This window comes from Silurus aristotelis (genome assembly GCF_946808225.1).
Source record: "Silurus aristotelis genome assembly, chromosome: 2".
Lineage (NCBI taxonomy): Eukaryota > Metazoa > Chordata > Actinopteri > Siluriformes > Siluridae > Silurus > Silurus aristotelis.
In genome coordinates, this window is record NC_139575.1 from 28,529,804 (window position 1) to 28,601,892 (window position 72,089).

At 35.7% G+C, this 72,089-nt stretch overlaps 2 protein-coding genes across 9 annotated transcripts; one reads left to right on the forward strand and one right to left on the reverse strand.

Moving 5' to 3' along the window:
- Positions 1 to 7,208: 7,208 nt before the first annotated feature.
- Positions 7,209 to 31,213, reverse strand: matn4 (matrilin 4). 4 transcript variants are annotated; one of them, XM_083532616.1, is made up of 17 exons: positions 31,147 to 31,213; positions 27,614 to 27,776; positions 23,725 to 23,848; positions 22,819 to 23,385; positions 22,048 to 22,170; positions 21,779 to 21,901; positions 18,775 to 18,897; positions 15,797 to 15,919; positions 15,237 to 15,359; positions 14,154 to 14,276; positions 12,909 to 13,031; positions 11,575 to 11,697; positions 10,057 to 10,179; positions 9,480 to 9,893; positions 9,221 to 9,373; positions 8,606 to 8,710; positions 7,210 to 7,407 (listed from the first exon to the last, which is right to left on the reverse strand). In XM_083532616.1, exons 3-17 carry the CDS (start codon positions 23,795 to 23,797, stop codon positions 7,349 to 7,351), a joined length of 2,478 nt encoding a protein of 825 aa, XP_083388742.1. In that variant the 5' UTR covers positions 23,798 to 23,848; positions 27,614 to 27,776; positions 31,147 to 31,213; the 3' UTR covers positions 7,210 to 7,348. The 4 variants fall into 4 exon arrangements, with proteins under 4 accessions (XP_083388745.1, XP_083388742.1, XP_083388744.1 ...); XM_083532619.1 differs by lacking the exons at positions 11,575 to 11,697; positions 31,147 to 31,213 and having other exon boundaries at positions 7,209 to 7,407; positions 27,614 to 27,889; XM_083532618.1 differs by lacking the exons at positions 18,775 to 18,897; positions 31,147 to 31,213 and having other exon boundaries at positions 27,614 to 27,888.
- rbpjl (recombination signal binding protein for immunoglobulin kappa J region-like) lies at positions 25,529 to 45,048 on the forward strand. 5 transcript variants are annotated; one of them, XM_083533355.1, is made up of 13 exons: positions 25,529 to 25,766; positions 26,454 to 26,512; positions 27,546 to 27,663; positions 31,171 to 31,305; positions 31,720 to 31,778; positions 31,922 to 32,037; positions 32,354 to 32,528; positions 33,530 to 33,667; positions 36,003 to 36,115; positions 37,010 to 37,150; positions 40,354 to 40,509; positions 42,582 to 42,685; positions 43,831 to 45,048. In XM_083533355.1, exons 3-13 carry the CDS (start codon positions 27,623 to 27,625, stop codon positions 44,102 to 44,104), a joined length of 1,452 nt encoding a protein of 483 aa, XP_083389481.1. In that variant the 5' UTR covers positions 25,529 to 25,766; positions 26,454 to 26,512; positions 27,546 to 27,622; the 3' UTR covers positions 44,105 to 45,048. The 5 variants fall into 5 exon arrangements, with proteins under 5 accessions (XP_083389481.1, XP_083389482.1, XP_083389478.1 ...); XM_083533356.1 differs by having other exon boundaries at positions 25,529 to 25,751; XM_083533352.1 differs by lacking the exon at positions 26,454 to 26,512.
- The last annotated feature ends 27,041 nt before the right edge of the window (positions 45,049 to 72,089 follow it).

Here is a 72,089-nt window from a genome sequence, read left to right on the forward strand (position 1 = left end):
GCTGACTGCCATGGATGCAGCATGTGAGGACATCACAGCAAAAGCTTGCAGAGACAGGATAATTTTTTTTTACGCTGTAATGCAAGGGATGAAATCTGTTGGGATGTGGATAAAAATCTGTACCCCGACAGACTGGAAAGTCAAGGGGTATAAAAAGATTGCACTGTATAGTGTGCCATGTGCAGTTCTGCCCAAGAGGAGTTTCCTATGTTTACCTTTAGAATTTTTTCACATTTTTCCATAATGCTTTTTTGTGCTTTTGGGTCTTTTTTTTTTTTCTATCACAATGAAATTATATTGTAATTTGTTTGTCAGTCCACTAGCAAAGTACAATAAAAAGGTGTGAATCCTGTCCGGTCTCTTACAATCAATATCCCACATACAGTAATGTGTAAATTTGTGCTGTTGAAATTCATAGATGCCACATAGAAGAATGTGCATTTTTAATAATTGTAACCCAAACATAGTTTACAGGAAATAAAAAAATAAAGCGTTATAATACTGAAAAAATGACTAAACGTTTTGACAATCTTATTTGTAAACAATTACAAAAGGACAAGTTATTCTGCATGTCCCCCTTTTCATGGGCGCGCAGCGCACCACCGGCCCGCCTCTACCGCCCCGTCGGTGAGGTGGAGCAAGAGCGCGCACGATGGTACCCAAAAGATGGTGAACTATGCCCGGGCAAAGCAAAGCCAGAGAAAACTCTGGTGGGGGCCCGCAGCGGTCCTGACATGCAAATTGGTTGTCCGACCTGGGTATAGGGGCGAAAGAATAATCGAACCATCTAGTAGCTGGTTTATTCTGAAGTTTCCCTTAGGATAGCTGGCGCTCTTTCGTCTCACAGTTTTATCCGGTAAAGCTAATGAGTAGAGGCATTGGGGCTAAAACGAACTCAACCTATTCGCAAACTTGACTTGACTTGATTTTGATGGCAAGGATGTGTTCATTGACATAAATACTTAAATTTGAGAGATGAACTAAGGATTTTTAGCAAAATACAGGCTTTTGCAAGAAATCCAATGCATTGTGCTGCTTGTACAAATTGCTTGTACAATTATTGTTGTATATAAAAGTCAAGGACACTGTGCAGTTGGGGATTTCGGAAAAACAATCTATGGCACTATATTGAAAAGGGAGAGACAGAAGGTAAAACAGACATCAGAGATCTCTGTGATAAGTAACACACCACAGTCAACAAACCTGAGTGAACATGTGAAAGTGAGGGAATGACAGTATCCCAGTTCACAGAACACTATATATCCATGATTTATTCAGATCTGCTCCTTTAATTAAGAAAAATACAGATAAAAAGCTTGACTAAATAAATGTTTTCAGCCTCGACAAGCCCCCGAAAACTGATTGGAAGACTGTTTCATATCTGTGGGCTTTTTTAAGAGAAAGTTTTGCCCCTGCTGTAGTCATTCCTTTTTCATTTTTGGTTCATTTCATTTTTGTTGCACCTTTTGTTTTAAGTAGGCATGGGAGATCATAATGGTACAGAGGTTCAGTCAAATACTGTGGCACGAGACCGTTCAATGCTTTATACGTCAGTGGTAGTATTTTATAAACAATGAAAGATTTTGAGCCAGTGTAGACTGGTCATATTTTCTAGATCTAGCAAGGACTACTGCTGCTGCATTCTGGACTAACTAAAGCTTATTTATTCACTTACTCGAACACCCAGACAGTAGTCTAATCTAAATGTAAAAAAACATGAACTATTTTTTCTGCGGCCTGTAATGACATCATATTTCAAATTTTAGGAATATTTCTAAAGTGAAAGAAGGCTATCCTGGTAATATTATTTACATGAGCCTCAAAGGAAAGACTAGAGAACTGTCATGTGCATGTTTTTCCCCTTACACTTTAGAGCTAGACTCTGATTCAAACCTGTAAGGTTAATTAACTAAGCCCAGTGGGACCCTCTGACATTTCCCAGTCAACCCCAGGGCTTTCATTAGGAAGAACAGTCAAAGGGCAACCCATCCAGGAGCACTGTTGAAAAACATACATTCTGTTCAAGGGACTAATTAAAATTACCCCAGAGAGATTGTCAGAAAAGTTCAGGATCTAGAAAATAATTTCTTTGAATGAGTTTACTCGTTAATTATTATGTGCTCTACTGGCTGTTGATTGTGCATGGAGACTGCAAACCCTGCAACTGAGGCAATGATGGTAACCAAATCCAAGTTTAACATAGGAGTTATAATGAGAGTAGTAAAGTAAAAATAACAGCAACATTTGCTATAATTCTTTATCGTTAAAATATATTTTTGGAGTTAAAGTTGAAGTATAACAAATGGTTTAAATGCATAATTTAAATTTTTAATACACTTCAAAAATATATATATTTCTTTATATTACTGAGATTAGGGCCTGGCTGCTATAAACTAAAATTAGCATTACGATTTTCTTTTACAACTATGTATGCATGCACAACTTTTGATGATTTTTGATGATGAATTCATTTGACTTATTTCTCCATCAAAATCATGAAATTGAGTTATAGAACATTTACTGTAACTACATTATTTATCAATTGGATAATTCATTTAAACCTGCTAAAAAAAAAAATAATTCATTTAGCCCTTTATGTGCCTAATTCATTCAAGCTGCAGTTATCAAACCCCTAACTAAAAAACCTGACCTTGACCACTGACAGCTGTCCAACTATAGGCTAATATAATGCTTCCTTTTCATCTCAGAGTTCAAAGAAACTTTTACTAGGACCATTTACATCATACATTGCATCTGTAAAGCCACCAGAATTGTGGCTAATCACACACACCCCTCATACACACACACTCTTTCCTTTCCTGCCATCTGGAAAAATGTATCAAAGCATTCAGGCCCTCATGCCCAGACTCAGAAAAAGTTTCTTTACACATCAGTCTCCTCATCATAAAGGGACAGGACTGACACACACATGCAAACATACACACACACACACACACACACACACACACACACACACACACACACACACACACACACACACACACACACACATCAATAGTAAAAATTCTATTTTGCAGGAGCACAAAGGGTTAAAAGCCTTGCTCAAGGGCCCAAGCGTGTCAGCTTGGTGATACTGGGGCTTGAACCCCTGACCTCCATCCTTTCATCACTAAACTTATTAACAGTAACATATACATTTATATTTTATAACCTACTTATCTTTGTAAAGCTGCTTTGGGACAATGTCCATTATTAAAAGTGATGTACAAATACCAAATTTATTTAACTGAATTGATTGATTATACAAGCATATCAAAAAAGTTTTTTCTTTCTATTCAATTAACATTGCTTATATTGCAAATACACAATATGGCTAAAACTTTCCAGACAAATGGCCATAATTCTCTTCTTTCTTTTAGTTAGGTTTTTATATACATTTTGGAATGTGGCTTTTGGGATTTGTGCCATTTGTGCTACAAAAGCAGAAGCCTGCCATCACGCAGTAGAATAAAAAACTGTCCCAAATCCATATGTGACATAAATTTGTTACTTGCATATGAAATACAGTAAATTTGACATTTTAAATTCCGATATGAGGTATTAAAATCTAATATGTATCTGATATGAGGCAATGGGGCCTTTGACTAAACAAGCTGATCTCATGCAACTTTGACATTCATCTAACTTTGATATTAATCATAGGAAAGATAACAGTGAGATCAGGTGATTCTGGAGGCCAGGTTATCTGATGCAGCACTTTATCACTCTCCTTTTTGGACAAATAACCTCTGATAATATTTTTCTTCTGCAAATTTTTTTTTTTTCACACTACAACACTTTAACCTCTGGACTGTCACTTTAACTGTGGACTTGCACAGCACAGTGCTCTTTATACCACACCACACCGCACACGGTCACTTTAAGGACAATCACATCAACCACCTTATGTGATTACTGTTTACTGTACATAAGCATACCATGTATCCATAACATACCTTGTATATGCACTTTTCCTCATATATATCTTTATATCTTTATATATTTAATATTTTTCATAGTTTATACTTACTGACTTATTTATCTGCCTTCTTTTTTTTTGTTTTATTTTTCTCCCCATCCTATTCCCTCATGCCGGACAGTCGTATAAAGCATTTCACTGCATTTCACTCTGTATGTATGTGTATGAGACAAATAAAATTTGATTTGATTTGATTTGACCTAGAGGTGTGTTGGGGTCAATGTCCTTTTGGTAATGGTATGTCGCTGCAAAATGTTGTGGTAGCTATGCTCGTTAATTGTGCTCCTTTATTATAATTAAGTTAACAAAAGTGTCACCAGCAAAGCACCCGCACACCATCATACCTCTCTCTCATGCTTCACAGTGAGAACTACACATTCAGGAACCTTCCGTTCACCCTTTTTAAATAAATCTAACAAAGACACAGCAGTTAGAACCAAAATATTATACATTTGGCCTCATCAGACCAGAAGGCCAAAATCTAATGTCCATTCCTTGTGTTTCTTGGCCCAAGCAAGTGTCTTCTGCTTGTTGTTCTTCTAAAGTAATGGTTTCTCTGCCACAATTCAAACATGAAGGCCTGATTTATGCAGCCTCCTATGTTAAATGTTAAAATATGTCTGCCACTTGAACTTTGAGAAAAATGTATGTGGGCAGTAATCTGAGGTGCTTGGTCTTCCTTTCCTGGGACGGTCCTTATGAGAGCCTGTTTCATCATAGCATTTAATGGTTTTTGCAAATGCATTCCAGATGAGCTCTGTACCTAATCAATCTAATAAAGAATTATAATTAATGTGCCATGTGGCTATCAAAGCTTTACAGACTTTACTGTAAATAAAAATTTGACTCAAATCATATCTGTATTTGATTTTAAAAGTTGGCTTTCAAACAAAAATTTCCCTTGGTTAATAATAGGTTGAGGCACTGATAGTTGATTGCTGGAACTATACTTCTAGGCCACAAATAACTGATGTCTAGGGGCAAGTAACTGATTCCACATGCTGTTTTTTGCTGCATAAAAAAATAAACAGTTCTTAATCATTAAAGTGCACGAAAGCAAATAAATATGAATATATTTATTAATATATATAATTACATAATTAATATTTTTATTTTATATATATATATATATATATATATATATATATATATATATATATATATATATATATATGTGTGTTCAAATATATTCATTTATATATTTATTCATTAATATATGTGATTATGTGATTATGTAATTATATATATATTAATGAATATATTCATATTTATTTGCTTTTGTGCACTTTTAGGATTCAGAACTGGTTTTTTTTTTTTTTTATGTAATAAAGTTCAGTACTATTTCACATGGAGTGTTATGTTTGTTTTAAATCCAGTGTTTATCTCAAGTACATTTTATCCAGTATTAATTTTAGTACAATCCAACCTAGCTATCAGTATTGGTAAAGCCGCCTATCGGCTGACTTCTAGATATTAACATACAATAATTATTTGTTAGATTCAACCACCAACTATATGCTTATGCATAAATAAGTAAATGTTTCGATTTCAATAGCAATGAATATTAAATAATTTAATTATGATACTATATATAAGAAAATAATACTGCACTTTTAATAGGCTATATAGCTCTTGAAAAGTAATGCTCATTTGTCTGTACGGTGCATAGCTAAATAATAAACTAATCTAGCATTAGGAGGCATAATAAAATCATAATAAAATATCATAATAAAATCTCCACAATAATACTAGTAGTCACTTTGGCTCATTAAATTTGCTGTTACAGAACAACCTGGTCCTCCATTAAAGAAAGAAAAAAATTATGTGATACTTACAGAAAATAGTTTGGGGACCCCTGTTCTAGCTTAAAATAACAATATTTTTAACTATATATAACTATATCTAAAACATTCTGTGTTACTTAATAATTTTCTTTGTTTAATACACAAGTCCATAAGTTTAGATGACATCAGTATTAATGTACATTAATGTATTACTGTATGTTGATGATAATACAAATAAAAAAACCCACAAAAAATAAATGAAGGAGAAGCTGTGTTCAAACTGCTAGTGTTTCTTTTTCTTTTTTCCTTTGTACAAAATATTTACCTAAAAATATATTTACCATCAACAATTATAAAGTTTTTTTCTTTATTTAATTTTATCAGTAACAAATTTCCATTACAAATTTGGTTATTTAAAAGTTTATAAAAGCACATGGATCAAAAAAATGTAAATAAAAAACTAAATCAGAGTTATAAAATATATTGGCATATTTTGCACTAAAGCTGTTTAACACAAAATAGAAATAAATGAAAAACATGAACATCATATTAAGTCCATTTTAGCCATGATTTTTTTCTTATCCATCTCCAATATATACACTGACTGCTACTGATGAATACCAATAAAAAGACAAAATTTAAAAAAGTGAACAAACAATCAACAACAAAAAAAGACTCAGAAGAACCTCTTAGTGAAGCTAGTTATTTGTCCTGTATGTGCAACATTTTGTAAACTATAGTTGAGCCCGGTCATTTCAAAGCAGAAGTATTTAAATTCTTTTAGTGTACTTGAGAACAGGTCACTATAGAATTAATAGCTCAGTAGTTCAGTAGGGTTAGGGTCAGGGTTAGTTCAGTGACCAGTTTATTAGCGATATAGAGATGGTTTAAATACCTTTTTCACAGTGTTTATCCTTAATTGTATCCTTATACAAATTGTCTCTTTCAAGAGCATCTACAGAGCATGAGGTCTCACTGAATGATTTTGAGTGAATGCAGTATATTTGGAATGAATAGAATGCCATCCCTCTAGTAGAGTAGCAAAGACTTAGAGAGAATATGTGAATACATTTTGAGGCTGAACTAGTGGCTTCTGGTGGCACTTTACAAAAACAATTTCTGTTGCATGTTTCCTTAATTTTCAAGTTGTTTCTAAGTAAAAAATTATAAAAACTTGAAATTGACTTGAATATATGAATTGTACACCACAGAGCAGTGCTAAAATGATAACATATTGATCATAAATATATTTAATTATAAAAAAATATATAAGAGGAAAAACATAATTAAAAGGTACAATGAAAACTGCATCCACCATGGACTTCAGAATATTTATAGTCTAGCACAATGATTCATAATGTAAATGCAGTATATATATATATATATATATATATATATATATATATATATATATATATATATATATATATATATATATATATATATATATATATATTTTTTTTTTTTCTACATCTGAAGACCATTGGTTATGTAGAATTTGGAGCCAGTCTGGGCTATCACTTAAGTGCCTCCCAAAAGGAGCTCATCCCTGAAAGCTCTAGTCTTGCAGATGATGTAATGATTCTCATTTCCGTTTGAGCAGCTCCTTCTCCAGATACTCCAGTCGTGTAGTCATTACTGACAGTGTTACAGTTAAGGACCAATATAGTGCTAGTTATCATGCTTACATAGGCAGTGGCATTTCAACAAAGTTATGTAGACTTTAATGTAAATATCTATGCATCCAAGATTAATTTATCAGCCAAGCATGCAGTCTCCCACTATTTTTGGTGCAGATAGTAATCAAAGACATTCATTTATGTTTGCCATTTTGTAAAGTATAGAAGATAAGAAAGGGCTTCAAAGGGAATTTTAGATTTGTCAATGCCAGTACATAATTTAGTAAATATAATCAGACATTGTTTCACTATTATGAATTTTGCCAAATAACATCTTATGGAGATATGGAATACATTTAGAAAGTAACTAACTGGTGGTAACAATGAGCAGTAGATGCTACTTATCGAGGGGAAAAGAAAAGAACTACACAATGCATGTTAATAGAGATAAAATAAACAACATTAAATTAGCTATGCTGCATAAGAAAAGGCTGATGGCTGATTTGATTTTAGTAGCCATCCTATAAAAAGAGAGAGAGGGTGAAGAACAGGCTATGTCCACTTGGAGTGATAGCTATATGATAGTGCCATTTGATGCAAATACTGCATAATTTGTTATTATGACTGGTCATTGGTCTGACCAGCATTCCTGGTTTCCAAATTTTTTATTGCACGCATGCATTCCTTCCTCAAGGGCTCAAGAGTGGCAGCTTGGTGATACTGGGGCTAACTTTAGGGTCTATCATTACAGTGTTATCTGCTTGGTATGGAAACTACACAATAAATTCGCTCATGTGAAAGGAGTGCAGTATGGCAGTAGGATATGGAACACAAAAAAACGAATCTGTCAGCCGAATATCCTATACAAGTTTTTGTGGGCTAGAAATAATTCAGATCATTAAGTTATCAAACCACCAAAAATTCACAAATATAACTAGCTACAACCAGTTTTAGAAAGGCTTTGGACAGCAGCAGAATCACTCTGACACACACACACACACACACACACACACACACACACACACACACACACACACACACACACACACACATATTGAACTTACTGTCCCTATTAAGATCATCCACTTACAATTATTAATTCAGCTCATTAAATAAATGGTATGACTACACCTAAGTTTAACAATCTACTCCATGTGTAAATAAAAATTTGATCTTTTTTGTAAATTATTTTAGTTGTTTAGACACAGAATTATGAAGGATATGTTTCTGGTTGATTTGGTTGAGAGAGACCATGGTAGCTTGCTGGAACTCCACTAGACTATTACAAGCACACGGGTCCTTCACCTCTATTTCACCTTGACTCTCCTCTGCAAAAACAAAGAGAAAGAAAGAAAGAAAGAAAGAAAGAAAGAAAGAAAGAAAGAAAGAAAGAAAGAAAGAAAGAAAGAAAGAAAGACATTTTATGTCATATTTTATATTTTTTTCAATGGAAAACCCCATTTGAAATGGTTTATTTTAATTATAAACAATACATACTATACAGTATATATATATATATATATATATATATATATATATATATATATATATATATATATATATATATATATATATATACATATATATATATATATATATATATATATATATATATATATATATATATATATATATATATATATATATATATAGTTTTTTTGCTCTGTGCATTTTATACACTTGAAGCAATGTCCTCCAGATGGTGCTAGAGAATAATTTATTCTTGGTAAGCACACTACAGTCATTCTTCTTATATTTCCTCTGCCTGGTTTCAAATTATTTATGCTTCCCCTACTTTCCTCCGTTCCAGAGACCAAAATTTCTCTTTTTAAATATACCTGGACAAACATTGAGTTTAAGGTTTTCTGCAATCTGGCTAATTGCAGTGAAGTCAGAGGTGTAGAAGAAATGTTTCTCCACTGGCTCTGAGGCAATCTCTCTCAGCTCATCCTCTACAGCTTTGCCTACTCCAACAGCATACATTGTAATTCCTGTAAATCAGAATAAAAATAGTCATATCCTAACACAAAGAGTGAAAATGCTTTATGATACACTATATTAAATCTATGTGTTTTACAGATTTGGGCTGTGGCTGACCTGCTTCCTTGGCCTTCTTTGCCCACTCTGATATGTCATCCTGAGAACGTCCATCAGTAAACATCAGCCCAACACGGGGTATGTTTTTTGAGGCAGCTCGGGCACCTTCAGTCTCAGAGAAGCTATTCTGCACCATGTGCTTTAGTGCTAGCCCTGTCATGGTTCCTTTCTCCATGTAGGCTACTTTCATCACAGCTGCCTTGATCTCTTCCTTGCTCTTGTACATACTTAGTGGAAACTCAGTTCTCACCCGGCTAGAATACTGGACAAGACCCACACGTGTTCCATGAGAAGAGATGTCTAATTGGTCCACAACCTGGTTGACAAACTGCTTAACGAGCTCAAAGTTTTGAGGCCGTACACTCTTAGAGCCATCAATCAAGAGAACCAAGTCAATGTTAGATGATCTGCAGCCTAAAATAAAAAAAATATATATCAATTATATTATATAGGGTTTTTGTTTTTTGTATTTCTGTATACTGTTCAAAAGGAAAATTGCTAGGTGGATATATCAAAATCAAAATAGGAAGAGTCAAATATTCTGTTGTAATGCTGATTTGTTGCATGCAGTGCATACTTCCACAGCTTTTTCCATCTTCTTGTAGAAGATGGCCCTCTAGGCAGATACAGTGGTATGATCCTGGTGTACTCACACACTGGTGCTCACAGCCATGCTCTACTACATTACACAGGTTGTCTGCTAAAAAATACAAGTAAAAAAACAAGTAAAAACTGCCATGTGATTTAAAGTATCCTTGATAAAACATTTTTTAATAGAAAATTGACATGTAAATAACAATAAACTCGTAAGGACTCTAAAAGTCATGTTACTTAAAACGCTCCTGGACAATATAGCAGTGGGGCAGCAGGGGTGAACAGTAACAAACTAAATTTAATTGGTTACTGTACTTAAGTAGTGATTTTGCGTATCTGTACTTTCACTAAAACTTTGACTTTAACTTTATTACATTTCATAGTCAAATATCTTACTTTTTACTCTACTACAATTTGAAAAATCAGTCACTTCTTTTTATTTATGAGCTGATAAAAACTTATCTGGTCAAGCATGCTGCAAGACATCAATCAGGGTAGAACATTCAATCTGTTTTGATCTTGTTTTGATTTCTACTTAGCATCAACATACAATGCAGCATCAGTTCAACAGCAAGCATAACATTTTGAGACTAATAAATGGAAGGAAAACCTGACACTCCCACATAGACCCGTGGATGTTTTTAAGTAGTTGAAATGAAGGGCTCGTGATAATATTAATAGATATCAATTAGTGTTTGTCTAATTAATATCATATTAATAGATTGGTGTGCTAAGATTAACATTAGAGTATTTTCACATAAACTGAGTTGACATTATAGCCATAAATAAATCATAGTAATTTGGATACTTAAGTACATTTAAAGGCAAATACTTTTGTACTTTTACTTTTAAGTGAAGTTTTAAAGTAAGAACTTTTATTGGAGTAATATTTTACCTAGTGTATCTCTACTTTAACTCAAGAACATGGTTTGTGTACTTCACCCACCACTAACCCACCACAGAATGGATTATCCTGCTATAAGAAGCCATATGGCCATTGTACTGTAGGTGGTTGGCAGTAGGCTGGGATCAGCATGGGCCTTTTAGATTAAATTTGAGATTGTCTATGTAGCAGTATGCATTGTGTTTCAACACTTTTATATCATAACAAACATATTTAACTTCTTCAGCATATTTTGCTATAGTAACTCTTCTGTGGAATGTATCAAGATGGGCTAGCTTTTACCTGCCATATGTTTTTGTTTGTATTTGTGCTGGTGGTGGGAGGAAATATGAGTATAACTTTGGACATCTTACAAGATTATTTCACTGTTGTTACTTAGCAGCAAAAGGAAGTCTGGAAAAGCCATATAATAGCCTAAGTGCTCTGGTAAAATGATACATGGTAAACATAGCTTTGGAGTCATTCCTGTAATGAGGAAAGAACATTGGGAAACATTTTAACTGCAAAATGCTTCTGTTTATTGCAAAAAAAAAAAAAAAGCATTCATTTCACCAACTTTGATTTTCCTACATTAAATAGACATTTTAAAATACATACCCTGACATGTCTTTCCATCTCGTTGAAGTGTGTATCCCTCATTACAGCGACAATGAAATCCATTTAATACACTCTCACATTCATGATCACAACTGTGATTTCCAAATGAACAATAGTCAATCACTAAAAGGAAAAAGACAGAACAGGAATTTTTATGAAATGTGTAATTTTACACATATATATCAGAAAGGGGTATTAAACTGTACAGTTCATTGTCAGTGGGGTTGTAGCTTTTATTGTACATCTAGATAATTACAATTATTTACCTTTAATCTGTTTTTTTTTTTTTTTTTTTTTTAAGTCTTTTTCACTAGGAAATGTAGATACTGTATAAAGATACAAAAGTAAAGAAAAAAGGTACCACTACAGCCAACATAAAAAGGTATAGACTTGAAGAGCCATAGTTGCTTACTGCCTAAATAAACCCCTAGTTAAAGTGTGCATCTATTCAACCATTTAATCACTAGGTGCTGATATACACCAAACCTTTGCCAACAAAATTGTTAAGAGAAAATGCAAGGATTTATATTCCTGTGTGTTTCTTTTTTTTATATCATGACCTTTTTCAAACCAGTTTTACACATTTTGTAACATGTCTCTGTACAGATGGTACAGCAGCTTAGTTTTCACTTTTTATTTATTTTTTTTATTAAGTTTTATAGCACTTGTTTAAAATCTCAGTGGCCTCCTTTCACTCACCTAGTCAGCGACTGTAATGCCATAAGTCAGTAGAATTGGCTGTGGGGTATTTTATTTACAGTTCTTGGATTTTAAAGCATCCAGGTTAAACTATCATCCAGACTATACATATTTGTTCAAGTTTCTTATCTAAATTGTTCTTATGCTGCGTGCTGTAGTTAATTCTATAGCAATTTATGTACTTGAAGATGGATATGCCAGTGGGCTTTAGTATGATCACCTTTAGCCCTAACTTAATAAAATGTAACAAAAATGCTGGTACTGTATATAAAAAAGGTAATTAATTTCTAATGCCTATGTGCCTCCAATTTGAAAATTTTTTTTAAGGTAAGTTAATCTATTATTTTTTTTTTTTGCTCATACCTGATTACATTGGCATCAATTTCAGTAGCTTGAATTATTGTCATTGTTGTATTCGGGGAAAGAACACATTCAGGAAATAGACACTATGGATGTGGTGAGGGAAGACATGCAGGTAGTTGGTTTAAAAGAGGCAGATGTAGAGGACAGGGGGGTGTGGAGATGAATGATCCATTGTGGCGACCCCTAATGGGAGAAGCCAAAAGAAGAAGAAGAAATAGACACTTTGAAAGTATTTATTTCAGAAGTATGAACTTGGTTTAGTCTATACATACCCTGACAGGTCTTTCCGTCTATCTGTAGTGTGTATCCCTCATTACAGCGGCAATGAAATCCATTTAACACCCTCACACATTCATGATCACAACTGTGATTCCCAAATGAACAATAGTCAATCACTGGGAAGACAAAGACAGAACAGGATTTATTAAGGTTTATGAAATGAAAAGTGACTAAGTTTATAAATACAGTATGTATCACTGCAGCCAGGGAAAATCCCAGAATCAGACTAGGGGCACTATTAATAATTTAATGACAGATGATTATTTTCTTGAAATACTGGTAAATTGGCATAGTAAGCGGTCTGTTCTATTGGGAGACTAGACTAGGATTAAAAGATGCCGCTTCATGGCTGATAACTGCACTGCAGCAGGTAAAAAAAGTAGTTTAAGTGTTCTATCTAAGTGTTCTATTCTATCTATTCTAAGACTGCATTCAAATATTTACTAAAACTCCTGAAACTATGAAAGCTCTGAGGCATTTTCCATGCTGTTGTTGCAAGGAAATGATGCATTCAAGGAACAATCCAGAAGCTTGGGAAGGCAAGTTACCCGTTACTCCTTAGCTTTTTTCACATAAGCTCAGGACAAGTTGAATACAAAGGTCTGACTACTCAAAGTAAAAACACCAGCATACATTAATGTGGACCTCTAGATAGGCATGTTTGCCTAAAAAACATAACACATTGCTGCTGTGAACTGGTTTGCATCAGGCTAAGATTGACTGGCTTAAGCAAAGGAACATTCAAAGAAAAAGGAAAATTTTGTTCCCAAACTTTTCTCTAGGTCTCAAGCAAAACTTTCTTCATAAACAATAGTAAAAGAAAATATTGCCCAGAGTCTGACTTAAACTCAGTAACTGTGGGATTAAAAGAGAGCATGTTAGAAAGTCAATCTGCTACAAGAACAACTGAAATCAAAGGTGGAGATAATCATAAAACATTTGAGATATCTGCAGTATTTTTAACTGCCAGTCTTAAAAGAAGTGAGTAAATGCTCCTGTGAAAGCCCAACAATGAATATTAAGCAATAACAAACTTTGCAAGAAATAACATATTACAGCAATACACAGTACAATATCTATATGACTTATATGACGAATTAGGAATTAGAAAGAGAACAAGCATAATGTCGCAGGGAACCTGAATGTTGCTTTCAGGTGACCCTGAATGCAAGAAACTCATGCATGTTGGTATGTATGTATACAAAGTTCTAAATGTGTGTTTGTTAATTTCTTCTCACTTGTACAGGTCTTCTTGTCATCATTGAGATAATATCCATCATTACAGAGACAAGAAAAGCCATTGAGGATACTAACACACTTGTGTTCACAGCTGTCATTTCTGAATGAACAATAGTCAATCACTGGAACAAAAGGACAAGATAGGTTAAATTACACTGAGCCTGATTGAAAGTGAAATAAATATTTAACAATGTGATACTGATTCTTATCATTTCTTTTTTTTTTGTTTTTCTTTTGCGTGTGTTCTGACTACACAGTTCATTCAAACGTTTTCATACCCCTTCAGCCTTTCTTTATTTTATCAATAAAATTTGCTTTGCATTTGCTTTGCACATCCTGTGCTATCTTACACAGAAATCAGCTCTGATTTATACAGATTTTAGTGCTGTACCAATGGTTAATTTATTTGATTGGACATAAATTGCCATACCTCGGCTTCACAATTATAAGCATATGTCAGAGCAAAGCTAAAATAAGTAAACAGGAATAATGGCTTTATTCTGGAAGTTAGTCAATGACTTGAAGGTTACTATTTACACTGGACAAAGCATTTCACTTTTGCAAAATAACTGTGATGCCACATTTGCCTAACCCACACATATTTGTGCTTGCTGGATCCGCCAAACAAAAATCCCATACACAATGTTTTGAAGTAGTGTATTGTCTGCCAAAATTTCTGAATGTACTGTAAGCTTATGTGGGAGAAGGCTTGATCTAAGGGCTTATAGACTAACATTTACAGGTTCATTTATCATTGTTTAGCCAGTATTAAGAATTACAGTGTATCCTTTATTTCAAAAGTCTAATACACTGTAATTTCAAAATGAACAGCAGTCTATCACCACAACAGATGGTTTACTTTTGACCCAGTGAATAAACAAGCAGTGTACACTGTCAGCAAGCGGTACATACAATCCAAGCACAAACATAGAGGATAATGTGGCCTTTTATTTTGGAGAAAATTATTTGCCTAGGCAAATATTTATATATATTATAAAATATAATAGAACATCACATATGAATATACTGCTGTAAATTTAAATGTTTTGGCACATGTTCAAAGAAGACTGGGCTTTACTAACTTGTGCAGGTCATTCCATCATCGTTTAAAGTGTATCCTTCATTACACTGGCAATAAAAGTTGTTAGGGACACCCACACAATTGTGCTCACAGCTATCATTTCTGAAGGAACAGTAGTCAATCACTGAAACAGGCAGAAAATAGAAAGTTTGCAATAGTCAGAAGAGCAACAATTTGAAATAGTCAGAAGAGCAAAAATAGTTAAGCATTCCATGTTAATGGTCTATTATTATGATCTAATAGTTAGTTAATACATTTAAGAACAACCAGAAATACTGAAAATGCTTATATGATTCATACTCCTACAAATAAAATTGCAAGAAAATTAATAGATAGATATCTTACCCGTATCATTTACTTTAGATTTGTTACATTTCCAAAGAATGTTTGTTGTGTGTGTGTGTGTGTGTGTGTGTGTGTGTGTGTGTGTGTGTGTGTGTGTGTGTGTGTGTGTGTGTGTGTGTGTGTGTGTGTGAGAGAGAGAGAGAGAGAGAGAGAGAGAGAGAGAGAGAGAGAGAGAGAGAGAGAGAGAGAGAGAGATACTTGGTTGCCCACACTAACTTGTACAAGTCGTTTCATCCTCGTTGAGAGTGTATCCTTCATTGCAGAGGCAGTAAAAGCTTTGAAGTACACTCACACATGTGTGTTCACAGCTGTCATTCCCAAATGAGCAGTAGTCGATCACTAGATGGATAAGTATGGATAAGGAATTTAATCGAGAATTTGCATATATGCAATACATGCCCATGGCTCTACCATGACAGAGGCTATTTAATATAATCTAGACAAATTTTAGCAGGGTTGGGCAAAGATTCATCAAAATGTATTTTTAAATAAAATACCAAATACCTTTACTTTGAGTGTTTTAAAATAAACTACAAAATACAGCAGCCACACTATGTATCAAAACTAAACTACTGTATTTGTATATTTTAAAAATACTAAACAATACTTTTACAACAGAGCATGACATTTCTTCACAAATTTTTCATCAGTTGGCCTATTTGATCTATCCTTCACAATACACTGTAAACAATGTTTGATAGAAACAGGTTTTCTCTGGCTGAGTCATGCAATATATGCAACCAGTTAACAGATAAAATATTCACCAACATATCCCTGTGATCTCCCAGATGAAGGTTATTTTTAAAGTAAACAACAGTTCAATGTTTAACAGTCTGCAAATGACTTAACCCAGCCTTTAGTTTTGCACAAGCCAAATTTCATCCCGGATCGGTCAAGGCACGGGTTACCAACAACCGCCACAGGTATTGTTAGCTAACAGATTACCAGTGGAAATTGGGCTACCGTTGGCCAAAGGAGAAGAAGGAGATGAGGAAGACGTCTACAGAGACAGCAGGGAAAGCTGAAGTGTAGGATAGTGAAGTTTAGAGTTGGTATTTTAAATGTTGGTACTATGACTGGTAAAGAGAGAAAGATAGCTGATATGATGGAGCGGAGAAAGGTAGGTTTGTTGTGTGTTCAGAAAACTAAGTGGAAAGGGAGTAAGACCAGGAACATTGGAGGTGTGGATAGAAAGAGAAATAGTGTAGGTGTAATCCTGAAGGAAGAATACAGTAAGAGTATAGTGAATGTGAATAGAGTTTCTGATGAACATGAAGCTAGGAGTTAAAGGGGTGATTGTAAATGTCATCAGTGCCTATTCTCCACAAGTGGGTTGTGAGGAAAAATTCTGGAGTGAGATAGATGAAGTGGCAGACGGTGTAAAATTGGTGATTGGGGTAGACTTCAATGGCCATGTTGGTGTAGGGAACAGAGGTGATGAGCCGGTAATGGGTAGGTATGGCTTTAAGGAGAGGAAAGTGGAAGGGCAGATGGTGGTAGATTTTGCTAAAAGGGTGGAAATTGCAGTGGTAAATACAGGGGGTGAAGGTGGATAGATTTAATAACCTGGGGTCCACAGTGCAAAACAATGGAGAGTGTGTTAGAGAAGTGAAGAAAAGAGTGCAGCCAGGGTAAAGTGGGTGTAGAGGAGTGTCAGGGTTTTTTTTTGATAGACGGGTATCTGCACAAGTGAAAGGGAAAGTTTATAGGACTGTGGTAAGACCTGCTATGTTGTACGGTTTAGAGACAGTGGCATTGAGTAAAAGACAGGAAGCGGAGCTGGAGGTGTCAGGGCTGAAGATGCTCATATTTTCATTGAGAGTGACAAGGATGGACAGGTTTAGAAACGAGTTTATTAGATGGACCATGCATGAATGATATTTTGGAGACAAGGTGGTGGAGGTGCGATTGAAATGGTTTGGTCATGTGCAGAGGGACATGGGTAGATAGAAGAATGCTGAGGATGGAGCCTCCAGGAAGGAGGTAAAGAAAATGACCAAAGAGGAGGTTTATGAATGTGGGAGTAAAGACATGCCTCTAATAGGAGCAGCCGAAAGAAGAAGAAGAAGAAGAAGATGTAGAGGACAGGGTAGTATTAAGAGACGTATGGTGGTGACCCTTAACGGGAGCAGCCGAAAGACAAAAAAGTATGCAAATTACTTATATTTGTATCCTAATTTAGTTACTTGGTGATTGGTAATGAAGGGCCTACTTTGCATCATCAACACTGACTCAATGACAAACAAGTCATACATAAAAAGACAACTAATAAAACCTAAATTTTTATTTGATTGTTAATCATAAATATAATAATATATTATGTGTCAGGCAGTCATTCATGCAAATGGTATGCAATATCATGGTCTAATTAGTAAAACAGCTTCAATTAGTGTACAATATTCCACAATCAAATATTTATATATCAATCATTGGATTCCAAATACCTATTTGGAAGTTGAAATCAAACATTTTAGCAACAACATATAACAATAATTAAATTACCAATATTAAAACTGGCAGCCTGGACATTTCTTACCTCGACCAACTTCTTCTATATGCATTTATTTTTTTGTTCTGATCTCAACAAGTCTGTGCAAACTACTGAGAAGGCACCAATCAGAGGCTACATTTCTATGATGTCATCATGTAGACTTCTTACTAAGTATTTTACAGTATTTTAAAACTACAAAAATACAAAACACAACTATTTTGATATAAAATATGAAGAGATTTTTATCAACCCTATCAAATACAAATGACAAAATCCTATTTTATATGTGAAATACGTATTAAAAGAAATCTAAAAAGTATACTCAGGCTTTAGAACAACACACTAATGAATCATGTCTATAATATGTAAAAGTCTATAAAATGTTAAATAAGCAAATATCAAAGAAAAGGAAGTTTTACAAATGAAAAGAAACACCAAGCCATATTTATGATAAACAGTGAAAATATGTAAATGAACAGTTTGTCACACTGTAAAACAAATTTCCTGAACATTGACAGGTGTCGAGAGCTAAGATGACCTTTTTATTACATCATATGTAGCACAAAGCAAGTAAACTAGTTATGATTTCTGTTCTGACTATTGTTACTGTTATTTAGTCTACCCCTTTCTTTATTCATGTGGGTGTTAATGTGTCTATTGTTTAATAGAAGGAAAGCATAATTGGTTTGTTAGCTTTACTAACTTGTGCAGGTCCTTTTGTCATCATTCAGAGTGTATCCATCCTTGCATTGACAGTTGAAGCCGTTAAGGACACTGACACATTTATGCTCACAGCTTTGATTTCCAAATGAACAGTAGTCTATAACTGGAACAAGTAATGAAAAAAAAATAGTAAAGGATGAATAGTAAAAGTGTAACAAATAAAACATTTGTAGAATGTATTTGAAAACATCAACCACCAAAAAGAATATTTTCAATTATTCTGCAATTATTCTAATTCCTAGTTGGGAAAATTTTATTTATCTAAAATACACTCCCTTGCTGTTTCGAATTAAACATCATATTAATATTTAAATACTTAAAATTGGATTGGATCTGTTTTCTGTAATTTGTAAATTGACTTGGATTAGACTTGTCCCACCAGGAAGAATTTAAACTTGAAAGGATAATGGTGAACTGTCAGTTTTGCAAAAGACTGGGAAGAAATCTTAAATGATTGAGATTAGTGATTCTTTGGTGATCGATAGATTGGTGATCTTTAAAACACTTGGCACATTTGTCAGGTAATAAACATTTGAAACTCCAGCCACAGAGTAAAATAAAAAAATAAAAAAGTAAAAGCATTTACACTTTTGACCCACAACAACTTTCAGGTTTTGGAATAAACAGCATAAAGATCAAACAGTGGAGAAGTGGAAGAGGATCATTATTATGATGTTATATCTGATTGATGTCCTTATTGCTAAATACATCATTAACAAATTTTAATTTAAAACATTAAAAGTTTGTTTGTTTGACAAATCCATATCTGGCAAAATGTTAAACATTTTGATTTATTTATGATACAAATATGATGATATGATATTTATTCAGTTTTTATGTTTCTGGTGTTTATTTTGGATATACTGTATAGTTTTGTGTATAGTTTTAGAGTTTAAATATTTGTTTAAAATAATTATCACTGAAACATTTTCACCAAAATTCAAAATATTGGTGTATATAAATCTGCAATTAAACTGTATATAAAAAATAAATAAATTAATAAAAAAAAAAAAAATTATTCCTTTAAACTAGCAGTTTTCACTATTATCCAGAAAGGGCCAGTGTGGCTAAAGGCTTTTAATCCAACCAAGCCAGAGTACCACTTGATTTAACATTTGTTTTAGCAGTTTATCTTGGCCTTCAGTCAACTATCATGTTATTCAAAGTGTGTTAATTATATTTTTGTAGACTAATTTGTATGGCTGATAATAACAATAATTATAATGTCATATCTGTAATATATTTAGGCATACATAGAGTTTTATATATTTAGTCACAGTTGTGTCTGCTACTGGTTAAACTACTGCTTTTGAAGCGAAAACAAATCTCTGTAAATATACAGTGGGTACGGAAAGTATTCAGACCCCCTTAAATTTTTCACTCTTTCTTATATTGCAGCCATTTGCTAAAATCATTTAAGTTCATTCTTCTTCCTCATGAATGTACACACAGCTCCCCATATTGACAGAAAAACACAGAATTGTTGACATTGTTGCAGATTTATTAAAAAAGAAAAACTAAAATATCACATGGTCCTAAGTATTCAGACCCTTTGCTGTGACACTCATATATTTAACTCAGGTGCTTTCCATTTCTTCTGATCATCCTTGAGATGGTTCTACACCTTCATTTGAGTCCAGCTGTGTTTGATTATACTGATTGGACTTCATTAGGAAAGCCACACACCTGTCTATATAAGACCTTCCAGATCACAATGCATGTCAGAGCAAATGAGAATCATGAGGTCAAAGGAACTGCCTGAAGAGCTCAGAGACAGAATTGTGGCAAGGCACAGATCTGGCCAAGGTTACAAAAAGATTTCTGCTGCACTTAAGGTTCCTAAGAGCACAGTGGCCTCCATAATCCTCAAATGGAAGACGTTTGGGACGACCAGAACCCTTCCTAGAGCTGGCCGTCTGGCCAAACTGAGCTATCGGAAGAGAAAAGCCTTGGTGAGAGAGGTCAAAGATCACTGTGGCTAAGCTCCAGAGATGCAGTCAGGAGATGGGAGAAAGTTGTAGAAAGTCAACCATCACTGCAGCCCTCCACCAGTCGGGGCTTTATGGCAGAGTGGCCCGACGGAAGCCTCTCCTCAGTGTAAGACACATGAAAGCCCGCATGGAGTTTGCTAAAAAACACCTGAAGGACTCCAAGATCATGAGAAATAAGATTCTCTGGTCTGATGAGACCAAAATAGAACTTTTTGGCCTTAATTCTAAGCGGTATGTGTGGAGAAAACCAGGCACTGCTCATCACCTGTCCAATACAGTCCCAACAGGGAAGCATGGTGGTGGCAGCATCATGCTGTGGGGGTGTTTTTCAGCTGCAGGGACAGGACGACTGGTTGCAATCGAGGGAAAGATAAATGCGGCCAAGTACAGGGATATCCTGGACAAAAACCTTCTCCACAGTGCTCTGGACCTCAGACTGGGCCGAAGGTTTACCTTCCAACAAGACAATGACCCTAAGCACACAGCTAAAATAACGAAGGAGTGGCTTCACAACAACTCCGTGACTGTTCTTGAATGGCCCAGCCAGAGCCCTGACTTAAACCCAATTGAGCATCTCTGGAGAGACCTAAAAATGGCTGTCCACCAACGTTTACCATCCAACCTGACAGAACTGGAGAGGATCTGCAAGGAGGAATGGCAGAGGATCCCCAAATCCAGGTGTGAAAGACTTGTTGCATCTTTCCCAAAAAGACTCCTGGCTGTATTAGATCAAAAGGGGGCTTCTACTAAATACTGATCAAAGGGTGTGAATACTTAGGACCATGTGATATTTCAGTTTTTCTTTTTTAATAAATCTGCAACAATGTCAACAATTCTGTGTTTTTCTGTCAGTATGGGGTGCTATGTGTACATTCATGAGGAAGAAGAATGGACCTAAATTATTTTAGCAAATGGCTGCAATATAACAAAGAGTGAAAAATTTAAGGGGGTCTGAATACTTTCCGTACCCACTGTATGTATATTGTCACTTACTTTTGCAGGTCTTCTTATCTTCATTGAGTGTATATCCTGTATTGCAGTCACAGCTGAAAGACCCAGGAGAACTGATACAGATTTGTTCGCAGTCATGCTTCTCCTCCACACACAAATCAATGGCTAAAATCAAAGGTAAGCATACAACAAAAAGTACATAAATCTTCAAATAACTTTAAAGATTTTGTATAGATATTATTTTCACATTATTTTTTCTGTTTTGTTTAAGCACAGTTTCTATCAGCTTTAAACTAAAAAACTAAAAACACCTGTGCAAGTCTTTCCATCATCTTGGAGTGTGTAACCTGGCAGGCAGAGGCACTGATAAGAGCCAGGAGAGCTCTCACAGATATGATCACAGCCATGGTCAGACTCAACACAAAGATCTATTTCTGTAAAAAGAAATCTTGCTTTAATACTCAGACAGAATCATATCAATTAAATTTCTTTAGATATCATTTGAACTCAGTTTGGATTATGAGCAAAAATTTTATTATTATTATAATAATTATTATTATTATTATTACATTTGTTTAAAAGGCTTGTTCACTAATAATCAACATTTTCACACTACCTAAGATTAACACAAGACCTACAGTATATTGTGGTTCTGTGCTAGCTAAAGTCAACCGCTATCTGCTTTGATGCAAAAAAAAAAAAAAAAAAAAAAAAGCTTTAAACAATTAATTTGATTGCTTAAAAAATGCATCAATGTTGACAAAATATATTGACAAAATATATAAGTTGAAATATAAAGTTAGGAAAAAGGGACATTAAGGGCATGTATGTTTGTGCCTTGCATGATAACCAGATATTAATCTATAAAAAATGTGTTTAATAATTGCCATTACATTACACATCACCTAAATAGTCCATATAGTGGAACAGTGTCTGTCAATGTTTTTTTCTTAAACATTTATTTCCAAATTTTTCTAATTAAAACTGTATTCTAATTTCAGTGCCTTGGTGTTCATTGATATATATATATATCTTTCTGTATGGCTACTGTGGTATAAACATGATGAGAAAAGTAAATTTACTGCAAAGCTTGTCTTGGAACTGGAGCCCAAATTGGTGAATAAGATCGAAGGTCTCCACTAGGAAGACATGATCTTCAAAAGGTGGTGATGCCATGGCTCTCAAGGATGTCATGTCAGCTCTGGCCACTCCCACAGCATAGATCTCGATCCCAGACTCTCGAGCAGCAGCGGCTACCTCAGCAACACGATCCTGAGGCCGTCCATCAGTGACGATCACCGCCACATGAGGCACATTGGGTCGAGCACCCTCTTCAGCAGAGAATGCCACATTCATGGTATAACGGATAGCCAGGCCTGTCATGGTACCCTGTGCCAGTGGAATGATCTCTTTGATTGCCTTGACCATATCCTTTTGAGTACTGAACTGCTTCAGGGAAAAGACATTCTGCACTTGACTCGAGTACTGAACAACACCCACACGGGCAGCATTAAGGCCGATGTCCATTTCATTGATAATGTCAATCATAAACTTGCGCATTGTCTCAAACTCATGTGGCCGAACACTGCGTGAGCCATCAATTATGAAGACTAGGTCAACTGGGCCAGATTTACACTTTTCATTTCCATCTGTGCACACAAAAAACAATGTTTAGACTAAATGCTAAATGAGGCAGCAATAATCAGTAAAAGTTACTGATAAACAGTAGAAGTTGTAAACAGTCTTGGCCCTGTAAAACATGAACAAATGAACTACCTGTTTAAAAAAAAACACTTACAATTTAGTAAATTAAAGTAATGCACACTAGAAAAAACTAGACACTAGTTCCAACATAGAAAATAAATATTTTTCTAAAATTTCTAATATGAGTTTACTTTTATCAGAAATATCAGATATCAGAATTGTATCTATAAATTTTAAAGAAATTATAGCACGGTGTTTTAATGTCTTGGTGTTTTTATAATGACCTTTTCTGGGCCTTGCTTCCAAGATGTTCACTAAAGCCAGCAGTGCACCAACACACACAACCAAATGTCTCATTCTGCCACACTAGATGCTCAGGCTTGCAGTGTAATCAGTCTGCCTTTATGTCTGTAAGTGGGCAAGAGAAAGAAAGTGAGAGTTTAAGGTCAGAACACAAAGGCATACATTTAAGGAACAGCTGCTTAGTCCAACTTGGTCCTGCCATAAAATTACAATGACAAACAGATTGCCTGCTGTAGCACGTAGAAGTTCCAACCAGATGTTGGTAACACAGAGAAATTATTCAACTCATAAATTACTTGCATGTTAGCAAGCTGTTAGTTCAAACACAATGCAAGATGTTTATAGGATAATAACAATGTCTGCACATTTAAGGTTGTAAAAGGCATGCTTTGTGTAATATGAGACACATGGTACTTCTCAGAGGGTCCAGGAAGAGTTATAACTGTCTGTGAAAACATTCTTAAAACAATGGTGTGTAAGGGTTTAGAACGATTCTTTTGTACAGCTAACCTAACCTAAAATAAGCTAAAACAAATCTGTAATTATTATCCTTATCAGCAGACAACTAGTCAAGCACTCTGCATTAGTCTTTAGGGCTTGAGATGTTCTTCCTACTATATACTCAGTGTACTGAGGTAAAAGGTTGTGCAACTGTTTGCTTTTGCACTCCCTTTGGGACTTTACTGAACCACAGTGGTTATTTCAGCATCACCAGACCTTTTTCCATTATGTCTTCCTGATACAAAGAGCCCCTGTGTGTGTGTGTGTGTGTGTGTGTGTGTGTGTGTGTGTGTGTGTGTGTGTGTGTGTGTGTGTGTGTGTGTGTGTGTGTGTGTGTGTTTCATGTCAAGATAACTTCCCTGAATAGGTATTAAGACATGCACACTGATTTTGTTCATTAAACAATGTTTTTGTATTTATTGCTATCAACATAACTAAAGCCAAATTTGAATACATGTCAAATATTATGTTACAATTCAGGAATTGTTTTATATATTAATGTCAAAACTGCTTTTAGTTTACAAGCATTATCTCATGTCACTAGTTGGAAAGAAAATTTAATGCAAAGGTTCCCTTGGACATGGAAAGGTTTTCCTGTCTTTTTTTTTTTTTTATCTATCTAAACTCATTTAAGTGCTTTTATGATCACACGCAATTTGTACCTTTACATTCCCGAATGTACATCATTGTAACCACTTCCTGGTTTCTCTGGAAAACCTTGCTAGAATAATTTATATATTCTGTTTAAACACTACATTATTGTTTCAGTTAGACTTCTTAGGAAAGCTTAAAACCCTAAAACTACTCAATGAAACACTGAGAAAAGTGTAGCTTTATGAGCTCCTGCTTGGGTTGAATAAAATTAATAACAACATATTTAAAAATGAAGATACAGTTTAATACATTTACAACATATATTTGTTCAAAAGGGAATGGCTCAAGCCAGCCTATACATGCACTTCTTTATAATATGTATTAAAATATAAAATAGAGTTCATCTGTCCTTATGTCTAAGAAAGCAATTTGTTACAATTATTATGATACTAAAAATACTTATTCATGATATGTGCTATTTTATATTTTCTTTCCTTTTTACTTGGAAACTTTTCCAACTTACAAAAGATTTTTTTAAAAATTGTAATACAAATGTTGTCCATATTTATACTATATAGAGCTCATGTCCTTGTGTCAACTAATATTTGCAAAGCGTGGTGCAAGCATGAGAACTACACACCTGGGTGCAGGTTGTTATCTCTTAAAACAAATGTACACAGGGATTGACACACACTGCCAGGAGTTCAACACCAATGTCACAACAGCAGGCAATGAAGAAGCTTACAGTATAGTGGTTTGAATGAATGTACCATCTGCTCACTGCAGTTAGATCAGAAAAATGGTTGCGGTTAAGAACAAAATTATGTAAAGAGGTGAATGTAACAGGGCAAAAAAACACTAGGAGATACAAAAAGAAGACTGCGACTGAGAGACATGCAAGAACAAAATAAAGGTCAGAAAGAAGTTGGTGAGTGACCGCATTCCATGGCTGGGCTGCGATCTTTTACAGACAATTCATACTTTGTATAGTCATAAACTTCTCAAAATGGTTAGTTATAATATAGAAAGGAAAGAGTATCATTTAAAAAAAAATTTTTTGATTGTTAATGTTACATTTAACTGCATGAGCAAATTCACATTGCAAGTTATAATTGGATAGGCTTAAGGTGAGAGATGAAGTTATTATGACAATTTGACTTACTAAGAAAAAGAACAAAATCACTCCTACTTGTTACAATTCCAACATATCTCATATCAGTTCAGGTTTTAAACAACTTCTTAGTTTAACAGCTCTCTATCTATTATGTTAACCCCCAACTATACAGAACTTTTACTATGAGCTAATGTGCTTTCTTTTTCTTGCAATCAAGAGACCATGTTGAAGGGTCATTTTTATTTGTTATTGAATGGAATGTTATCTCTAAAAGATATGACGGAGATTAAAACCAATTCAAAGCACTGCTGAGAACTATGTGAAAGCTCTCTTTTTCCATTTATGACCATGTGTACGTCAAGCCTTGAGGAATCTTCACAAGAGAGACACTCATATTACACACATTCTGCTAAGCTCAAATTGGGAACCAGCAAATGAATTGGGGACCTCACCACAGAGGGTCTCACCAGAGAATTTGAGTGCTATGTTTCTATTACTTAGGGTTGACTGACAGCTTCAAAGTAGCCCTGGATTAAGGAACAGCAACTTCTTGTTAGAAGGTAACTGAAAGCAGATGTGGGACTCTGCTACTGTTGGCAATTTACACTGTGGCTTTGTCTCCAGCAAGCCATTGCCCACCTAATACAGCTGAGCACCTCAAAGACAATATGGGTCTGAATTCTAAAAATAAATTATACTAGTAGTAGTTAGTATTAGTGAAAACAATGGGTGCCACAGAACCATTATATAAAATTAAGGGCATGACAGAACTGTAGTAGATCACATAATTTCTAAATGCATCTTTGAGATATATATATATATATATATATATATATATAATATAAAACAAAAGACTTATAATAGTAGTAATACCAATTAAGTAGTAATAGGCAAGTCAAGACTTGATTTGTGTATATTTAGCAGTGACGAGTCTTATTCATTTATTATGTTTGATTAACTGCAAAACATTTAAGCCACCTTGTCGATTATGTCAATTATTTGTACATGCTTTATTAATAAATATTCTGATATCATATAGTGCAGCATAGGCTATTCTAGACACAAATTAATATAAAAAATGGCTAAATATTTTCTGATTTCGGATTTGACTGTTTTAAACAGGCTCTAAGAAGCAGTCCATATTATACTCTGCATGATTTTCATTATGCTTTAAATAGACAATCAATGCATTATATAATAAGGTCATTATTCTTCACAAGCTTAAAAGGAAAAAAAAAAACGTCAACACATTCCAGTCTTTGAATCTGGTAGTCTTAAAAAAATAAACGTAAAAGATTTTCTTCCATAAAACATGTTCAACAGCAATCGTTTCATGTCAAAAGATTTTAGCTTTTGACAAAAGCTTTTGTTGTATTGAGTCCTGTGCTCGTGAGCGTTCAAGCTGAGCAGAATTTAATATTTTGTACAGATCAGATTGATAAAATAGCAGCAAGCATTACACTCGAGTCAAAAGATTAAACGATTGACAAAACTTGTTGATTTACGAAAGTTCCCTTGTACAGTTATTAGTTTATTTCAGTTCATACAGCAATATCCCTTATATAAAAAGTAGCTAAAACTGTTTCGTTTCAGGTCTGCAGAATGAGGAATGTGTAGAGACCTCGCACGTGTGCAGAGGTGAAGCATCAGCTCTCACTCACCTTGACGAAATGCGGGGGGAAAATGAGACACAGCCGGCGAGATGGGACAGGTAGACTAATCTCTCTCTCTCTCTCTCTCTCTCTCTCTCTCTCTCTCTCTCTCTCTCTCTCTCTCTCTCTCTCTCTCTCCGTTCCCCCGTGGAATCGATCGGACAGTGTCCTTCTTTTTCAAATAAAATCAAAATGAGCAGAGAAATGACTAAGAATCACAATAAAATTAACTTCTCAGAAAGCTAAACTAGTATTCAGAATGCATGATCCATAAGAAAGACATAAAATGAATCTGCAGGACACTGGTTTGGGATTAAATGTGTGGCGCAGGTTATGTGGACCCACCCCCTTTCAAACTTTTTCTCCTTTTTCTTCTTCTTCTCTTCTTCCCCAAAACCCAGTACATACCACCACACGCTTATATAAACACGATTGACGGTTATTAGGGAAATGTAAACAATCGAATATTTACTTCAGTAAAAAATAAAGAAAGTGGTAAGTTATCTATTACATACACTGGAATATGATACAGACCTCTAATAATACCCTTATTAAAATCTGATGTACAGTGTCGGCAAGATCATAATATCTGAAGCCTAATCAAGTAAAACTACTAATAATACTTATTATCAGCTAAAGGGGTCAGTGACCACAAAAAGGCAAATTCCTTATGTAGTAGCATATGTCATAAAAAATAACAGATTAATGAATAAAATAAATAATAATCATTAAGAGCCAGGACAGCTCTGTCTGTGTCTGTGTTTGTATTCTAGTATTTAAAAAAATTAAATATGTAGTTACTGTAGATATTATAAGACCATCTTTTATGCTTTCTGTAGATCTATAGGAAGCGACTACTGAATGTTCACAGTAATAGTTACATGAATGACAATGAACATTACAAATGTCTGTCTAAATCTGTAAAGTTACAACCATAGATATACACAAACAAATCAAATCAGGCATTTAAAGTAGTAAAACAAAGTAAACATGACATTTAAAGTAGTTCCATTCACAGAACATCTGTAACATGGTATTTCATGTAAGTGAATGCAGAAAATTGATTAATAGCAGAAAATTATTTTGAACAAACAATCATAATAATGAAAACATGCAAATGTAAAAGTGGAACAAAAACACAGATTACTGAGGAGGTATACTTCTCTCTTTCTCTGTCCAAGTTTTTCATTCATTCATTTATTTATTTATTCATTCATTCATTCATTCATTCATTCATTCCTTTTCTGGGGGATGAGAGAATATGAAGGAATTCTGTCTCTTCTCTTTGGTATGCCATTATGTGGTGCCTCTTTTCTCTTCTTATAATCAAAGTCAGATTATTACCATATTTACTCTCTTTCAAATATTTTATTCAAATGATTTCCTTTAAAGTACATTCATGACCAAATGTTTGATCAAATAAAATTTTATTATTTGTATTATTACTGTTGACAGTTTATCAAGCTGTTACTGTTGGGCACTTGAGCCAGGCCCTTAACCCTTGAGCCAGGCCCTTAACTGTTCCAGGTGTGCTGTATTATGGCAGACCCTGCACTCTGACCCCAGTCTAATATGCTGTAATATGCCATGAAAGAATTTCACTGTGCTTTTTCTTTCTTTCTCTATCTTTTCTTTATTAAAATTTACAGATTTGTGTCTGTAAACTATTTATTATTACTATTAATTATTATTATTATTATTATTATTATTATTATTATTATTATTATTATTATTATTATTATTATTATTAGTTTGTTTTATATTTTCCATAATGGAGTGGCTGAGCTTATCTTTAATAGCAATGACAATGTATGTATCTGTTTGTATAGCTCTATGCTGTGTGCTGTAGCTTTATGTTGTTTTATGTAAGACCAGGGTTCTAAAGAAATGTCTCATTTCACTGTGTACTGCATCAACTATATTCGGTTGGAATGACAATAAAAAAGCTTCTTGTCTTTTGACTTTTGTTATGGCATTTTCTAGTCTAGTTTATTCTCAAAATAACAGGGTTTTTTTATTTAGCTTTTTTTATTTAAAGTTAGTTTCAGGCTAAAATCATTACAGCAGGTTTCTAATTTTAATGGGTTATGTTCCTATTCTTTTATTACACAGTACCTTAAAGTTAACAGTAATTTTTTTTTCAACTTTCCCTCAGTGATTTATGAGAGTCTATTTTAAATAAGTTATTATTGTTGATGCATTTATTGATAGACACTTGAAAGAACTTGAATGGCGCTTTGAATAACGGCATTTGCTAAATGCTGTATATGTAAATGTACTGTAATATAGCATATGAATGACCTGTTGTGCTGTGTTTCTGCTTTGTGTGTACACACAGTGCTCAAATTGAGTCAAGTCTTATGGGGGTCCCCAGTTGTTGTGTAATTCATATATTTTTTTACTAAAATTATCTTGGCCACCCCACTAAGTTAATTTTTTACTTGTCATGGGGGGTCTCTAATGCCTTATGGGGGGTCCCTGATACCCCCCCCCGCCCTCCAGCCCCCTCTCAATTAAGGAACTGTATTTACATTCGAACTCAACAAGCCCAAATTAATTCTTAAAGTGATCAGTCCAGGAGCTTTGTTAAAATTCATATTTGAATTTAGTCTTTAGTTTTTTGTGCTTTTTTTTTTTTTTAGTAACACGATTTACAAATGCTATAACCTGCTATACTTCTGGACGAGATTTATACAAAAGAATTTCAGAATCTTCATATTGTTATATAGCAGAAATTGTTAATATTTTACCACAAATATGTTCTCTTTCTGCCATGCTGAGGTTTAAGTAGATGGCTATCATGAGATATGCAGTATTTCATGTAATTTGTGGGTGCATAGATAAATGAGTACTGAGAGTTTCTTAATGCTGCTTTAGCTTTGTCAGTACCACTTACTTATTTTTTTGCAATAATGGTGAGACTTTGTAAAATGGCTGTAATTATGGTTCATGCAATAGTTGGCTTGACTTTCACTTGCGATTAACTAGACTATATATTTGTTTTTTCGTGCATACCAATGAGTAATCAGAAATACTATACATGTTGGCAGCAGATTTTTGTTTGTTCTTTCATTTTTCTTTAGCTACAGTATTAATATTGTTAATTATTAATATTATTATACTTATTTGAAAACAAAAGTATCATAAATGATCGAAATCACAATTATAAAACTGTGTAAAAACTGTGAGAGAGCAAATAGACATGGCTCCATATAAGGGTAGCTCACTAAGACTGAAGAATCTTTGTTGCAATCCACCTTTATAACTATATGGTAGCTATATGTCACTGATTAGTGACAGAACAGTGCTCCCTTGTATAACAACATCTAAATGCTAAGCACCAGTAACTTTTAGAAAATTGGTGCATCAGAGATCACAATTATTGACCTGCAGATGCCACTTCAAAGCCAAGTCATTAAACATTATTATATCATTCTGTCTTATTTTGCACCAATTGTTCAGTGAATTTATACAATAATTATCCATTTTGTGAAAATATAACGAGAAAGTATTATTAAGATGCTTAGACCAGCACAACTTACTGTAAAAATTGTCTCCATCCTTAGGGTGAATCAAAATTTTGCTTCATTGCCAAGAATAAGCAGAGACTCTGTGACACAGTACCTTCAGTACAGACCTGACCAATCAGTGCTTATTCTCCATGCTAGAGTGGCTCAGAAGTCCTATGGAAATGAGAAACGGTAAGAATGTCTTATATAACACAATTAACAATAAAACATAATTCTCCAAATTTTAGTATTTCATTATGTAAAATTCATTATGTGTATTTTTTTTTTTTATTATGGACCTAAAACGCTATGTTATGTGTTTTAGTTAATGTCATCATAGGTATAAGAAATATTTGCATTTAGGTTTAATTATGCACTCTAGATTATATATTACAAGTAATTATTTATACTTGAACTATTTATTTGCTGTATTATTTGACTAAATTATGTGTAATTGTATAGGATTGGGTTTTAGTAAGTAATAAAAAATATAAAGGAAAATAAACAAAAGACAAACATGTATGTCAGGTATTTGTTATTTTATCAGTTAAGGACATGAAAGTGTATAATTTAGGATTTTTAGCAATTTGGAGTCTGTGTATGCAGATTTTTCTGTCCTCCTCCTTGTGTATATCTCTGTGGAACTGGGTTGAATCTTCTTAAAGGTTTGTGATTTAGTCATTTATGTCTTTTAATCATGATTGCTTTATTAAGAGATGTGGATCATAACAGATATCTTTAACTGAGCAACTTTATAGACACAGAATGCTTTTTTACATGAATACATAGCTATGAATTCTTTCACAAGCATCAGGTCTCGACGATTCTAGTGGTCGTGTGTGGGGGTATATGGGTCTGGATGGCTCCCCTGGGACACAAGCAGACAACTTTAAGCTGAGCTTTGAAGAACAAACCGAAAGAAGGGTACATAATACTTCAGACCCAAGCTCAAAGATATAATGACATAGAACTGGCTTTACAATATTAAATATCAAAGGAACTAGTTCAAAACTTTTTATAGCCATTTCACTTACTTTTTACTGTGATGGCATTTCTCTGATATTACCTCTTAGGTACTAATTGGGTGTTGAAAAAAAAAAGCTCTGAAATGCAGCACACATAATTTTGAATGAAATTATTTGCTTTGATTCCTTTCTGTCTTATCATTTTAGGCACAAATTTTGTGTGGGAAATGTATACTGCTTTGCTGATATTTTCTTTTCTTAAATTATATATTTAGATGTTTGCCTGCGCCAAAACACTGTATATCTCAGATACAGATAAGAGGAAACACTTCCGTTTGCTGCTTCGTTTGTTCCACAGTGGAGGGCAGGAGATCGGCTCTTTCCAAAGTGGACTTATTAAAGTAATCTCCAAACCATCACAGAAAAGACAATCCATGAAGAATGCAGATTGTGAGTCAGAGATTGATTGTGCGCTAGAGTTCTTTAAATTGTGTCTGTGACTACTGTAGGTCCAGACAAAATCTACAATGATGTGAAGGTAAAAGAGTTGGAATATAAAAAAGTTTAAAATACAGCAATACTTAGAACAGTTGTAGCGGGATGATAGAAAATGAGTATTTAATTTAACTTTATTATTCAATAAAATAAATACAATCTCAAATATATTGACATGCATTTTTAAATTTTCAATTTAGTTTTTCTTCTCTGACAGTCATAACACCTGATGAAATTAGAGTTTTGAATTATTATAATATAAACTGTATTTATGCATACAGTATGTATATATAATATAAACTATATTTTCCACAAATGTTTCACTGACTTATTCAGATCTCCTAAAAGCAATAATGTCATACTCACACTTAGATATGTTATGCTGTATTTTCCCGATATAAAACATTAAATAACATCAATCAACTTTATAAACGAAAAAAAACATTTTACTATTTTGTATCCGCCACTTTCCATAGAGTATTATGTTCTTGCAGCTTAAATGTGTTTATAACTGTAGTTTTGCCCTGAGACAAACATGGTGAGTGGGTAAGTGAGTGAATGATTGGTGTATAGTCTATATAGTATTTTAATGATATTCTAAATTCAAGTCCTTCGAACGTGTTCCTAAAAAGGTAAGCTGTAGAACCCAAAAAAGTGAAGCATTTGACCTTTGGCCATTTGATCCTAAAACATACGCTTAAGGTCAGTTTTTATTGACATTGGCAGTTTTGTCCTGCATAAAGATCTCAGGAAAACAAAGAAGTGTTTTAAATGTCTCAGTGATGGCAAAGTGACGTTGAATTCCTCACCGTCTGGTGGGTAAAAGATACAATGAGATGAATTTGTGGCCTAAAATAGTTGTTTGACTTTGGCATTGCTGTATCAGACACTGATGTTGGCATGTATCTGTTTGTCAGTATGATTAACTTTGTTTATGTCTATATATGTGTTTTCAGTGTGTATCCCATCTGGTTCAAGAGTGTCACTTTTTAATCGCCTGAGGTCTCAGACAGTCAGTACACGTTACCTTGCAGTGGAGGGTGGAACTTTTGTGGCGAGTGCCAGACAATGGACTGCTTTTACTGTCATTCTTGGTCTGACATTTGTTTTCTGTTTTTTTCTTTCAATATAATTACTTGGGATTTGGAAAGGCACTTTTGGCTTTATTGTATAGATAAATTATAAATGAATACATTTTAGATTATTTTTACCACAGCAGGCACATAATAATTCATTTTATTAAACAAGACAGGATTATTATTATTCTATTAACAAACTTATGTGAGTCAATGCATCTCTAGATGTTTAACAATAGTAAAGATTTTGGACTTCTTTCATGCCTTCCAAAAACTTTGAGCTTATAAACATTAAGTTAAGTACTAAATTATTTTAAATCTTAATTAAACTAAAAAATATGTCTTTGGGTTGTTCTATAGAAGGCCAGTATACAAACAATTTCAGATTTTTTAATGTAGCTCTGATGATTGGTGATGGTATTTTTTAATTTCTTATCCATTATCAGACTTGGGAACATTTCTCAGTTTTGTCATGAAATATCATTGGCTCGAAATCTCTTGATCATACCACCACCATGAGAGAGTGGCACATTATTGGTCAAAAAGGGTGCTTGAAAATGTGTCCCCTTTTTACCTCTATGTTTACCTATATTTATTGCCACTGCAAGATCACTATTTTATTATATATTACTTAGCCTTATCATGAGAGCTATCTTGTCATAGCACACAGAATCTGGTAAGTATTTTGACTTAGGTTAATCCTAGCTATGTAGAACAAAAATATTCTGTACAAGGTATACATCTACATTTACAGCATTAAGCAGATGCCCTTATCCAGGGCAATATGCAAAATTATAAAATAAATCAACAATGGATCACTAGGTTGCAAACTTGCGATACCATCAGCCTACACTCTTTTGGGAGGAATTATAGCACACTTTTTTTTCTTTTTTTTTTTTTTTTTACATTAAACATAAAACAAACATTGTTGAGACATCTAGGGGTATATATATTTTTTTGTTAAAATGAAAATTTTTGTTCTTTGCTTTTAGAACATATATTAGGCCTAAGGACATTGCTAATCTAATCTGCCCAGGGCCTTCAAAGTCTGTACAGCTGGCGTTTTTTATTTTACCATAGTCTCCTTAAAAATGGGCTCTGTTTCTTTAACCAATCAGATTTCAAATTCGCCTCACAGGGTCAGCTAGTTGGCCCAGAATAGCATCAGCATTTTTCCGTCCTCTGATTGGTTGGTCAGAGGGAAACTGTTACAGCCAAGTTCAACTGCAAAATATGTATGTAGCATGCTGCACACATTAATACAGCAGAGTAAGACTTTTTGTATGCCTACAGAGGAATAGAATTTGATTTGGTCTCGGAGATACTTAAAAATCCATTTTCAAGAAAAGCTAGACATCGTGAGGAGAGGTCAGCCAACCCTGAAGCTAGCTAGCTTGTCTCATCCTGGGAAAGAGTTTGTTCTTCACTTCCAGTCCAGTGAATACGAGCGGTACCAGTGGCTTACAGCCTTTGAGTAGCGGTGCAAATTATTAGTATGCATCTCTGATGAGTATGTTGTATTTTAATCCATTTTTTAATGTTTTTGTCATGCTATTAGACAAATATTGATTTTGAGCTGCTCCAGGTGATGTAGGTGCACAGTTGCGTAGGTTTGGAGTTGTCTTAACTTGGTTTCTTCGGTAAAATGGCATTGACTCCCATATGTGAAATACCTCTCTCTCTCTCTCTCTGTAATGCCACGCTTTGTTATATTGCGTTTTTGTATAATATTGATGGTTTCTATTGCGATGTGATAGTGGTGTTATTAAGAGGTGGATTAAGTCGAGTAAGTCCCACTGAACGCCTAGGTACCACATGCCACTGCCGTACACACCTTGTGATGTGTTCTCGAGATCAGTCCTGGACAGTAATGAGCTAAGATATTTAGGTTTCCTTTGCAGCCTTATAATCATAATTTGTTGTGTTCCATAACATTTTATCATGGTTAATCCAAATTGGTGATGGTATGCAATATGTCAATACATAAAGGTAATCAATAAAAAAAATAAAAATAATTTTAATAATAATTTTTTAATAATAAAATTAGATTTCCAGACACATGACAAAGCTGGAATTTGCCCTGTAAAACAACCAAAATATCAAATTTTTAGTTCAATTAAGTTTTAAATATTCTATTAGACTCAACCTCCATAATGTCAAGATGTTATGTAGGGGTTAATAATAAAATCCCATTAAAAATGAAAACTGCTTGTGTTATTTATTTTATGTACAATAAAAAAATACATTTGTGAGCAAGTATGCATGTTTCAAAAACATAAAAAGTGCTGTGCAAAAAATTTAGCAGTGGACCATCACTGATTACACAGCTTTCTTTCTCTCTCTCTCTCTGAAGTGGAGGATCAGCAGACTGACCGCAGTGATTACTCTGTGTGTGAAAGCTATATCTGTTATGGCTGTGTGGTTCAGCTGGTATGCACCATTTCAGGAGTTGCACTGCCACCCATGGTATGCATATAAATTCTGGGGGGGGGGGGGGGGGGGTGTTGTTTGTTTTTTACAGATTTCTGAGTGGCTAAATGTATAATTTGTTATAAAACCTGGATTAAATCTTAGAACTTCCTAAAAACTGAGCACATTAATAGAATAATAATGGCAGCCCACACCATTTGCTAATGTATTTTAAATGTTGGTTTACGTGGGGCCCCAATTGGGCTAGTCTAAACCCAGCCAAAAGTGATTTGTGTGATGAAAGGTCACCTGTAGCACTAAATGAAATGTAGTAGAAAGGAAGAAATAGAATTATTCTTGTCAGAAGGTTAAAATAACAAACTCCTCAAAGGTTGAAACATATAAAGCAGAAAATATTAATTATAGAACTTTGTGGAATTACTTTCTACACAAAATGGACAAAAGATTTAATGTAGAGGTAATCTCCCTTTGCTGTTAAAATAATTTCTACTCACTGGGATGCTTTCCAATAGATTTTAAAATGTGGTTGTGTGGGTTTGCACATTTAGTCACAAGAGCATTGAAGTCAGGACTGTTGTTGGTTGAGGAGGTCTGGGGCACAGTCAACATTCCTGTAGATCTTGAGTGGGGTCAGGGTTCAATGCAGGTCGTTTAAATTTCTGTACTCTATCTTTAGTAAACCATGGCTTTATGGAAGGTGGTTTTGTGTCATCCTGGAACATTTTTGGCCTAGGATCCTAAGTTCTAATGCAGAGAAAACTATACAGCACATTGAGGCTTCTAATTCTGTTTAGGGATAGTCCACATATGGGTGTTGTGGTCAAGGGCTCACAGATAATTGACTATGAAGTGAATTGCACTCCATAAGTGTGAGGTTTTCTTGCTGAATGTTATGGCTGTGACTAAAGTGCAATTTTTTTTCTGTATAAGGTGATACGTAAGGTGAACAAACAGCAAGCATGCCTGGATATAGATGAACCAGTGTCCCAGCTTCATAAATGTGCATTTCAACTCAGAAACAGCAAGCACATGTACCTCTGCCTCTCCAATGAAAAAATCTTACAGTACCAGGTGAATTAACACTCAAAATGCACAAGGGTTAAGGAACATGTAAATAAAATTCTAATTCATATATATATATATATATATATATATATATATATATATATATATATATATATATATATATATATTGTATTCAAATGTTATGAACCATGAAGATCCTGTCAGGGAAATAAAATCTAGTGCAACTTGTAAATATTAAAAATGTGCACACTATTCCAGAATAGCTTCCTTATAAAGACATAAAAGATCAGTGCACTGTTGTGTCTTGCCTATTATAGTGTTTGCTCAGTTTGTAAAATCACAAGCACAGGTGAACTGAAGTAGGATGTTGTCTTCCATTTGAAAGTGCTCATGGAGCAAGCTACTAATATGTATCGGCAAAAAGAGGACCGGGAAATTAACAGTGGTGGACAGTAACAAAGTAAATGTAATTTGTTATTCCTACTTAAATATTTTTTTCGCGTATCTGTGCTTTACTCAAGTATTTCAGTTTGGGGAGACTTTTACTTAAACTTTACTACATTTCAAAGTTAAATATCTTTTGGACTTTTTATTCAACTACATTTCGCAAAACTAGTTGTTCCTTTTTATTCATTAGCGGATAAAAACTTAACTGGTAAATCACGCAGCAAGCCACCAATAAGGGTAGAGCGCACGGCCTGTTTTAAACTAGTTTTGATTTTGGTAGTGACGAATTTCGGCATTGGCAACATGTGCAGCCGCCCAGTGCAGCATCATGGTTGCTTCAATTATTATATCACGTCACGGTCAATGAACCTGGTCAGGATTTGGAGTGTGCACCTACCGCCCACAGAAGTTTACTCACTCACACTCAGAAAGTAGTGGCGGGGGTTGGGTGATGTTACGTCAATTAGAATTGTATGCAGCTCTATCGCTCATCTCGTTATGAGGATAGTATAATATAGTATGTATTGGGGGATAGGATATAATTTATAGGATGTAATATAGCAAGGATAGGAGGTGTTGGATCATTGCATGGTTCGCCTAGGCGTCATTCAAGCTAGAACCACCATTGCCGCTTGGTGGTATCCAATTAGCATGAACATACAGTTCAGTGTCAGTTCAACATCAAGCAGAACATTTTGAGTGTAATAAATGATGGAAGAAACCCTTGACTTTAACTCGCTACAACACCTGTGGCCTTATTTGCGTGAAGTCTTGAAAAGAAGGTTTTGGGCTCATGATAATTTATTAGATATTAACCAGTGTTGCATAATCAACTCAGTGTAAGTGAAAAGACTCTAATGTTACTCTTAGCAACATTAGAGTCTTTTCACTTAAACTGAGTTGATTAAGCAACAGTCTTGTGATAAAAAATATGACATTATAGCTATAATAAATCATAGTACTTGGATACTTAACATTTGAAGACAAATACTTTTGTACTTTTAACTTGTCACTCAAGTGATAGGTTAAAAGGAGCACTATTACTTTAACTGGAGTAATATTTTACTGTCTGTATCTAAAATTTTTCTCAAGTACATGCTTTGTGTACTTTGTCCACCACTGGAAATAAAGGTATTTTATTTGGGTCATGCATTGCTGAATTCAGATAGTATGAAGAAACAGAGGTCTGGAAATCTTGTATCTCACTGTGGCCACTATCATCAGTACTAACAATCTTAACAGAAGTCAGAAAAGCACATGGCAGTCTGCCTTGAAATGTCTTGTTATGGATGGCGGGGTGGCTAGAATTCTTAGTCAATGTAACCTGCATGTGTGGACTGCTTCAGTAATATGTGAACTTATTTCTGAGTTAATGCAAAGGTCCACTGGCCATATAGGGAGACATGGTATCTTGATTACAACTTAGAATAACCTATGTAGCAAATGAAAGGGTGCAAATGACTACAAATTGGAGTGATGATGTAGATTTTATTCTTAGCTGTAAGGCAGGTAACATGTTGCCAATCATAAGTTCCATTTTTATTGCAATAAATATTTCAATTAAATCTTGGTACTGTAAATGTCATAGCCATATTTGCAACAAATGCTATTTGTTATCTATTATCATGATAGAGGGTGACTCCATCTTCCTAACATCGCTGGTATATGGAGAGAAAGAATTTCACTGTGCTGTAAAGTACACATGACACATATAAAGCACATTTCTTTCTTTAAATTGGGCTGCTGCAATTTTAGGAATTGCCACAATAGTTAAGTTTCTAGGTCATTATCAGCTTGGAAGACTGAGGCATGGCTGCAGATTTAGCATTTTTTATTTTCCCACAAAAGAAAGATAATACAACACTTATAGGACTATGCTGAATGACATGTGCAGTATTATACTAAAGTTACTTAAGTTAATTCCAAGTTATACATTTTCCTATATAGAGACACCAGAGTCATACACAGTGTCTTTAAATACTTATTTCCAAGGCCATGAGCACATAGAGGCTAGCATAAACACATAAACATGCTAGCAGGACAGACCCATAGGCCTAACCAAGCAATAAACCAACAGACGGCAGACTTAAACCAACAGACGGCAGATTACAGGTAAATTGCACTAATAAAAGAGAGAGGGAAAAATGACTGCAAGTTTTTCGAGAATGATGTATGATTAGCATAGAATTGCAGGGGAGGCCTATTGAAACTACTGGATGCCAGATTTTTCTATTGTAATCTAAAAAAAGAAAACAGGGAATAAAACAAAAAAGTACATTAACAGAAACAGAAGAGATTTAAAAAAAAGTTTATAACCTGTGCATAACTCTTTGTGGTATAGATATGGTCCACAATATCTGTGAAACAATACAAAAAAAAGGAAAAGTTTCTTATCATCAGTTCATAATATTACACAATGTGTAATGCTATGAACAAGGTGATTTTCAGCACTCTTAGAAGTTAAGGAGGATGAAATAGAACTACTAATGTAAACTGTATCAAAATGCTCTAAAAACATTTAAATAAAATTTATCATAACGTATTCAATTTTTATCTGACATTTCATTCATAATGTGGTGCTAAAGGTTGTCTGTTTCTCTTATATTGCCTAACCTTCAAAATTGTTTCTAATATTTCTAAAATGGGGAGCTTGAAAACATCATAAATATGTTTGCTCAAAAAGCATACATTATTTATCTATTTATAATAATTTGTATTTCTTGTATATATTGTATATTGTCTACAGTTTACTGTAGGTTTTGTAAATAATGCAATGATTCTTCAATTGCCATTTTTTTCAGGCTTCTCCATGTCCAAAGGAGAGTAATCGAGAACTGTTGAATGATGGTTCATGTTGGACCATCACTGGAACAGAGGTTGTTGAGTACACCTTCAGTGAAATCCTAACCAGTAGCCCAACTGTCATCAGCCCCATCCCTGTCATTAATGGACTGGAGGTCAGCAATTATTTATAAACCAATTAAACATTTTATGTTGGTTAAACATAACACTATAAAATTAAACAACTATTCCTAATAAGGCAAATTACTATGACCCTATTTATTCAACAACTAAATGGTATTATATAAATAACTTAGACATTAATATCAAACAAATACATAAATATATTAAAATAACCCCATAATACCAGTTAACTAATTAACTAGTAGAATACTGTATAGTCAAGTTAAAGTTCTTTCAACTTTCCACTTTCATTTGATTCGAATACTGACCAAATAAAATTTCTTTATATTACCTTAAATGAATGCAACATCACCCACTTTCCCCATAAACTGAATCTCCCAGAATTCCATGCCATGACCAAGCCCCTACTTTCCACATGACCAGAGGTGGGAAGTAACGAAGTACAAATACTTTGTTACTGTACTTAAGTAGATTTTTCTGGTATCTATACTTTACTCCACTTTTTTTTTTTTTTTAAGACAAATTTTTACTTTTACTCATTACATTTTTACACAAATATCTGTACTTTTTTCTTCTTACATTTTTAAAACCGGCTCGTTACTTTAGTTTTAATCCATTGATTTGTTTTTTTCCATTGATAAAATTTTTCTTTTCACTGCGCGCCAATTTCAGCCGAACAACCAATTTCCCGTCTTTTTCAATCCGCTGGTGTATAAAGTCCTGAATCTCACTCACCACTAGTTTACAAAGCTAAGAATCAGCAGGCAGAAGGCAGTAAGAAGTTTGGGGTTAACGTGGATGAGACAGAGGGAGTCAGTGATGTAAACATGACTGAGAACAGACACATTCATGATCATCATCTTTTCTCTGCTTGTGTTCTATATGTGGATGTTTAGCCTGGATACATTCATTAGGTAACAACATTTTTAATTATTTGGCTGTCAAAATTAAAATTATTTTAAATGGCACTAAACTGTATTAACGCGCTCAATTCAGCGCACATTTCTGTTTTTACCATTTTTTATAAAAAAATATAAATAAATAAATAAATATACACTTATTCACGACGTCCCTTCTTAACTTAGATATAAAATAAATAAATAAACTTCACTGAAAAATATTTTAAATCAGTAAACTTTTGTTTTATTTCTGCGCCAAGTCTCAAATCAAACACCAAATCCGCCATGTTTTACACAATTAACCCTCTAGGTGGCGTTTTGTGGGTTTTTCCCTCATAATGTCAACACGAACATAAATTACTGTCCTTATTGATCATAGAGATAAAAACAACACTTTCACCGGTATCACCGTATTAACTGTCCGTGTGGAAACATAGCAAAGGCTCTTAATGATGTCCACACATCTCTGCACTGTTATAGCCTTTATATTTAATCACTGTACATATGCTTACATATATATCACATGCTGTAAATATGCTACATATTTATCTGCACTATTTGCACGATTGCTACTTTTTGCACTTCTGGTAGATGCCAAACTGCATTTCGTTGCTGTGTACTATGCAATGACAATAAAGTTCAATCTATCTATCTATCTATCTATCTATCTATCTATCTATCTATCTATCTATCTATCTATCTATCTATCTATCTATCTATCTATCTATCTATCTATCTATCTATCTATCTATCCAGCTAGCTAGCTAGCTACCTAATATTAATATGATGTGAGGTCCAGTTAACAGCTAAAACAGGTAGAAGTAATAACTACTTTTTACTTAAGTACATGTCAGAGCCAAGACTTCTTTACTTTCACTTAAGTAAAAAGGTATAATCAGTACTTTAACTTTTACCCGAGTATTTTAAAACATGAGTATCTGTACTTCTACTTAAGTAATGGATGTGTGTACTTTTGCCACCTCTGCACATGACATTAAAGGGAGTTTTTCCTTGCCACAGTCACCATGGCTTGCTCATCAGGGATAAATGCACACTGTTCACCTTAACTGTTGATTTCTGTAAAGTTGCTTTGAGACAATGTCTGTTGTGAAAAGTGCTATAGAAATAAACTTTTGTTGCTTTTGCTTTTTGTTCTCTGATATTTGTTCTCTCCTTTGTTGCATTTAACCAATTCTATGTTGTAGTTGAATGGAGGAGGCCATGTGGCCATGTTAGAGCTCCATGGAGAAAACTTCAGCCCTTACATAAAGGTCTGGTTTGGAAACATGGAGGCTGAAACTATGTTCAGGTAAAGACATTATCTACTGTTTGTCTAATGTCTTTCTCTTGCCAATATGAACATGTAGAATTTATCATATGAAGCTGTCCTTATTTGGGAAAAAAAATGTTAACAAGCAACAATTCAAGACAAGTAGTCTTTTGGTTAAACAATAAACAGTATTGCCATTCGTGTATAACACTTTATCGAAGAAAAGTAATATACTGTGGGTAAATAAGGACTGCGTTTTTTTATTATACAAGGGAATTTGCATATTTGCCTCAGAACAAGCTATAATATAGATGTGCCTTAGATAAGTTTCAGAGTTAGTTCATGCATTTTTAAGTTGTTCATATGGAGCCATCTTTGCATGATCAAAAAGGGAGAGCCAGGGAGGCTGCACATACATTAGGGAGCTCTGGGATAAAAGTCAACTAGCCACTCTGCAGTCAACTGAGAGTGAGAGTTATTTATTACCTCCACCTTTTGATCGAAGTAGGTGTGGTGGCTCATAATAGACTAATACTAATAGAGTAAACAGTTTACTCAAGTACTGCGTGAGACCATTCAGTAAGACCATTCAGTCTATGAAAAAATTTATAATATTGTTTTATAGTCAGTGCAAGTTTTTACTGTGAGCCAATGCGTGGTGAATAAAATAGGGGTGAAGTCGTCATAGGATGTGATCAGTCAAGGCCTGAGGCAGTAGAGAGACATAATCTTAACATATTCTGATTTATCAAGAAGATTATGCTTGTTGGTGTCAATTTTCTTTTTTTTTTTTTAGGTGTTTGTTAACTGCTAGCATATATATTAGATACATACCCAGTGCTAAGGTTTATTTATGTTTAAAAGATGTTTTACAGCTTAATAAGTGATTAATTAATGTTGATAAGGGACCAACTAAAAATTAATACCCTGGGATTTTTCTGAATAATTTTCATCCGTGCAAATTATTATACTTAATGACAATTGTGAGGCAATGACTACAGTAAATTTTGATGTATGTTGTACTATTTACATATATAAATCAATAATATTTGGTGAATGTCACTGTAATTATTTCATTTTTACCATAATAACATAAATGTAATCTTATATTAATATTTTTTTTTTTTACATTAATATTATTTTATACCTTTATTCTTTTAACTCTTTCTGTTTTCTGTTGTTAGAAGTCCGAGGTCTTTGGTGTGTGTTGTGCCTGACATTTCAGTGTTTGGTGGAGAGTGGCGGTGGTTCAGGCAGCCCATCACAGTACCTTTGTCTCTGATACGATTGGATGGGATGATCTACAGAAGCTCATTCACATTCACATATACACCTGAGCACAGCTCTGCTTCTCAGCCATGTGCAACTGCTGAGAGGGCTGCCAACTCAGACACACTCATTGACACTATACACCAGGAGTTCACAAGAACCAATTTTCACTTGTTTATGCAGAGCTGACAGAGACTAAATGTAAAATACAAAAACCTAGAACTAATTTTACAAACTCATGTAACGTGTTTTCGTTTTGTCCATGTTTTACAATAAGCTGGGCATATGTGGGAACCTAAAAAAAAAAAGGAAAAAAAAAATAACATAAATAACAAAGCATTCTCAAGACCAATTAATCTGCAAAAGACTGCAACTTTAGCAAATGGAAATACCTTAAGTTAAATTTTGCTTTAATTATTTTTTGAGAAGATTACTTTATATTAAATGTTACTTTTACAGTTTAGGTATTCACAAACATTCATGCAACTGACTGTAGAAATTGAAAAAAATCACAAAACAGCCTGGAATCATTATAGGTGCAGTGCTGGAGCAAGATTTCAGAATGACACAAGTAGAATATGGGTTATTTGTGGGATTAAGGCTAACACAAAAAGTTCCGTTAATAAGCTAGTTGTTGTGAACAAGAGTACTTATCATGTAATGGAGATGTAATGTTTGATCATGGGAATTGTAATTGTTTTTTTCTTCTCCAAAATTATTGACACTATTAATGAATATGTGCGTAGAAAGCAATGTAAAAAAAACTTATTTACTACTCTTTAAAGAGAAACTACCCTTTTCATAAAGTAGCCAGAAATCTATGTTGATAAATTTTTAAACCATACGAAAACAACTGTGATATTTTTATTTGTGCAGCTAATTTATTGTGCAAAAGTTACAGTGCATCCAGGAAGTATTCAGACCCGCTTCATGTTTTTTTTTTTTTTTTTATGTTACGAATTTTTTTTTTATTATTAATCATCACTCAGTACCCCACAGAGCTGGCAGAAGGACACACATCATTCACTCAAGTAGAAGTACAGATAATCATGTTTTAAAAGTCAAATTTGAAGTAATGACTACACTTTTACTTTTACTTACATTAATATATTAATACAAAACAATTAAATTTTTTTTACCTAATTAATATATCCAGGATGAGCAAAGACTATATAAAACACAAGCAGAGAAAAAAAGATGATGATCAGGTGATCAGGAATGTCTCTGTACTAAGTCATGTTTACATCGCTGATTCCCTCTGTCTTATCCACATTAGCCCCATACTTCTTGTTGGCTTCTGTTGCCTTGCTCATTATTAGCTTTATCTGTGATGCATTATAGCTAGTAAATGATACACCAGTGGTATGTCAAAAAGCCATGACAAGAAATAGGTTGATGGGCTTTAAAATGGCACACAATGAAAACAAAACATATCGATCATCTCATTCACTGTTACTGGGATTGGATCCCGATCCACTGCAACCCTGTCCTCAATAAATCTTTTTTCCAAAGATAAGCTGAGTTTATAAAATAAACTTTTTGGTGTCAGTCTTCAATCAAGTCTGAAAAAACAGACTCACAATTTTATAGCATATAACAGAGCATAAAAGTAAAGATTGTAAACCACAGTGAATGAATTGAGCATTGAGAGAGTCTGAAAGCTCCTCACAGAAGCTTCCATTGCTGCTGAAATAGTTTTACCATTTAAAGGCAAACTGGGTGGTGAAAGGAGCAGCACAGAATTCAGTGCAGAACAGGAACCCTCGGAGTGGGTTCTGGAAATGAATAAACGTGGCACAGCCTACACAGACAGTCTACACTCACACTATTTTGGTCAGTCTCTGGTAAAGTGTTTCATGTTTCCCTCAGTCATTGTGGGTTTTCCAGCCACACACACATGCATCATTAAATAAAACCCCTTCATACCAACTATTAAAATCTAAATTAAATACTGTAGTAGAAAGGCATGAGGGGGACATTCACATGTTATCTTGAAACAACACTAAAAGCAAAGAAATTTCTACCAAAGGCTGCAAACCTTTCATCCTCTCTACAAGAGTGTACTATTCTTTGGTGGGGTTTTTTTGTTGTTTTTCAGGTGATTTTAAAGGAATTTGATTCCTTTATTGATAATAGCTAAGCATGTGTAAGTGTGTTAAGCAGGCACAGACTCTTTTATATTTCCATCAGTCTGATAGCTGCAAAATGTGTATTTACTTCAGTTGACTTTATGTAGAGAAACGGCAAGATAAAAGACTGTTGGGTTAAATGATTTCACCCTTTATGTAACCTAGAGAAAAATACAAAAAAAAAAAAAGAAAAAAAAGAATTACAATTGACTTTTGATTCTGCTGCTTGTAGCAACATATATAAAATGATTTTATCTGAGCTGTGTTAAGGGAACATGCACCTCGTATGTCTATGATTTCTTTCCCTTAGATCTCAGAGCGTCTATCCTGTGCACATAAAAGGCTTTTGTTCTGGTTATCTCTGTGTTCCTCTTATACATCACCACTCTCCTAAACCAACAAGCGAAGAGTGAATTAAGCTAATGATTGACATGGATTCCTGGGGCCAGATGATCAGGGGAAAATTCTGGGCTATTTTCTTACTGTGAAAGATGTCTGATATGTCTGAGAACACTTTTTTCCACAAGCTTGGCACAGATATTTTGCAAAATCGAGTAAAAAAAATTTACTGGCATGCGACAGAGACAGTAAACATGTTTTTATACCTAGACAATACTACAACATCAAACCTTGCTGTCTACTCTGAAGCTCCACTATTTTTAGTTACAAAATATTAAAGATCTTTCTTGGTGAGATAACAATCATTGGTAGATATAAACTTTCTTTCGGCTTCTCCCATTAGGGGTCGCCATAGCGGATCATCCTTATTCATGATCCGCATGTTCGATTTGGCACGTTTTTACGCTGGATGCCCTTCCTAACGCAACCCTCCCCATTTATCCGAGCAACACTAATGACTGGGGTTGGTTCCCTGATCAGGGATATATTGGTAGATATATGGACATATATTTACAGACATATGGTTATCCTCAAATCCAATAACCATCAGCATCACATTATAATACCTATATATTGACATTATTAACAATTATTCTTTGTGTTATACAGTACAAACGCTGGATATATGCTGTTCGCTAGTTCGCAAAGATAAAAGCTATACTTAAATATAAAATCAAAAAGCAGGAAAGGAAACAAGTAAAACAATGCAGATTGTTGTCTCATTATTTATAGCAAAAAAGGATCTATAATGAATAAAACAATCAATTATAAATTCTTTATTTGTCCTGTTAGTAGAGCAAGGTGGTATCATAAGTGAATATGCTTTGTTATTCTTTCAGTCATGAACAAGCATGGGATGAGTGCTTTTCACTATCCTGAAAATAGTGTTTTTGCAAAACAGGTGGATGTAAAGATTAGTGCAAGTGTCTTTTAACTTTTGTTCTCCTGAGGCAAGTGTTTAAAAGCACAGAGTGTGTTTAATGCTGCTTTGTTTTTCATTATTCAATGCTAAGAGTTGCTAAGAGTCCATAAAGGATCATCAACATCAAGTCATCAACATGAAATGGGCAAAATAAAATCAACAGTAAAAAAAAGGTACTGTGCACTGCTTTATATATTTTAGTAAATAACATACATTTACAGTTTCAGTATTTCATTACTTTTTATATAACCAGGCATTTTTAAACAAGAATGTAGCATTTTTTACTATTCACACAAGCATAATAATGTTGCATCCTATGGTCACATGATTATTTGATGTTCAGTCACGAATCTAGTCACATTTCCTCCCAATTTATTACCATTCCTCCAGTCCACAGATAAAACAGAGATCATTGTCTACCAGAAAAAGGAAATGGATCAGACAATGCAGATGATGTTAACACTGTGTATAGCAAAAATAAAAAGTTTAAAAAGTTTAAAAATAAAAAGTTGAATCATTAGAGGCCAAATGTGGCCAAACAAAATTTAGCTATTTATATTTTGTTCTGGAAACTGTGCTCTGATCGACAATGTGTCTAGTGCTAGTGCACTCAAAGTGCTACTGTTTGGAAAAATCATTTCTTGTGGGGTGTATGAGTTTTATTTCTGTATTTTTTTTGTAGCGAGCCTATATAAATTTAGAAGAAAGTCTGTTATCATTTTGTAATGGTAATTGCATGCACTCTCAATATGTTCTATAGGCTACTGGCAGGTTTTAAAAGAGAAAGGAGAGGGGAAGGGGAAGTTTGAATCCTGAAAGGAGCCTCCAGATTTCCCCTCTTCCTTCACTTTACTTCTGTGCAGCTCTTTTGCTATATTCCTAAGGGAACCTCCTTCCTTCCCCAAAGTCAATAAGCTTCACTACTGGCTTCACTCAGCTGCACACATGTGGTCACATGCATTAAGCCCCACATGGACATGTATATGCACTCACTCAGATGGACACGCACACACACAGGCCTAACCTTTCAGAGTTGTAGAGTAAATGCAAGGGCTCCTAGGAGGTACATGTGTGGAAGGTAAAGTAAAATGATGAGATTATAAGGTCATGTGTGGTTATAGATTAGATGAAAAGAACATTATTAATATATATATGCACATATTATTATCTTTTCATCTAAACATCTTTCCATTCAAGAATCTAATCAATAATCAAATCAAATCATATATTATTCTGCAAATTTTATATTTATATGAGCTGTGAAAAAATTAAATCTGTAAATTTATCTGTCTGTATTGTTGACATGTCATATTTAAGTGTTTTTTTTTCTTATACAGTCTACTTTTTATTTTAAATGTAAAATACTGCAATTCTATCTAGAGTTTAATTTGTACAAATAATATATATTGAATAAATAACAATAAAATTATTTTAAAAACTTACAATCTAAATGCTTTACAGACACATACGATATTCCTGAATGTGAAAAATAGCATATAATTTATTATCATTAACAGCTGAAGGTTAATAATTAAATTTTTATTTTTCAGAAAAGTAAGAGACACAACAGAAACAGTCTGTGAGAGTTAGTGTGAGAGGTCAAATTACATAGTGTATAATTCGAGAATACATTTTATACACATAATAATCACATAAAAATCACATAATATTCTTTACAGTAAAATCAACTGGATTAAAATGTTAATTGTAAAAAAAAAAATATATATATATATATATATATATATATATATATATATATATATATATATATATATATATATATATATATATTAAAAATACAGGTAGTATTCAAGTTTATGACCACAATCGCTAGCCGCGGCGTACGTTATTTTTTTACCAGCTTCCGGCATAATTTCACAGTACTGTACATATAGCCTACTCTACATACGACCGAATCTTACGACCGGTATGTCGGTCCCAATCGTGGTCGTAAGTTGACGACTACCTGTATATATAACTACAGAATATGTTACTGACACATAAAATTAGTATTGACCATTAGTAATATTTAATTGCCTTAAACACAAAAAAGTATTGATTAAGTTTGTGTCTGAATAGAGTGAAGATGACTTAAGAATAATTGGATTGACAGAAGTTCATATTACTTTAATAAATTTTGTCAAAAATAAAATACAATGCAGACATTTAATAAAATTGTATAATAATATTTGAATAAATCAACTCTAAAATCAGTAAAAGTTATGTTTTACCCAGACAAATTGCATATTATATTGTAAATAATATGTTGATAAAAATAGATTTGAAATTTGTAAATTGAACGTTTTCTTGTAATTTAATTTCTGATATTATTTTATGTGAAGTTATTCAGCATAAAATGAATTAATCACAAATATTAATATAGTGGGTAAATATTCAAATATTTTACTACTGCTTTACTTAAGACAGCCTAAAATAGTTAAGACTATGCATAAAAGCCTTATTCATTAATTATTAATAGAAAATTCTGGTCCATTGATTAGAATGCTGATCCAATAGTGAGAAGGGATGCACCGTAAATGACACAATGCACAATGAACTTTCAGGTGCTTATTCATACCAAGGGAGAATTTTGCTAGTCTGGTATGGTAGACGTTATTATTTATGGATTTAGCAGAAGAAAAACCATGTGGATACAGGAAGAACAAGAAAAACTTCACCAAGACATTTAACCAAACTGAGGAACAACCCAGGGACAATGTGGGTATGATTATAGAAATGCTACATGTTGCAAAACCAAACAGATCTTTGTATACAGTATCTCACAAAAGTGAGTACACCCCTCATATTTCAGCAACCATTTTGGTATATCTTCTCAAGGGACAATACTATAGAAATGAAATTTGGATATATTTTATTCAATGTGTAGCTTGTATAGAAGTATAGATTTACTGTCCTCTGAAAATAACTCAACATCCATTAACTCACAGTTATTATTGTAAAAATAGTGAGAACACTCTAAGTGATAACAGCTGTGCATCGTTTAACCATGCAAAGCCATATGTCCTATTCATCATGCTCATGTTTTTGTCTGCATGACAGGACCATACAAATATGTGTATCTTGTATTCAAGCAGTTCGAATTTGGTGCTTTGAGTACAATTAGTAGCAGAAGGTCTGCTTGTCAGTGCTATGGCCATATGGCACACACTGCAATAAGACGGTTTGCGCCTTCTGAAGCTGACTCACAAGAAAGCCTGCAAACAGTGTGCTGAATACAACCTGTCCAAAAGCATGAATTCCTGGAACCATGTCCTGTGGTCTGATGAGACTAAGATAAACTTGTTTGGCTCAGATGGTGTCCAGCATGTGTGTTGACGCCCTGGAGGAGTACCAAAAGAATTGTGTTGTGCTTAAAGCCATGCATGGTGGTGGTAGCATCATGAGCTGCATGAGTGCTGATGGTACTAGGGAGATGTGGTTCATTAAGGGAAACATGGATTGCAACATGGACTGTGACATTCTAAAGTAAAACATGATGTGCTCCCTTCAGGAACTGAGACGAATTGCAGATTTCTCACATAATAAAGACCCCAAACACACCGCCAAGGTGACAACTGCTTGTTGGGGAAGCTAAAGGTGATAGAGTGGCCAGTGTCTACAGACCTGAACCTTATTGAGCACCTGTTGGGAATCCTGAAGCGCAATGTGGAGAAGCGCCATGTGTCTAACATCTAGCAGCTCCATGATCTGATTGTGGAGCTCTGTTAAATTCCATTGCCAGGAGGATTAAAGAAATGCTGAATAACAGTGCTAGATAACACAAAATATTAACACAATTTTTACATGTTCACTTAGGGTGTATTTACGTTTGTTGCTAGTATTTAGACAATAATGGCTGTATGTTGAGTTATTTTTAGAGGACAGTACATCTATACTGCTATACAAGCTGCACATTGACTATTCTAAAGTACATCCAATTTTAATTTCTGTAGTATTGTCTCTTAAAAGCATATAATAAAATGATTGCTGTAATGTATTCACTTTTGTAAGATACTGTATATAAAATGACCCAACTGCTTTTTAACTAAAATATCAATGAATGGTGCTCTATATATAATCAGCATTATATTTAAACCACATGGCAGTCATATAAAACATTTGAGATTTTGTGTTTACAAAAACATGACTTGAGTCACATGACAAAACATGTAATCTTTGTAATATTTTAATAAACTGTATAATATTGTGTCTGGAGCTGCTGTTATCTGCTCTGACAGTCCTATAATAGTAAATGTAATTTGGTCATAAAAAGCATTTGCCCTATCATTAAGATCTCATGAGTTCAAATCCTGGGAGTCAGAGAGAGCTAAATTTGTCATGCTCTTTGATCAGTAGGAATGAAATATTTTCTTTCTTCTCTCTGTCACAGTGCCACTAGTTAATAATGGGCACAGAACTTGGTGAATAGAGTGTTCCTCTAAGTGTATTATGCAGCTTCCTGACCAGCAGTTCAAATAGATGAAATCAGCTGAATTCAGATACCTCAGAGGAACCATATGTTTGCCTTCGGCTTTCCTGGATGATACTTGTCATATGATACAAGAGAGCTATTCCTTGATCCACTAGGGTATTCCCTAAAAGGTTAAACCAATAAGTGAATTGGGAAAATTTTACATTAGAAAAATGTGCTGTGATAAAATAATACTATTTATTTTAAACCAAAAGAGCAAAACTGGCCATGCACTCTCTCAACTATATTCTCTCCTATGTCAATAACAGGAACAATAATCATTTGTGGTCATCTGTGAGCCAGAATACAGCATTTAGCATTAATCTCTAATCATATAGCACTGCTCTGTGACATAGCATTATCAGCAGTTTAAAAAAATATAGCTGTGGTGTCATGTCTCAGCTTTAAGATCAAATTATAGCAAATTACATGTTATTGATTATTTATTTTTGTCAATTTTCATTAATGGTGTAAATCATTATTAAGATGAGTGACTAATGAAGTGATCTGGAATAGGGCAGTTGGATTATGGTTGATTGTAGATCTGCACTCTGAGACTGGGGTTTGAGTGAGATGTTACTTAGACAAAAAACAAATACATTCTGTGACGATTGACCTTGATCAGAAAAAAGCAAAAGCTTGTAGAATGCAGCAAGCAAGCTGTAAAGATACAATAGGATTATTGTATTTGTTTTTTTTTTTATTATTATTAGCCTGCTGTTATAAAAGCTGAATACCAGTCTAATGCACACCAGTTTAGCCCTTCTAACCTGGTTTTGATGGTAGAACTATAATTTACTGACTAAAACATGGTTATCACAAAACATAAATGACTTGTTTAATGAATGTGCTCAAGAAGCACTCACCTCAGATCTTTTCCACAATTTCTTTTTTTTTTTTTTTTTTTACTTTACTTTAAAAGGCCACCTAGTTGTTAACTTTACAAGCACTCTCTGTTGCTATATGGTACCCACTCTGTGAACCAACCACAGGTAATATCTCTATCTCTACACCTCCAGTACCTCCCACTAAGGACCGAGAATTCCAAACAAGATGGTTACAGATGCACTGCCAAACCCAAAGTGGAATGCTACTTGGAAAGTGATGACTTGATATTTCTCATAAGTGAAACAGAGAAACATTTCATTTCTATATGGAAAGGTGAAAATGCTGACTGGGTGAGGGTAGAAAAGTGAAAAAAAAACAACCTTTAATTCAATTATTGACATTCTAATTTCTTAAATAAATGGTAATCACACCACCAAAGAAACGTGGTATATTCATCCCTTTTACAGAAAACACTTGAATGAGTTAATATAATGTTCATAAATATATTTCCTCTTGATTCCCCAGGAGACTAGGGAAGTTGTTAGTCTGACATCTAGGCCAGGACATGAGACAACTATGTCTCTGATATTGCTACTGCTATTTTGGTTTATACACATTGCCAAGTGTTTTTTGTACAGTCTGATGTACTTTATGTGTGCAAATCTATTCTGGGGAACCTACCTTGTGTGCCATGGTAAAGAAGCCTAGATAAGCAAGAATGCCTTTAATTGTAGGTATTAATTCTCAGACTTCTTGTAAGCACAATTTGAGAGCATAATTTTGTCTGCTTGCTTTCTCCCATTTGGGCAATTTGACCAACACTATCCAATTGTGGTCATCTGGTAGATCATGTATATTGTAGAGGGCTGTTCCGTTGCCAGGACCAGGCAATCCAGAACACAGTAAGCCTCCTGTTCTACATTTTTTCCACCTATACACACAGAATTATGCTCCCTAACCCTAATGCAGTTTTTTGTATAAAGCACTTTTAACAATGGCAATTGTCTTAAAGCAGTTTTACAGAGATTAAGCGGTAATAAAGATTTATAAAAGAGTGTATAGTCAGTGAGTGACTGGCTAAAGGACCCAAATGCAGGATGCAGATAGATTCAAAGTGAAGTGAAGTTTCCATGAGGGGATGAAGTTCTGGAAGGTTTTAACTGATACAGAGCCGAAGAGACAATCTGGCAAATGACTAGAGGAGCCGGCATTATTAATACTTGGAGAAGATGGCTGCTGGATCAGTTGCAAGATTGCACTGGAGGCAGAAGTGGAATTTCCAGAAGTGTGCGTGCCGCTGGCTGACACATAAGTTTACTGCCTATAAGTTTATTTCCTAATTGTAAGTTTGTCCCTAATGAGTAAGGTACTAGTGACTGTGGCAAGAAAATCTTGAGAGGAACCAGAGTCAAATGAGAACTCATCCTTATCTGGGTGGCACAGAATGTGTTTCTCAGTAACTTCTTCGGGCTTTTGAGGTGGAACCATCCCCAGCTGAACAGAATTGTCTCCGAGTGGTGAGTGGTACTGAAGACATAGGTGTGCGAAAGGAGTACGAGTGTGTGTTGAGTCCGGGTTGTACAGATCAGTCACACAGTTGTGTGTGTGTGTGTGTGTGTGTTCAGTTCAGTTTAGTTCTGTGTTGAAAAGCCTGATGGCTTGAGGGAAGAAGCTGTTACACAGTCTGGATGTGACGGCCCGAATGCTTTGGAACCGCTTCCCTAATGGCAGGAGGATGAAGAGTGTGTGAGACAGGTGTGTGGGGTCATCCACAATGCTGTTGGCTTTGCGGAAGCAGCGTGTGGTGTAAATGTCCATAATAGAGGGGAGAAAGACTCCGATGATCTTCTCAGCTGTCCTCACTATCCTCTGTAGAGTCTTGCGATCCTAGACGGTGCAGTTCCCAAACCAGGTAGTGATGGAGCTGCTCAAGATGCTCTCAATGGTCTCTCTGTAGAATGTGGTCAGGATGGGGGAGAGAGATGGGCTTTCCTCAGCCTTCTCAAAAAGTAGAGACGCTGCTGGGCTTTCTTGGTGATGGAGCTGGTGTTGCGTGACCAGGTGAGGTTATCTGCCAAATGAACACCAAGGCATTTGGTGCTCTTGACGATGTCCATGGATGCTCCATCGATGATTAGTGGTGTGCTCTCCTGAAGTCAACAAACATCTCTTTAGTTTTGTCAACGTTCAGAGACAGGCTGTTGGCTCCACAACAGGCTGTTAACCGTTGCACCTCCTCTCTGTAAGCTAACTCATCGTTCTTGCTGATGAGACCCACCATGGTCGTGCCATCGGCGAACTTGATGATGTGATTTGAGCTGTGCATTGCTACACAGTCAGAAGTCAGCAGAGTAAACATCAGTGAACTAAACACACAGCTGAGGTGCCCCAGTGCTCAGTGTGGTGGTGCTGGAGATGCTGTTTCAGATCCAGACTGACTGAGGTCTCCCAGTCAGGAAGTCCAAGATCCAGTTACAGAGGGAGGTGTTCAGGCCCAGTAGGTTTAACTTTTTAAATCATTTTAAAAGCAGATATTTTAAAGCTGGGTTGACAGCCAGCAACTTGACTGTATATGCTGCAGACAGAATGCTTGCTTTGATGAAATTGCATGTAGCCCCACTGCAGAGGTATAATCACCCAGACTCCTCTCTATCAATTTAAATGCAGTATTGCCACATGTATAGAGGACGCATAGGGGTGCAGAAGTAAGTTGTTTCTGCACTCAGAATTGGTAGGTCAGATCAGGGAGATTTTTGAGCAGGCACAGATAGGCCAGCAAAGGCAAACCATTGCTAGTTGGTACCAAGAATAGCTTGGTAGCTTCTCTCCCAGCAGATTATTTATCCAATATGAATTGCAAAATTGTAAAATGAGGTGGGTGATTGAGCAATTCATGAAAAATGACTTTTTGCAAAAGCCTCTAACACATGGGTTTTGTATGGTCTTAATTAGAAGTTAAGGACAAAATAATAAGTAATTGCACATTTTTTTATACAAAAATAAACAAAGTAGAGTATTATTGCACAAAAACTACATATTCATATTTATTAAAGTGGTATTGCACATATGTTTTATTTTATTTTACAATGGGGAGAGCATTTTCAAGTGTTTATGAGGTAGATTGGTGTTTGGTGCTCTGTAGCATCGGCTTTTTTGTCCAGGCAAGCAGGAAAAGTTTATTTATTTTGTTGGGTAGAGAGCAGAGATTTGCCAGATGGATACTAGGCAGCGCAGTTCTAAACCCATGCTGTCGGGGCCTGACAAACGCACCAGCTTGTTTTCCACGCTTATGCGTCTTAAATCGTTTGAAGAACGCCACTGCTCCACCAACTACAATGTATAGCAAAATGTCGAAATAGTCAAAAAACTATAAAAAATTGTTTGGTGTGTTCTGACGAATGTTCAGCATCCCTGGTCGTGGTGACTGTACATGAAAGACAAAAGACAGGACATACTAACAGTAACGCAACTGGAGAGCTCCTCACTGAGGCAGCCATCTGCGTCACCATCTTGGACAGTCAATCAATAAACACCAAAGAACCAGCTGTTACTACCATCTCCAGGAAAGGTCTAGGAAAGCAGTGTTTGCAAAATGCTCTTTAAATTTTTTGGCAAAACATTCTAAATTAAACAAGATTTAATTTGCTCAACAACAGATTTTGACTTTTTCTTGTCTACTTATGTTAACAAGAACAAAATTTAATAACTTTAGGAATGTTGGTGGGAGGAAGAGAGTATAATACCTTATTGCTGGGGAACAGAACAGCTTTTCACGCATGAAACATCTGACATATAATCTGTGCAAGGTTTGTTGATTTATGTTCACTGGCAGAATTTGCTAATGGGTTCTTGGTAGCCACCAGCATTTAAGCACAATTTAGAAATAACAAAGCAAACAATTTACTAAAATATTCTGATGGAAATAAAAAGTGAAATCATAAGGCATAAACCCAGAATAGTGTTAAGAATTTGATATGAGGGATCCTGCCCTGTTCTGCTTTCTGAATCTGCCTGATTTAGTCTTGTGCCCTAATTCTGTTTGTATTATTTTTACCTGAATATTACTTGCTGCTGCTAAGGATGGTCCCACAATGACAGCCTGAAGATTACCACGACTTTACTGTTGATGGTACTACACAAAAATAATAAAGATGGAGTTGGATGTTCCTTCTTAAATGGCCTCTGGATGGTAATGATGCTCATACTTATAGGTTGATCATTAGTTCCTGTATACACAACTGAAACAAATAAAGTATATATAATGTATTTAAACACTGTCAGGTGTTTAAATACATTATATATACTTTATTTGCTCCGCCTCCTGTTCAAAAGCAACTCCTGAAGTCTGAAGGGGAATGAAAGAAGAAGAGAGAGAAAGCTAGTTGGTTGCTAGTTGGCTGCTAGATGGTTGCTAGATGTCTTGGTTATACTAGCTCACCTTGTTTAGGAACAGGTAAGAATGTGCGTGCACCTACATTCCACCACATAGGTTTTGCCACTGTTTAGACACCCTAGGTAGAGGGCAGGTGCCACCCACTGTATTTTCTGGTAGCATAGCCTAGAGTAGTCAGCTAGTCTGTTGCTGTTTGTTAGTTAGGTTAAGCTTCCAAAATACAGCCTAGAGTAGACCTTTTTCTTGTGTTAATTTCTTTGGCACTGTCCATGTTCTTTTGCCAGTGTGAGTCTAGTCTTCTTGACTCTGGAACCCTGTTTGTTACCTTACTGCACTTGACCATTAAAACAATAACTACTCCAAACTCTGGTCCTGCTTTTTGACCAAACAACCCATAACAACTAAATGGTTATTGTTCCAACACTCCCCTAGGCCTAGCCAAGGTGGGAACGTAACACACACCCTTAAACAAAATCAACTGAATTAAAACAGAGGGTAATTAAACAACTCCAAAAACAGCATTAAAATCTTCAATTATTACAGTTTGACTTTAAGTCATATATCTACAAAAAATTATTTGAGGCGTAACAGGGGTGTATATTTGATTGAATATGTGTAGTTTGACCAACATTTTTGAGAACAGTGGTTGCTTTATTTGGGCTCATGACCCTTGACCTAAAGTTTTTCTCTGGCTGTTGTGTCTGTTTTTCTAAAGCACTAATGTTGTGATAGGAAAAGTAAAAAGAAATTATTCTAAATTCTAAATTAAGCATCTGAATGTTCTTACTATTTTCTTTATTTGCTTTTATATTGGTGTTTTTTGTGAATTTTTAGTAGAATGTTTTGTGATGTTCAGATTTTATCAGATTTTTGTTTTCCATTTTTTAGTGTCACTGATGTTGAGACTCAAACAATTCAATTCATTTTTATTTGTATAGTGCTTTCAACAATGAACATTGTCTCAAAGCAGCTTTACACAGATAATGTGGTGATTAAAAGTGAATGTTCTTTATAAGTCTGAAGTATAAGTCTTATCTGTGTAAAGCTGCTTTGAGACAATGTTCATTGTTAAAAGCGCTATACAAATAAAAATGAATTGAATTGAATTGAATATAAGTAAGTTTGTCCCTGATGAGCAAGCCGGTGGCGACTGTGGCAAGAAAAAACTCCCAGAGATGGCATAAGGAAGAAACCTTGAGAGGAACCAGACTCAAGAGGGAACCCATCCTCATCTGGGTTGCACCGAATGTCCATTTATAGCAGATATATGATGTTGCGGGGTACAGTGATGATGATCAGAAGCGAAAAAAAAGTCCTGAGTCAATGAAGCAGACTGTTGACATTAGCTACAGTCCAATCCATCCTCAAAGCTCCCTTTCTTACTCTGGAATTTCATGGAACCACCCAAGGTGTTGATGAGAAACCGTCCCAAGCTGCACAGAGTGGCCTCCAATCGAACAGAACACTATCCAGAGGCAGGCCTGGATGAAGTGGGAAGATCCACGAAGGGGGGAGGGGCAGGAGCAGGAACAGTGGTCACTGGAACCCCAGGAGCATGCCCAACTCGAGAGAGAGAGCAAGAGAGGAGGGGTGACAGGAGGAGAAGGATATGGATTATTATGTGTCTTTATTGTTGTATGAAAGTTAATGTCACTGTGCAGTTTGGACTCCGGCAAGACTCGCTATGGCAGCATAGCTAAAAGGGAGAACCAGAAGGTAACACAGACATGAGGGATCTCTGGGATAAGAGACGGCCCACCACACCACCGTCAACAAACCTGAGTGAACGTGTAAAAGTGAGGGGACGACAGCATACAAATATCTCAGTTCACCAAACACTCTATATCCATATTCCCTCTAGATCTGCTAATTTACCTAAAAAAGATCTGCCCTCTGCTGTAGTCTTCATTATCTGAGGTACCAAAAGATAGCCTGCACCTTTTGATCTAAGTAAGCGTGGAGGATCATACTGGTACAGAAGTTCACTCAGATACTGTGGTGCGAGACCGTTAAGTGCTTTATACGTCAGTAGTAGTATTTTATAATCAATGCGATATTTAATTGGGAGCCAGTGTAGACTGATTAAAACAGAGGTGATGTGGTCATATTTCCTAGATCTAGTGAGGACTCTTGCTGCTGCATTCTGAACTAACTGAAGCTTATTTATGCACTTACTCACACAACCAGACAGTAAAGAGTTACAGTAGTCTAATCTAGATGTAACAAAAGCATAAACAAGTTTTTCTGCATCCTGTAACGACATCATATTTCTAATTTTAGTAATAAACACTGATTGTTGATGTCAGGGTGCATGAGTCTGAGTTTTGCCATGGTTCAAAGCTTTTATTTGCGCATGGTGTGCATAGGACTATTTCACAATTAAGTGCTGTAGTACCAGTGGTAAAATCTAAGTATATTAGTAATGTATACTTTTTATAAGAGATTAAATATTGAGTGATATTAATTACACTAGCTCATGATGGATTTGACATAACAAACGCATAATCAACCACATCTGACCATACCTTCATTTGGCTTTTCTTGCTATAAAAGCTGTGCTTAATAAACACTAACATCTAATTATAATAACCAAAGAAAAACTAATTTTAAAAAGTCAAGTTTCAAGAGCACAACTACAGCAAACTCTCAATCTCAATTAGAACTTTTGTACACATATGACAGAAATAAAGTCACACTGGTTAGAAATAAGTGAAGCTGGTAATGCTTTGGGGGTTGTTTAATCATCCTCTGCTGAGATCATGAGAGGTTTAACGTGTTTTCTTTTTAGCTGATTTCATCTGTGGCTTTGGGTATAAATTGTGTTTCTCTGCACTTGTTTCTTGTTCTTTCAGTGATTCGGCTTGTTTAGTTTAGTGCTAGTTAATTTATTTATAGATTATGAAGTAAATTACTTCATAATCTCATTAATGTCATCACTGCTTCAGTGATAATTTAACACTGTAGTGTGGACACATCTAAGTGCTCTTTTACAAATTAGTATTTTGCTGTAGGATTAAAAGGATTAAATGTATGAAATGAAGCATGGTGGTCTAGTGGTTAGGATGCGGTGCTCTCACCGCTGTGGCCCGGGTTTGATTCCCGGTCAGGGAACCTACCCCAGCCATTAGGGTTGCACAAGCCAGTGCACTCTTAGTGCCGGTCCCAAACCCGGATAAATTGGGAGGGTTGCGTTAGGAAGGGCATCCAACAACAACAACAAAAAAAAAAAAATGCTAATCATGAATATGGATGATCCGCTGTGGCGACCCCTAATGGGAGAAGCTGTACATGCAAAAAAAAAAAATAGATTACTGTCAACTCTGCTGCTAGTGCCGTATATTTCGGACTATAAGCCACTACTTTTTTCCCACGTTTAGAACCCCGTGTCTTAAACAGAAAAACGGCTAATTTATGGATTTTTCCTGGTATTTTCCCGGATTCACAAACTTCTAGCCAAAAAAACTGAGCGACATAACATTAGACAAAAGCAACAAAATGACACCCCGTTTTTATGTTTCATGTTATTAAATTGGAAAATACATTTCTAAATAACAAATCTTGTATAAAAACATAATAGAAAGAGTATGTAAAGATATAATAAGGTTTTATTTAGTGTATTTTCCTTGGAGATGAGACGACTAACGAAAGTGCCGGGGGGTGTGTGTGTGTGTGTGTGTGTGGAGGGGGATAGAGGCGATAAGCGGAGGCGGAGGGAAAACTCGTTTTTTACTATCACTCCTTTAAAGCTACGTATCCCTAAACTTTTACATTTTTACTTTTTCTTCTTTGCTTATCTTAATTTTCGTCACAATCTTCACTTTCTGACTTTGTTTCGCCATTTAGCAGCGGCATCTCGAGCTCGTACCTCAATTTTTTGCTCACGTAACAAAGCAAAAAAATCGACAGAGTGACCGCTCGTACCTCGGAAAACTCGTACATTAATGCACTCGTAGGTCAAGGTACCACTGTAGTTGTGAAAGGATTAAACAGACTCCACCTTTTTTTCCAAGTTTCCTATTTAATACCACACAGGCTCCACCATATTGCAACTTCTATAATCATCTAATTTCCACATTAATCATCACACAGGCTCCACCATCTGAAAAGATTCACATTCATCCTCACACTGTCATGCAAGATCATCTATCAATTTAATTCTGTTTTATTTGTATATAGAATACACAGATTAAATGTCCATGTTACAAGAAAAACTGAACTGAACTCATATTAAACAAACTTCATTGTCCCACAAGCCCAACCCTTTTCTTATATATACTTATATAAATATAAGTTTCATCATCACACCCACTTTACCATCACACAAGCTCTAAGTTCATGAGGGCTTTATTATCAAGGGTCCAACCAACTTCTACCCTGATACAGGTTAATCATCACACAGGTTAATTGTCCCTGTTAAAAAGACTCCACCATCATCCAAGTATCAAATTAATTTTTACACAGACTCCGCTATATTATAGCTTCCATACATTTCCAGGCTCCACACTGATCATCACATAGGTTCTTTCCTTTTATGAGTTTTACCATCATCCAGGATCCACCATTTTTAATAACTACTAAAAGGCTCTCAATGTACAATTAATGCATTGAGTTAAACTATAACACTTGTTCAGTTAACCTAATTTCAATGGCTAACTTTGTTAAATAACAAGTAAATGTATCTCAACAAATGTACAAATACCCTATTTTTGATTAGTAGCCAAAAGAACAGCTGAAAGTACTATACAAAATAGTTTTTAAAGGGATAGGTGAAAAACGTGGTTTTCACTGTAAGCTTTTCTTTTCTCTCGTTTTGGTGAACATTCTCAATAGCGTGCTATGTCCTACTATGGTGAGCAGCAGAAAATAGCGCCCTCTCCTGGTTGGAAAATTAACATCCTAATATGAAAACAGTCTTCTAATTTTTCAGCGATCAGACTGACGTGCACCTTGTGTACTATGGCTGCTCTACATTTATCAATACATAATCTCATCCATCATCCTGGCTTTACAAGATCCAATCTTATAAGATCCAATAAAACATATATCCCACCATCTTAACATGTTAAGTTCCATCATCACATAAGCTCCACCCTCTTCCAAAATTCACCATCACACAACTTTCAGCCTATTTCAATAACATAGGCTTCACCATCAGCCAGACCCCACATTCATCATTACACAGGTTTTGCCATGCGCTACTTTTAAGTTTCTAGTCATCATTGTTAGCCCCATTCTTTTACTTCTAAGGTTTTCATAAAATGTCTACACTGACACAGGTTTAATCATCACATGGGCTTCCCAATTAAGTAGCCTCCACCATCAACCAAGCTTTCCATTCATCATCACACAGGTTCTACTATCTTAAAAGTTCTGTTTTAAATTCAAGTCATTTATATTGATCTGAATTTGATTGAACTGTTAAACAGATCACACCGTCTTAAAATATCCACCAATACCTAAGCTCCACATTCATATAAGATCTACTATCAAGAAAGCTCTTTTTCTACACAGGCTTCATTATTATCCAGTTTCACCAGTCATCACGTGGGTAATACCATCCTAAAAAAAAATTCACATTTGTTGTCACATCATTTTTCAATTTCCACCCTTACACAGCCTTTACCATCACACAAGTTATAAAGCTCCAAGTTCAGCACAAACTCTATCATCACCCAGAATTTTTCATAAAGTTATACCATTAGACTCTATCAGCTTACAACTTCCATAATCATCCAGGCTCCACCCTTTTATATCTTCTGCCAGCTTGTGAGCTTCACTCTCACAGGTTACCTTTTTTCCCCCACCAATCATTACCACTTCCACCATCATCTATCATCCATCATCACTCACGCTCTACACTCATTTAGATACCACCACCAAGAGGCCATCTTATAGCTTCTATCTTGAGGCAAGCTTTATCATCGCTTTATCATCTTTTATATTAAACAGATTTCATTGTCACACAGGCTCCACTTTTTTATTGCATCCACTATCACAGGTTTCTCTTACAAGATCCCTACTTACATAGGCACCACTATTACTCAAGCTTCATCTTCACAGTCTTCACCCTCAGAAGACACAATCAACTATGCTCTACATTCATTGTCACAAAGGCTCTACCATTTTATAACATTCCACATCACACAGGCTCCACAAACACTCTCTACCATCACACAAGCTCAAGCATTATGCAAAGTCTTCTATGATCATCACACAAGCTTCACTCTCAGCATGTTACTTTACAGGTTAAAAATAAGATCTATATTATGCAACTATTGAAGAAATATACATGTTCTTTGTTGTTATTATTACTATTATCATCATTATCATCATCATCCCTTTACCCTTATATATCGAATTGTTCAAAGTGACAATTTTCATCACACAGTCTCCACCATCTTACAAGATACTTTATAAATTCAAATTGCATCATTATTAACTTACAATTATCATAAAACAGGCATCACTATCACACAAGCTCTATCCTCATACATGTGCAATCACCATGGGTCCACATTCATCATCACATTAGCTCCCCCATTTTACAACTTCCACACTTGACACAGGCTTTGCCACACACAATCTACAATCTCCTCATACATTTGCCATCATCAGAAGTCCACATTCATCATCACAGAGGCTCCATCATGTTAGAACTTCTATAATCATACAGGTTCCTCTATTTTAAAATATACACCTACACACAGGCTTCAGATTTTTGCAAAATCCATTGTCATGAAAGTTCTGCCTCCACATAATATGCTCCACCATTATTTAGTTTCTCCAGACACTACAGAGGTCCCACAGGTTTACAATTTCTATTATCACCTACGCTTCACATTCATCATGACAGAGACTCCACAAGCTTACAACTTTCATAATCATCCAGTCTCCACCATCTTACAACTTCTGCCATCTTGTTAGCTTTACCTTCATACAGACTCCACCACCAAACAGGTTTAAATTTTTCAATTTCCCACTCAACACATTAGTCCTACACTGTAACAAATGTTTTAACAGTGAAAGAATGTAAAACAGTGAAAGGAAAACCCTGTAAATTATAAAACATGAAATTACTGTTTATTTAACTGTTAAATACTGTTAAATACTGTTAATGTAAATACTAAAGTATGTAAATACTAAATAAGTAATTAACAATACTTTTTGCATTATTGCTTTGTAAAACGCATTAGATGAAATCAACTAAATCAAAACAGTATGAGTAAACAACTCCAAAAACAGAATATATATATATATATATATATATATATATATATATATATATATATATATATATATAAAACTATATGAAAAAACTCCAGTCAATTTGCAATTCGAACATCACACCGACTTCACCATTATTGCCACCATCTTACAGGTTACACAATTTAGCAAAATTCACCACCTTGCATGTTCTACATTCATCAAAAGATCGAACTATCTTTAAAGTTTCACCACAAGTGCTGTTCTCATCACATCCAGGGTCCACAATATCAGAATCAGAATACTTTAGTCTCCTAGAGAAATTGTTGTATCACCAACTTACTTAATCATGCAAGCTCCACTGTAAAAAAATATATATATTTTATTGTGAAAATGCCACTCACAAAACTTAAGTTAACTCATTTTATTTGTATAAATTGATTGCACTTACATTGGCCAACTGCCATTTGCATCTCAGCAGAGGATAATTACACAACCCCCAAAACAGCATTACTATACATCCATCCATCCATCTTCTCCCGCTTATCCGATGCCGGGTCGCGGGGGCAGCAGTCTAAGCAAAGATGCCCAGACTTCCCTCTCCCTAGACACTTCTTCCAGCTCTTCCGGGGGGACACCAAGGCGTTCCCAGGCCAGCCGGGAGACATAGTCTCTCCAGCGTGTCCTAGGTCTTCCCCGGGGTCTCCTCCCATTGGGACGCGCCCAGAACACCTTCCCAGGAAGGCGTCCAGGAGGCATCCGGAACAGATGCCCGAGCCACCTCAGCTGACCCCTCTCGATGTGGAGGAGCAGCGGATCTACTCTGAGCTCCTCCCGAGTGACTGAGCTTCTCACCCTATCTCTAAGGGATCGCCCAGCCACCCTGCGGAGAAAGCACATTTTGGCCGCCTGTATCCAGGATCTTGTCCTTTCGGTCATGACCCAGAGCTCATGACCATAGGTGAGAGTAGGAACGTAGATTGACCGGTAAATCGAGAGTTTCGCCTTGCGGCTCAGCTCTTTCTTCACCACGACAGACCGGTACATCGACCGCATTACTGCAGAAGCTGCACCGATCCGTCTGTCAATCTCCCGTTCCACCCTTCCCTCACTCGTGAACAAAACCCCAAGATACTTAAACTCCTCCACTTGCGGCAGGAACTCCCCACCAACCTGAAGTGGGCAAGCCACCCTTTCCCGACTGAGGACCATGGCCTCGGATTTGGAGGTGCTGATTCTCATCCCAGCCGCTTCACACTCGGCTGCAAACCGTCCCAGTGCATGCTGAAGGTCTTGGTCTGATGAAGCCAACACGACAACATCATCTGCAAAGAGCAAAGACGAAATCGTGTCGTCACCAAACCAGATACCCTCCGACCCCTGGCTGCGCCTAGAAATTCTGTCCATAAAAATTATGAACAGAACCGGTGACAAGCATTACTAAACAGTGTGACTTTATTACTGTCATATGTCTGCAAAAGCTCTAATTGAGATTTTAGGTGTTGTACTTTAATTTGAAGTCACCATAATGGAGATCAGTGTTTACTGTAGTTGAGCTCTTAAACCTTGAATTTTTTTTTTTATTTTTTTTTTTTATGATTTTTTTGTTTGGTTGCTGTAATTAGTTGTGCTTAGTAAATACTTGCTTTTATAGCAAGAAAGGCAAATGGAAAGTATGAGTGTTATAGCATGGTTGTTTAAAATAAGAAATAAGCAAGTCTGATTTACTGACCTCATCAACAGTTATCTCTTATTAAAAGCACTATTACTAATATGTTTGAATTTCAACTGAAGTGCTACAGCAATTAAATAAAAAATGATCCTATGCACACCATGTACAATCAAAAGTTTAAATGCACAAAGACATCAACAATAATTGTTTGAGTCTCAACATCAGTGACAATCAAAAATGGAAAACAAAAACCAAATCAACTCTGAACATCACAAAAAAGTCCACTGAAAAGTCACATCAAACCAAACTATACCAAAATAAAAGCAAATAAAGAAAATAGAACATTTCCTTGATTCAATCATGCTGTAATGCATGCTGGGAGTTTTTTACTATTCTAGGATGCAGCATGCATTGCAGCATGAGAGTTTTTTTATAGTCAACATTGTTGAGTTTCATGTGCTGATTCTTGATGTGTCTGTAGCTCTATGGGTTTTGTGTATAAAATGTTTATAAAATTCTTTCTAATAGTAAAAGTTAGAAGTGAAAGTCCTAAAAGTTTTCTTGGCGAATCCTACTTCAATCATAAACAACATGAAATGATTTACAAATTACTCATAAAATCCAATTCTGTTTTGAAAACTTCTTTATCCTTATGCTTTCCTGCACTTCCTCATTCCACCACCACGTTTGTTTGTCTTCCTTTCTATTTTCAGATGTCACACCAAGTACTTTTCTAGCTGTCTCCCTTATCACTTCTGCAGTAGATGCTTAATCATCCAGCACCTCATTGCCACCACCGAGCCCTAGTCTGACCTCCTCCCTGAATCTCACACTATAGTCTTCCTCCTTCAGTTTCCACCATCTTATTCTTCTGTCAGTCTTCATACTCCTCCTTTTCTTCTTTACCTCCAAAACCATCCTACAGACCACCATCCGATGCTGTCTATCTACACTGTCCCCTGCCAACACCTTACATTCTCCAATCTCCTTCAGGTTGCATCTCCTACATAGAACATAGTCCACCTGTGTGCACCTTCCTCCACTCTTATACGTCACCCTATGATCCTCCATCTTCTTAAAATAAGTGTTCACCACTGCCATTTCCAGCTTTTTTTTATCAATATCTACTATTATCTGCCCTTCCAATTCTCTCTCCTTACGGCCATACCCACCCATCACCTCCTCATCTGTTCCCTTCACCTACATGCCCATTAAAGTCTGCCCCAATCACCAATTGTTCTAGGTACACCTTCTACTGCTTCATCTAACTCACTAAAAATTTTCGTTTTCCTCCATCTCACAGCCCACTTGTGGAGCATAGGAAATGATGACATTCATCATCACTCCTTCAACTTCCAGCTTCATGTTCATCACCCTATCAGAAACTCTCTTCACCTCCACTACACTCTTACTGTACTCTTCCTTCAGAATCACCCCTACACCATTTCTCTTTCCATCCACGCCATGATAGACCATTTTAAACCCACCTCCAATGTTCCTGGCCTTACTCCATTTCCACTTGGTCTCCTGAACACGCAACATACCTTACTACCACTAAGAGTGCACTGGCTTGTGCAACCATAATGGTTGGGTTTTTGGAATAAGGGCGTAACATAACAAAATGTGGAAAAGGTGATGCACTGTGAATACTTTCCGGATGTGCTGTATATGCTGGGCCATTGATGATAGAGCCTGTATGAGGTTAGAGCTTTTGTGATGGTGAAGTAGGTGTGAAATTAATAACTTTAAACGTTTGTAGCCTGGACAATGGTGAAGTCTGTGTGATAGAATTGCTTTTGTAAAGGTGAAAATTGTAAGGAGCGATGCCTGCTGGGCAATTAAGTTTGTTTAACAGGGAAGCTTGAGTGATGGTTAAGCCTGAGTCAGGGTGGAAGTTACAAAACGGTGGAGCCTGTGTGATGGTGTTTATAGAACTTTGACGATGGAGCCTGTTTGAGGAGCAAGCCATATGGGATGGTGGAGCCTGTATAAAGGTGTTGGCAAAAACTTTAAGATGGTAAAGCTTGTATAATGGTGGAGTCTCAATTATGGTAGGACATAATTGCTGGTAGAACTCTGTATAACAGGGAAGCTTGTGTGATGGAAAAGACTGCACCCGGGAGGAAGCTATAAGATGAGAAGCCTATGTGATAAATTCCAAATAAACCTTGCTTGATGTTGAAGCATGTGTGATTGTCCATCTTATACCACTTAGGACATGATGGAGCCTGTGTGTTGGGGAAAATGTTAAGACGGTGGAGGATATGCAATATTGATTTTTGTAAGATGGTGAAGCCTGTTTAATGTGGAACTTTTGTGTGGTGGAACTTTTAAGATATCCAGCTTGTATGATGGAAGAACTTATTTAATTGAGGAACCTGTTGAGGGCAAAGTCTGTGGTGCACCATTTGTGAGAGTGGAGTATGTATGTGGGTGGAAGCTTTAGGAGGAGGAACATTTGTATGATACAGTTTGTGTGTGGGTGGAGTGTCTGTGATGCTGGTGATCATAAACATTAAGAGATTTAAAAGTGAAGTTTGAAATAGAGCTTGTGTGATTGTGAAAGCTGGTGAAGCTTGTTTTAGGGTGATGCCTGTAAAATGGAAGAGCCTGTTTGAGTAAGGAGCCTGTGAAATGATGGAAAATTTAGAATGGCAGATCCTTGATATTCCTCTATTAGGTTATTACTCATGTGACATTAAAGCATTTGTGATGGTTAGAAGTATAAGATGGTAGAGCTTGTGTATTAGTGGAAATTTTAGAATAATGGGGTCTGTGATGTTGGATTATGTACAGTAAGATGGTTTGGTCTGCATGATGGTAGAATTCTAAAATTGTGGCATCTGGAGGATTATAAAAGTTGAAATATGGTGGAGTCTGAATGATGGTGGAGCCTTTTAATGAGGCAAGATAGAGGTGCCTATGTAATAATAAAGTGGAGCTTGGAAGATGTGGGGCAAGATGGTGGGGCACATGTAATAATGAATGGGCAAACTTAATAATACTAGAGCTTGTATGGTAGTGGAGTTTTTGTGGTAGAGAACCTTTTAAGGTGGAGGAACCTGTTTAAGGGAAAGACTTGTGTGATGGCAAAGTCTGCATAATGAAAGTTTTAAATTGTAATAATGGCAAGGTTTCTGTCATAAGGGATTTTGAAAGCTAAAAACGTGCATGATAGAACATTAAAAAAAATGTGGAGCTGGTGTGCTGGTAGATCTCTGTGATGACTATGATAATGCCGATGTGTGAGTAGAGCATCCATGCTGTTGAAGTCTGAATGAAAGTGGAGCTTGTTTGGTGGTAAAGCTTGAGTCATGCTTGGTGATTGAGCCTGTTTGAAGGTAGGTAATGATGAATGTAGTTGTTGATTGAATGCTAAGAGGTGTCTAGGCTTGATGTTCAGTAGTTATGCTATCTAAGAAAGATAGTGTGTCTAGGAGTTGAATAAACTTGAACCTTGTAGAGATCATAAGCATCATGAAGATGCAACCCCATCAGCAGAGGAACTTAAAAGTGATAATCCACTCTCAATCCAAACTAATCTTGCGTTTCCTCTTCGATTTGAGAGGCCAGCAGTGAAACAAAGAGTATATCACTTGAATTGGGGACTCCATTCACCAACCTTTAGATTACTGCTTTAGGGTAATTAAATAAAAATGTAAAAAAAAAAAGGCTGTCTTCATGTGAATCTCTGATTAAAAATTTAAGTTTGAATGTGTGGCAGTACCAACTCGTAATTTGTACCGGCTACGCCAACTGCGGCGTTACCAACTAATAATTTGTACCGACTACGCCAAATGTTGCGGTGCCAACTTGTAATTTGTACCGGCTCGCCAACTGCGGTGTTACCAACTAATAATTTGTACCGACTACGCCACCCGGGGGCTATTTTCGGGACTGCCCTCAACCTTAAGGCACACAGGTTCGTCACGACTGGGTCAGGTATCAGACCAGAGTTGAGTGAAATAACAAAAACTTTATTTAAAATTCACTACATCAAATAGTATAAACAGAAAAAAGACAAATGCTTCAGGGTGGGAGAAGGCCTGATGTCCTAAGCAGAGAGCACACAGGGTCCTAAGCAGAGAGAACACTCACACGTGCACACACGCACCACAGCATACCACACCTCACTGTGAACACTGCACTGCAATCAGGTAAAGAACCCACCACCACAAGATGCTAATCTGCTGCCACTGGCCACCCCACTCCTGAAGGCAAAAGAAAAGTAATTTAAAACACATAAATTAAAACAAGCATCGCATACAACAGCCTTGCTCTCGACACAGTCAACAGCCCAAAAACTGCTCGTTACTTGATCCTTACAGAGGCACATGAACAGAGGAAAAGCACTTCACAGATCGCCAAAGAAATTAGAAAGTAACTACACTTGATTCATAAAAAAACAAAAAACATTATACCACAAATTCAAACCAATAAAGAAATAGAAACCAAAAGAAATGGATTCCCATTAAAGTAGGGAAACCTAAACCCAATTAGGAAAATAAAAGAATAAAGCTAATGCAAAAATAAATGATTAAATCACAACACAAAGTATCAGGTAATAACTACCCTGTCACACGCCACTTCTAAATCAGTTACTCACACTACCATTGGAAATAAACACCATGCCCCCAGTCCAGCTGATCTTGCAGGTAGTTAAATGCTGCAATGAAAAACTGTTAGCATACGGGAGCAGCAAAATGTTAATCGGCTGGTGCCAAATGGAAGTAACACGGAGCTCCAGAGAACAGAAATGTAAACTAACAATGCCCAGCTGAACCCAGTGAAGCAGACAACGCAGAGCAAAGCAGGCAAAGCAGAGCACAGATGATGTAGCACGGAGCAGCTGCCGTCGGATAAAGCAGACAGTCAAGCCAACATCAAAGCGGTGTAAATTATGCACATAACGCAGGAAAGCCACGCAGCAAGCGAAAAGCCCACTACAGCAGCCCACTACAGCAGCCCACTGTAACGTCCCTTGCACATTAACCCGCACTTTAAATAGGGAACACACACTTTAATCAGCCGATTGTTAAAGCCCATATATCGTTAATAATGACGTCAGCGTCAACACATACCTGTACGACGACTCACGAGGCACAGATGCAGACGTTTAATAAACACGTCTTCCTAAACACTTAGCGGCTTCCCCACAAAGCGCCTCAGTCCACCCTTAAATGAAATAATTTCATAAAAACCCAGTGTGATAGACCATAATATTACAAAACATTCACTGCCAACAGCTCCTACCCTGCCACTATCCGCACGTAAACCCAGAAGTACGGCGGCTTGCTCGCAGACAAAGAGCAAACGCACCCACAACACGAACCGAAACGACTTTATAGGCAGGTAAATGAGCATAATCAGCCTCAGCTGACTAGATGACATCAGACCATTCTGCTACAAATGCTAAGGTGTGTTTAACCTAGCCATTAGGGAGGCACAAGCCAGTGCACTCTTAGTGCTGGTCCCAAGCCCAGATAAATGGGGAGGGTTGCGTTAGGAAGGGCATCCAGCGTAAAACATGTGCCAATTCGAATATGCGGATCGCAAATAAGAATTTTATACTGGATCGGTCGAGGGCCGGGTTAACAGCGACCGCCACAGGTATCGTTAGCCAACAGGGTACCGGTGGAAATTGGGCTACTGTTGGCCGAAGGAGGAGAAGAGGAGGAGGAAGACGTCTACAGAGACAGCAGGAAAAGGAGAAATGTAGGAGAGTGGAGGTTCGGGTTGGTACTTTAAATGTTGGTACTATGACTGGTAAAGGGAGAGAGATAGCTGATGTGATGGAGAGGTAGATATGATGTGTGTTCAGGAGACCAAGTGGAAAGGGAATTAAGCCAGGAATATTGGAGGTGGGTTTAAACAGTTCTATCATGGTGTGGATGGAAGGAGAAATGGTGTAGGGGTGATTCTGAAGGAAGAGTACAGTAAGAGTGTAGTGGAGGTGAAGAGAGTTTCTGATACGGTGATGAACATGAAGCTGGAAGTTGAAGGGATGATGATAAATGTCATCAGTGCCTATGCTCCACAAGTCAGCTGTGAGATGGAGGAGAAGGAAAGATTCTGGAGTGAATTAGATGAAGTTGTAGATGGTGAACCTAGGAAAGAACGATTGGTGATTGGGGCAGACTTTAATGGGCATGTAGGT

Bases quoted from the DNA above. Each gene is read 5' to 3' on its own strand.
- matn4 (XM_083532616.1), bottom strand. From the start codon at position 23,797: ATGAGACATTTGGTTGTGTGTGTTGGTGCACTGCTGGCTTTAGTGAAC. The intron at 10,180-11,574 runs GTATGTATTTTA...TGTATTTTTTAG, and splicing joins AGATGGAAAGACATGTCAGG to CAGACAACCTGTGTAATGTA. The intron at 7,408-8,605 runs ATATCCTTCATA...TAACTGTAACAC, and splicing joins CAACCAAATCAACCAGAAAC to TGTCAGTAATGACTACACGA.
- rbpjl (XM_083533352.1), top strand. From the start codon at position 25,733: ATGCAAGAACAAAATAAAGGTCAGAAAGAAGTTG. The intron at 31,306-31,719 runs GTAAGAATGTCT...CTGTGTATGCAG, and splicing joins TCCTATGGAAATGAGAAACG to ATTTTTCTGTCCTCCTCCTT. The intron at 36,116-37,009 runs GTATGCATATAA...TTTCTGTATAAG, and splicing joins GAGTTGCACTGCCACCCATG to GTGATACGTAAGGTGAACAA.